The sequence below is a fragment of the Sorex araneus genome, chromosome X (genome assembly GCF_027595985.1).
Source record: "Sorex araneus isolate mSorAra2 chromosome X, mSorAra2.pri, whole genome shotgun sequence".
In the NCBI taxonomy this organism is placed as follows: domain Eukaryota; kingdom Metazoa; phylum Chordata; class Mammalia; order Eulipotyphla; family Soricidae; genus Sorex; species Sorex araneus.
Genome location: NC_073313.1, coordinates 316084539 through 316145339, shown reverse-complemented (window position 1 = coordinate 316145339; position 60801 = coordinate 316084539). Strand labels below are relative to the sequence as shown.

The 60801-nt window shown below is 44.7% G+C and overlaps 1 protein-coding gene across 2 annotated transcripts; it reads right to left on the bottom strand.

Moving 5' to 3' along the window:
* Window positions 1-3710: 3710 nt before the first annotated feature.
* On the bottom strand, window positions 3711-36710 carry BUB1 (BUB1 mitotic checkpoint serine/threonine kinase). Of its 2 annotated transcripts, XM_055121653.1 has the most exons (25): window positions 36685-36710; window positions 33978-34037; window positions 33759-33897; window positions 32656-32852; window positions 28636-28679; window positions 26615-26715; window positions 24561-24613; window positions 24279-24463; window positions 22660-22817; window positions 19801-20045; window positions 19226-19284; window positions 17636-17764; window positions 17436-17546; window positions 16915-17014; window positions 15696-15777; window positions 14020-14194; window positions 10621-10708; window positions 9586-9827; window positions 8276-8419; window positions 6275-6390; window positions 5588-5749; window positions 5255-5412; window positions 4984-5158; window positions 4422-4528; window positions 3711-3906 (listed from the first exon to the last, which is right to left on the bottom strand). In XM_055121653.1, exons 1-25 carry the CDS (start codon window positions 36708-36710, stop codon window positions 3711-3713), a joined length of 3252 nt encoding a protein of 1083 aa, XP_054977628.1. The 2 variants fall into 2 exon arrangements, with proteins under 2 accessions (XP_054977628.1, XP_054977629.1); XM_055121654.1 differs by lacking the exon at window positions 5255-5412 and having other exon boundaries at window positions 4984-5144; window positions 5584-5749.
* Between the last annotated feature and the right edge of the window lie 24091 nt (window positions 36711-60801).

Here is a 60801-nt window from a genome sequence, read left to right as displayed (position 1 = left end):
GTTTCCATGTCGTTAATTTCTGCTCTAAGTTTTATTATCTCTTTCCTTCTGCTTGGTTTGGGCACCTTTTGTTGGTCCTTTTTTAAGGTCTTGAGCTGTGAAGTCAAGTTATTTATGTGGGCCCTTTCTTCCTTCCTGAGATATGCTTGCAGAGCTATAAATTTTCCCCTTAAAACAGCTTTAGCTGCGTCCCACAGGTTCTGGTGGCTCGTGTCTTCATTCTCATTTGTTTCCAGGTACCTCTTGATTTCTTCCTTGATTTCCTTCCTGACCCACTCATTGTTCAATATCAAGCTATTTAATTTCCAGGTGTTTGATTTGGTTTTCTGCATCTGTCCACGATTAAGTTTTATCTTCAGTGCATCATGGTCTGAAAAGATAGCTGGCACAATGTCTATCTTTTTGATTCTGTTGAGGTATGCTGTGTGGCCTAGCGCATGGTCTATTCTGGAAAATGTTCCATGTGCACTGGAAAAGAATGTGTATTCCTTTTTTGGGGGATATAAAGCCCTGTATAGATCTATTAGCTCTCTCTCTTCTATTTCTTCCTTCAAAGCCAGTATTTCCTTGGTGAGTTTTAATCTGCTTGATCTGTCCAGAGGAGACAGTGCAGTGTTGAAGTCTCCAACTACTGTTGTGTTGCTCGAGATGTCCTTCTTAAGGTCTCTTAGCAGCTGTTGTAGGTTTTTAGCTGGTCCCTCATTGGGTGCGTAGACATTTAGGAGTGTGATTTCTTCCTGATGTACACATCCCGTGATTAATAAAAAGTGGCCTTCACTATCCCTTCTAATCTTTTTCAACCTGAAGTCTATGTTGTCCGATACTAGTAACGCCACCCCAGTTTTCTTGAGGGAGTTGTTTGCTTGCAGGATTGTTTTCCATCCTTTGACTTTGAGTCTGTGTTTGTTCTGGCTATTCAGATGTGTTTCTTGCAGGCAGCAGAATGTTGGGTTGAGTCTCTGAATCCATTTTGCCAGTCTGTGTCTCTTAATTGGTGAATTCAGACCATTGACATTAAGGGAGATTATTGTTATGGGATTTTGTGCCATCTTTGTGCAAGGGTTTGTTGTGCTTGTAGGGGTTGTTCTTGTCTTACAATAGCCCCTTTAGTGCTTCTTTTAGGTTTGGTTTTGAGTCTATGAAGTTCCTGAGCTGTTGTTTATCCCCAAAGTAGTGTATGATTCCTTCTAGTTTGAATGAGAGTTTAGCCGGATAAAGTATTCTTGGTGAAGCGTTGATTTCATTGAGTTTTTTCACTATATCCCACCATTGCCTTCGAGCTTGGAGGGTGTCTTCTGATAGGTCTGCTGTGAGTCTAAGGGGTGCTCCTTTGTATATAATTTCCTTCTTGGACCTTGCTGCTTGCAGTATTGTGTCTCTCTGAACGATGTCCATCATTGTAACTATGATATGTCTTGGGGTTTTTCTGTTAGGATCTCTTTTAGCTGGCACTCTTCGGGCGCCTTGAATCTGGATGCCCGCATTGTCCAGCTGTGGGAAGTTTTCCGCAATGATTTGTTTGACTGTGTCTTTTTCGTTGGGGTTGGTTCCCTGTGGTTCTGGTAGTACAATGATTCTAATGTTGTTCCTCTTGAAATCATCCCCTAGGGCTCTGATTCTGGCTAGAGCTATTTTGAGGTCTCTTGCCATGTTTTGTTGTTGCCTGTAGGCCTCTTGCAGCTCATCTTCAAGTATACTGATTCTGTCTTCGGCTGCAGTCATCCTATTGTTGAGGGCAGCCAGAGAGTTTTTGATTTCGTGTACCGAATCCTTCATTTCTTTTTGAAGGTTTTTTATTTCTGCTCTCATTTCTTCCCGTATTTTGTCAGCTGTCTGTTGTATTGTTTCTGCCAGGTCTTCCTTGAAGTTGTCCATCTTTGCATTGAGTTCATTGAACATGTTGAGGATTTCAACTCTGAATTCTTTCTCAGAGAGGTCAAGTTTGTAGGAAGCGCCCATTGAGGTTTCCGGACTCCTTTGATCGTCCTCTGCTTGCAGTGGGGATTTTCGCTGTTTCTTCATGTTGTTGTTGTGGTATGAAAGAGGGCCCTTGAAGATGAGTGTCCCTGTTTCCTTTTGTTGCGAAAAAGGATTGTGGATAGCTCAGTTAATAGTGGTTGGCTTTTACTTGCCGGTTGTAGAACCTGGTCTCCTACTGAGATGTTTCCTTCAATTCTTATGTGAAGTCTTGTGTTTTATTGTCCTACTGCTTGCGAATAGCTAGGATGTTAGTCTTGGATAGGACGTTGAGGGAACTATCTGCTGCTGCGTTAGCGGCGGCCACCGGCAATGAGGCCACGCCCACTTTTCTTAGGCCACGCCCCTTTCCCACAACCTGGCAGTGGTCAACAGGCTGGGGTTGGCGCAGGGGAGGGAAGCGCGGGGTGCTCAGGGCCGCGGAGCAGGCTGGGTCCGGAAGGGCAGATCGAGGGAGCGTCACAGACCTTTGCCGGAAGACAGAATGGCGGCGGCGCTTGGGGTCGGCGTGCCGGCCACTCGGCCGGCAGTCCGCAGGGCACATATGTAGATATATTAAGGAGAAAAAGAAAGTGTCAGTGGGTCATGGTTTCCTCTAAAGCCACAGGGAGTGTGGGGCTGAGAATAGGGGCAGGAGAACGCAGATGACGCTATTCTTGGATGGGGACCACGTCACTTGTTTTCAGCTTAATGCTGGGTAAAGACAGGAATGGAGGATGGTCGGCTGAATTTACAAGAACCTTCCACTTCTAAGCCAATGAATGTTAAGCTGGTTACTATAATTTTATAGCCAATTAGTGATTTATATAGCTGATTAGACTCCTCAAGAGCTGAGATTTTTCCTTATAATGATACTTTTGAAAAACAAAGAGCCTTAAGGTTTATTATCCCTGTTTTCCAGGGACTGCAATAGAGAACAGTTACAGTAAAGAACAGGCAAATTTTATTTTTAAAAACTTAATATCCCTTTATTTGGGGAATTTAAATTTTATATAAACACAGACCCTAAAATTTGGGAGAAAAAAAAGTTGTCTTGTTCCTTTGTCTTTCTTTCTTTGTTTCTTGTTTTTTGTTTCTTTGTTTTTCTGATCAATGTTTGAAAGGTAATTTTTTCGGTGATTTTTTTTTTTTTTTTTGCTTTTTGGGTCACACCCAGCGATGCACAGGGGTTATTCTTGGTTCATGCACTCAGGAATTACTCCTGGCGGTGCTCAGGGGACCATACGGGATGCTGGGAATCGAACCCGGGTTGGCCATGTGCAACGCCCTACCCACTGTGCTATTACTCTTTTAGGTGATTTTTGAAAAAAATTATTTACTTGTTGATTTTTAGGCTATGCCTAGCTGTGCTCAGGGCTTACTTCTGGCTCTGTACTTAGGGGTCACTACCGACAGTGCTCGGGGGACCATATGTGGTGCTAGAGATTTGAGCCGCTGTCGCTTAGTGTAAGGGGAACACCTCAGCCTCTGTACTTCTCTTTTGCCCTAAGGTGAGTGTAGAGGATATTCACATTCAAATTATTCTCATGAATTTTTACTATTCTGAGTGCAGCCTCAATCAGCCACATGGAGACCAAACCACGGTAGCTGTCTTGAAGTCTTTCTAGCAACTTAAATTACATGGATATACTTTGGGAATCTTGAATACTTAAATAGACCTCAATGTGGACACATCCGGGTTCATGGGGAGTCAGCAGGCATTTACAAGATGATTTTTAAGAAGTGTCCATGTTTTATTTCCGAGAACGCTTATATTCTAAGAGAAGTACAATTAGCCTGTTCCGGAGGGTCCTAATCTTGCTTGTATAGTGTCGTTGAAACGTTTCCTTTAGCTTTTGCCTTAACAAATCCAAAGATGGAAGATGATCACAATCTGGTATATTCAACATGGTGTGAAAGAACTCACTCCACATATCCAAATGAGGGAGCCTAAAGACACAAAGCAGAGATAAAGGGCACAATGTGGCCAAGCCCTGCCAGCACCGACTGCCACAGGCTGTAACACGTTCAACTACAACAACTCCACCCTGTGCACCCCAATAACTGAAACCCTGCATCTATGAGAAACAAAAGAAATTCAAGCCCACACGAACAGTCTCCACTGATCTTGTTCCAGAATTGACTTGAAGTCATTTAATAACAGCTCAGCAGCAGGGGATTCTCTGATTCTCTCTCCCTCTCTCCCCACCCCTCCCCCCTCTCCCCCTCACTGGGTGCCATGCAGGGAACAGGGGAAGTGAAGCCCCGGAAGCTGCTCACACAGCATGCACATATTCACACACACATGCACACACGAAAGCACACACCACACACACATACATGTATGCAATAGAAGAGCACACCCTTCATTGTCCCTCCCAGACCAGAGCCCTTTCTTCTGACGAGTGGGAGCCAGCTCGTCGTGGCGCTCACAATCTTTCCGCAGAGCAAACACTCAGACCCACCTCCTATAAAGACCGTCAGGCTTCCACACCCCTCCTTCATTTTTCACTTTCATGTATGTGCCAAAAAGCATGCAGTACACGGTTGCAGCCACTCCAAAGTAATCAATCTACAAAGAAAACACAGGTAGATGCGATGGGAGTGATGTGCAGTGGCCTGTGTGGTTGATCGAAGGATGCCCCTTGCGTCTCCCTGACGTAGTTCGGGCTCTGTGGAGGCTTCCCTGGACTGTTCTTACCTCCTGCCTCCCAGAGACCCCGGGACAGCTCTGTTCCCAGCCACAGTGTCCTTCTCAGTCCTCTGTTTTGTCACTGGGTGACTGCAAACCCAGTGGGCTGGGCACTCCCCGGGCGGGTGGTGCGGAAGTGCCCGAGCTCCTTTCCTGGCTCTCTCGTCTCTGCCCTCTGACTGAGCACGCCGTGTGCTCCAGCCCAGGACAGGTGCAAGCACGGGAGACCAAACTAGCTCCAACTAACGGGACCCCCGTGCTCACCTTAGAAACAGAGCTAAGTGCGATGGCAGAGGACCCTCCCCAGACCCTCCCCTCCCCCCCTGGCTTCCTACCTGGTAGCTCCAGGGCTTGCTGCTGAGCATCTCGGTGCACTGGAAACCAGACGTCTCACACTTGGCCGTGAATGTGGTTCCTGCGGGGAAGAGCTTCATGTCTATACTCTGACCCAGGTCAATCAGCGCCAAGCCAGCGGAAAAGTCATCATCATCACTGTCTTGTTCCAAAAATCTGTCAAGCACAAACAAGGATGAGGCTGCGTGAGCATGAGGAACAGGTGTCTGCTGGGGGCGGTGAGAGCGGAGCCTGTCAGAGTGCAGTCCTTGCCTGTTTCCGAGCATGAAGTTGTCAGGCTTGATGTCCCCGTGAATGATCTGGCAGCTGTGGACTTGCTCGATCATGGAGAGCATTTTCAGAGCGAAGGAGATCACCAGTGCTTGGGGCATCACCTTCTCGGGGGTGTTCTTGTAGAGGTTAATGGCATTCTGGAAACAGCAGAAGGGGAACGCTCAGCCGAGGGCTCAGGAATGAAGAAGCTTCAGGCCACAATCTCGGCTCCTGCTACCATCCCACCAGATGCCCCGCCTCCAGGAGCCCCCTGAGTGCCAGGCACAGGCCAAGGGTGAGCTGGTGCCTGCGTCATGATGTGAACGCACTTACCAGCAGCGTCCCATAGCCGTGGAGCTCTCCCACCAACACACTGCCGCCCTGGAAGAAGTGGGCCGCGTAGAACCTGATGAACATGTGCTGTGCACTCGGCTTTAACCTCGCCATCAGCTGGGTCCCAATGTAGAATTCCCAGCGGTTAGCAGGCTTCTGGACCTGCAAAAGACCACAGGCCCTTCACAGCCAGTCCCACTTTCTGGAAAATGATGGCAAGAAAGCAACTTCCTTCCCAAGGGAGGACATGTGGGGAAAACAATGACAAGCGATGAACACGTTGGTGTGTCATGGGCAGAAGCAGGGGACATGCCACAAGATCATTTCTGTACCAAGGCATTCTGATGCCTTGTAGGGTCTGTTTAGATTCTTGATTGAGGATGCATAATTCCTCTCCCCTCTCCCCTTTTCTATTTTACTTTAACAATGTAAAGTAGAATGATGCTGACAAATTCAAGTTAAAAAATTAACCCCTATGGGCTGGAGCGATAGTACAGTGTGTAGGGCATTTGCCTTGCACGTGGCTGACCTGGGATTTGATTCTAGCATCCCATATGGTCCCCCGAGCACCACCAGGAGTAATTCCTAAGGGCAAAGCCAGAAGTAACCCCTGTACATTGCCAGTGTGACCCAAAAGAAAAAAAAAATTAACCTCTAGGCAAGAAATAACTCCGGTCATTTGTTTACCTTTAGGCTAAACTTCTGCTTGCTTCTGGCATCATTCACGTCTCCATGGGTGACTTCGAAGACTTGGGCAAACGCACCTTCTCCAAGGAGGGAGTCGACATAGAGCAGCAAAGGACCTTAGAAGATGCACAATACTCAACTTTAACAATGTGCAGCATTTGTAAAATGTTCTTGGATCTTGGATTGAAATATAAAAATGGACAAGCTCCCTTTAGAAGCTTGTTTCTGTCTTAAGTGAAAGCAAAAGCCCTGTCACCGAACAGCCCCCCTTTAAAATGGGACGAGGACAAGAGCAGGCCTGAGAGGTGCCAGGCAGGCCTCCTAGCTCCAGGCCACCACCCTCTCTTCACCAGAGGAACTACTCAGATGAGGGGCACCTGCCATCCACCGGTTGGCAAGACCAACATGAAGTTTTACGTGGAAGAAGAAGGCTTTACCAGGCCTATGAAAAATGTAAGTTTCACAGGAATACAGAGCAGAAGGTATACATAAAATATAATTGTATAGTGTTTCAAATAGGGGATTAGATTTTTTATTGATAAGCATTTTAGAGCAGCTTTAATTTCCAGTCAGTTCCCAAGGTCGCAGAGTTTCTGTACGTTCAGCAGCAGTACATGAAGTACATCACTGACCAGCAGGAAATGCAAGTCTAAACAACAATGGGGATTCTTTCACACCAGCAAGACTGGCACCCATCATCGCAAATGCCAAAAATAACCAGTTGGCATGGATGCGGGGGAAAGACCCTCATTTATTGCTAGTGGTCTTTTAGGGGAACAATACAGACACTTGGCAAAAATGTGGGACTTGAGTTTCCATGTGGCCCAGCAATCCCCTTCTTTGCCTGTAGCCCAAGGGCCCAAACTCTACTCAGAAAAGACATTTGCCCTCCGTGTTCATTGTCGCATGGTTCACAATAGCCAAAATCTGAAAACAACCCAAGCAAGAGCCCAAGATGACTAGATAAAGAAACCATGGTACATACACACTATGGAATAGTAGTCAGCTATAGGAAAGGTAAAATCATGCAATTTGTGTGGATAGATCTGGAGACCACCACGCTGAGTGAAGTTAGACAGGAGAGGGACAGACACAGAATAAGCTCCCTCACATGGGGATGTAAAGAAACTCAATAGAGTACAATAAGTGCCAAACCAAGAACTGGTCGTCATTAAGAAGTTTAACACAGGGGAGGGTCCGGGTGAGGGGTTAAGAAAGGGCTTTATTGCAAACCACAACAGCTAATTAGAGAGAGAAAACAGAAGGGAATGCCTTGCCACAGTGGCAGGGTGGGGTGGGGGGGAGATGGGATTGGGGAGGGTGGGAGGGACACTGGGTTTACGGGTGGTGGAGAATGGGCACTGGTGAAGGGATGGGTTCCCAAACTTTGTATGAGGGAAGTATAAGCACAAAAGTGTATAAATCTGTAACTGTACCCTCACGGTGATTCTCTAATTAAAAATAAATAAATTTAAAAAAAAAAAAAAAAAAAAAAAAGAAAGGGCTGGAAACACTGGACATGGTGGAGGGAAGTGGACACTCCAGGGAGAATGTGATGTTTGTTTCTGTTATGCACTAAACCTGACCATTAACAGCATTTTAAACCACAATGCCTAAAATAAAATTTAAAGAATAAAGAAGCTCCCCAACAAATGCTGGTGTTTCCAGTGTGAAGCTGTTACATGGACATACGTCACTTTGAACGTATGAAAGCATATCAGCGGGGAATTCTTAAAAGTGCATGTCTGCGTCCAAACATACCTGCCTCTTCTATTTTGATAAATATTGCTAAGTTGCCCTCCTTAAATGATACTCCACAGCAAAGTTCTAAAGTTGTGACTAAACAAAATAATGTCTTCTGAATGCTTAGATAAATCTCCTCCCTGGAGGTGAGGAGAGGATGAGGGAGAGGATGTGTAGGAGGAGACTCAAATACTGGAGTGATTATTAGCTTCTTACAGAAAATCAAGTTTAAAGTTCTGCTACCCAAAGCCTTCTTACCCAGTTGAAATTCAGTCTTCAGCTTGATGACTGGAAGCTTACATTGCCACTCAAAAGTGTCTGGATAGGAACTCAGTGGTGTAGAAAGGCCAGATAAAAGTTTGAGAATCAATTTTTCATCCCATGGATTCTCAACAGTGAAGCCTTAAAGAAATGGCAGGGGAGAAAGAAAATTAAGTCAGTAATGAGAAGTTATACTAAAGAACCCATATAAGGCAAGTAGAAACATTTGCTAAACAAACTTTCAGAGGCTTTATCTTTAAAGATCAATGACCCAAATAAGTAGTCAAGAGTGAAAATGGGTAGTCCTGCTCATTCATGATTTGTCACCCTCAATGACCCAGTTCTGGTTGATTTCAGTTGTAACAAAGACAAGCAGGGCCAGGGCCCAGTGCTCCACGTCCCAGAAAAAGAGTGGATTCTGCCTTTGGCACAATTCACAGTGCATGTCTTAAAGCCAGACTCAGAATTTGATCCATTCTAACACTCAAGTATGCATTCTCTTGTTTGGTTTTGTTACCTTGATTGGAGCTGGGGTGGGGCACCCAGCAGTGCCTGCAGTCACCTGGGCAGGTAACCAGGGATACACCCTGTGGGGCTAGGGAGGTCACGTGGAGCCAGGTATCAGGCACATATTCTTGTAGTTGCTATCCTACTACTTCTACCTTTCAAATGCACTGCCTTTTAATGATTATACTACCCGAGTTCAAATAGCATATGAGATATGATTTGGTTATCACTGATAAAAAATATGTATGGTATGAAGCAAATATATGCTTGTGATATGGGTAGGGCACTTTTCTGAGTTAAATAACCCTCTTAGTATGGCTCTAAAGGAGGACCATCATCACCTCACTCCATTTTACAAGAACAGAAAGAGGGTAACTGCAATGACCCTCGCTGAGAGCAGATGGTTACTGCAGAGGGGCTGAGGGTCGGAGTAAGTCTGACTCTCTCCAGTATGCACTCTTCACTGCTGCAAAGGGTTTGTGAGACCCAAGAAAGGGGGCTCTCTTCACTCCAGGCCTGTTGATTTTCCCCTGAGACGGAGAAGGTGGTACTAGAGTAAATGCCAGGCACACCATAGGCCTGCAGGTTGGAATTCCTCCTCCAACAGCCGTCATTACGATGCCCTCCAGTGAAAACACTGACCTGCCCTTCCAGGGGGCAGCTATTCTATTACCCTCTGATGGAGTCGGCAAGAATTGTCCCAGGGAGCCCCTGCTCCCTGCGCTGCTTTCCGGAAGCAACTTTGACCCAGTTATTGTCCTAAACCCCGAGCACAATCAAGACTGAGCATCTGTTCATACTTGGAGCACTGATGATGCCAAGCGAGCCCATCTGCGTTCTTTCTGCCGGAAGCCCCGCGCTGGTCTCGGGACGCTCCTCTGCAGTGGTGCGGTCAGAGTCAGCGAGTGTACACGCCGCCAGGCTGCGTTCGGCTTCAGTGCTCAGCACCTGAGCAGGACGGCTCGGCTGGAGCAGCGATGCGGATGCAGCCGCAGGAGACACGCTGATGGGGAATGCTGGCTCTGAGGCTTCCAGAATTGGGCTGGATGTGTTGAAGGGGGAGAGAAGAGGAAACACAATGCATATGGATCAGAACTTACTGGGCGTGACTGCACTAAAGGTCCACCACAAATCAACGTTCTTTTCCTTCTAGGAATGACATTTTGAAATCGCCTCACTCTTCTTCAGAGAAACAAACACGCGAATCCAAAGAGAGGATTCTGAACAGAGAAACGAAGTCACATATGTGGTCATCAGTTAGATGAGATAATCTCCGGTACTGGATCCAGGGGCAGAAAAAGGGTCTGTGAGATGCTGGGGTGGTGATCCCTTGGATACTCATCAAGAGAGGGAGGGGGGAGGAACGGGCTCATCTTCCAGAAGTGTCCTTGTCTAAGCAGGTTTCAAGATCTAGTTTTACTCCAAAGTACGCAGAACATTTCTAATGACATTGGGAGAAACCAACAATGCCAGCCATAGCCCACGGCCCACAGGGGAACACTAACATACACAGGCCCACAGCCGGTCCTTATTATTCATGACTTTCTTATTTGTGAATTTCCCACCACACTGGAATCAGTGCTCTCATCAAATGTAATGTCACCCACAGACACTAAGGACAAGGAAAAACGTGAGACCCTCAAGACACGTGATCCTGGGGAGGGAGAGCTGGTGGGGAAAATGTTCTGTGAATCGTTTCCACAGAAGGTCTGTCGTGAAGACCTTTAGTTTCCGCCTTACACTGTAAGCAACTGTCCTTGTGCAAAAGACTTGGTGACTCCTTGCCCCTCCAATACCCCCGCCCCCAATTGCCTCTCCCAGGTATTTCACAATACCTGAACTTCCTGCCTTTTGAAGCCTTCTCCACACCTCTCTTGTAAGAATCGAAAGTCAAATGGGTACCTTGTTCCGCTGCCACATTTTCTGAAATAAGAAAAGTTTAAAAAGATATCATGTACGCATGTGTGCACATATGTGATTTCATATGGTTATAAAGACCAGAATTTCTTTTATATTGACTTTTATTATAAATTCAAATAGTTGGTCAATGATTTTAAGATGTGTTAAAAAAAGATTTAAAAAATAGAAAACATTTCATTTCTATTATTTATGGATGTGAGATTTTCACCCATTCCCAATTCATATAATCCTTCAGAAGAAAAGGGTCCAGAGGAGGGTCGGTCCGGGCGGGCAGGAGCGACCATAGAGGGTTACTGGGACGGGAGTCTGACCACACCCTGCTTCCGGAGAGCCCCATGCCTTGGACATGGGCAGCAGGGACTGGGGAGATGCTCTAAGGGCGAGTGGGGGGCCCAGGTGTTTCACTTGGCCTGGCTGGGAGTGACCCCAGAACCATCAGGTGTGCCCCCCTTCCGATAATGAGAGAGGATAAGTGACTGCAGTGCTTCCGAAGGGCAGAAATTTTGATTTCTATCTCATTTTATATACTAGTATTTGGTCGATTTAATTGATTTTGAATGTTCACATCAATGAAGATACCCGGCAAATATATCCCATAGTTTCTTCAACTAAAAAAAAGTTTCTGTCAAATGAAAAAGGGACCAAGAGACAGTAGAGCAGGTAAAACTTGTACCCTGCACACGGCCAACTGAGGGGCAATCCCTGGCACCACATTTGGTTCCCCGAGCACCAATAGAGTGATCCCTGAGCAGAGCTAGGAAAAACCCTGGGCACCACTGTGGAGTGGCCCCAAATCCAAAACAAACAACAAGTTTTCTGACAATAGGAGAAAAATATAGAATAAACTTCTATCAAGAATGATTAATGGGGCTGGAGCGATAGCACAATGGGTAGGGAGTTTGCCTTGCATGCAGTTGACCCAGGTTCGATCCCCAGCATCTCATATGGACCCTCGACACCACCAAGAGTAATTCCTGAGTGCAGAGCCAGGAGTAACCCCTGAGCATCGCCGGGTGTGACTCACCCCCCCTCCAAAAGAATGGTTAATGTCACATTTTAGCCAAGTATTATACTGGATTAAATTTTATCCAACATTGGCCCACAGAGCAGGTGCTAATACTTTAAAGTACTAGAACATTAGCTTCTGTTTATACAACTGAAGTGGCAAATAATCTAAGAACTGCTAATATTGACTTTCTGAAAGACTCTTAGCTTAACAAAACAACTTTTCTTAAATGAAAAAAATAAAAAAGTCTATTTGTTTCTGTTTACTGCAGAGCTGGGGACTAAACCCAGGCCCTCATACATGAAGGAAAGGGCTGAGCTATGTTCCCAATCCTGTTTTAAATTTTTTTTTCTTAAAAGATACACTTGTAATGCAATGACAACTGTGAAAATGTCAACCAAACTCTCTTCTAACATTCAGGGGGAAATTACACACACACACACACACACACACTCAGCGGGAAATTACACACACACACACACACACATGGTAACCTTTACAAATTTTTTTGACTCCTTAATTCAAAACTTTCTAGGTAAGCAGGCTCACACTAAAATATGCTTTCAGGGCCAGGGAGACAGCTGAGGGTCGGGTTCATGTCTGGTACGGATAGGGACCTGTAATTAAGTTCAGACACGGTCCCTGGCACCGAATGGCCCTCTAGCACCTCTGGACATGGCCCTAGAGATCTCTTGATACTGAACCTGAGCAGCATTGCATTATGGGGCGTCAATAATACTGAGTCTCAGGGTGTGGCCCCAGCCCCTAAGCACACTGCTTGGGCGCCTCTATCCCCCTCCTCCTGTACACAGATACAAGCGTGCGCACACGGGCACACACACACATTTTCATCTCCAGCACTTCTAGGCGTGCCCTGGTGGCCTGCACGGCTTTTCAAGAGCAGCTCCGCACCTCATACCCAAGCACTGAGCCGACCGCCGGCCGACACAAGTCAGGTGTCACTAGCCACAACCCCTGGGTACCTGGAGAGGAGTTTTAAGAATGTTTTTAAAACTCTTAATAAAAGAGTCTGGCACTGCTCAGGAGACGGCCCCACCCCCGCCCTCCCAGAGCAAAGGGTGGTGGCGGCCGGGTGAAAACCTCCACGAAGGGAAGCAAAACTCCGGCAGTTCCAGCCCTGGCATGCTTTGGTAAACAACTGATATTGCGGCTGTTCACTCTTTTTCTTTTGGGTATGGGGGCCACACCCAGCTTTGCTCAGGGATCAAACTGGGCCTCCCCACGCAAGGCAAGTGCCTCAACTTCTGTACTCTCTCTTCCTGGCCCCTGCTATCGCCAGCAGTGATAAGAGTTTGTTTGGAAACAGTCATCAAAACACTTGGTAGGGAGACAGCTCGAAGGGTCACCGGGAGTGAGTTCCCGTTAGGGTGCCTCCCACGAGGACCGGCCATTCTCTGCTTCTCTCCCACACGGGCCCTGGCCACCCTCCGGGAGCAACCCCTTTGTGTTTAGGTCTGGCCTAAAAACAACACAAAAGTGGCCCCAGATCTCATACTGTGTATTCTGCTGGTAGGTATTAATAAGTAATAATTCTTTGCTCAATGATGAAGAGCATGAATTAAATGATTTGATGGAAATGTGAGTTTTACCATTATTTTCCTGAAGTCAGATCATTTAAAGCACAGAAAAGACAAGTTTTACATACCCCTAAAATATCTTTGTACATCTCCCTTTTCTCCTGTTCTCCTTATGATGTGATTTATTTTGATCATTCTTGGTTTGTGGGCCACTCCGGGCTCTGTGCCATCGTCTCAGTTACTCTACTTAGCAATGCACACAGGCAGAGCAACAGCTGTGGCAGTACATGCCTGGCACAGCAGGGCCCTGAACTCTGACCCCAGCACAGAGCTACCCCCACCCCGCCCCCGACCTGCTTCCCAGGTACAGTCCCAGTGACAGCTGAGCAGTTGAGGCCAAGGACCCTGGGAGCAGGTGTGAGCCTTAAACAAACATTAAATTTCAGAGAAAACACAAAACCTGCAAACTTTATGATGCATTATGCCTAAAGGGAAAAACAGAGGCACTGATACAACAAACAGACTTACGTTTCTTCTTCTCTGATTTCCAACTTCTCACGCAGTTTCTTTAACCTTCCTTTTATTTTGTGGGGGGTGCTGTGGGGCTGCTCCCAGCCCTGTGCTTAGGGAGTCAAGCCCAGGGCCAGCCGCAGGCCTGTATCAGCTCCCCACCCCACCTCCCCCGCACCCCACTTAGAATTTTTCAAGAAAAAGCAGTAATATTGAGAGAACAGGAGTCAAAGGTGAAACACTAAGCTGAGTGACCCCACCTTTGTCTTCCAGAGCCTGCGCCGAGGCAAAGGAGGGTCTGTGGAAAGGGGTGGAGGCAAGCTGCGCGGCAGAGGTGAAGTCTCCCGCATTCTCGGGGCTGGGGGCCAGGGTCTTGTTGCAGCGGATACCCCAAACTGTCGAATCATCCGGAAACTCTTCGGCAGGAGGTGCATCCTAGGAAAAAGACAAGCTGAAAAGCTCCCAGCACTCCCCTGCAATGCTTGTTAAGTTTCAAAAAAACAGAGAAGAATTAGAGCAGGAAGAGGAGGCCCTGGCTGACGCGCGGCCAAGGAGGCCGTGGTTCTGTCCTCCTCAGGGCCGGACGCCATGACTTCATGACATGACCCAGTGAAGCTGCACCACACACAAGGGGCAGGTTTTTGTTCTGCGATTCTTTTTTCTTTCTTTCTAACCAGAACGTCGAGATTTACAGAGGATTTACAAATACAATACAGAATTCCCATATATATTCCCATACATTCTCATATATGTGTATGTCTATAAAACTAAGCAGGGCTCTTGTCCACAGACACTTGGATCTCAGCAATTCTTGCTACTGAACCTTTTCGACTCCATGATCCAAACCAGGACACCACATTCATTCGTCACATCTCCTCTGTATCGTCTTCCCTAGTCTCTTACACTTGTTATGATTCTCTGCAATTTGGGTCTTTTTCTCCTAAGAGACTGGGGTAAATCTGGGAGAAGAGTGCCATGGATACAGTGAGCTAATGTCAAACCTCCAGTACTTAGTTAATGATTTGGGCATGATACTTAAGAGCCTGGGCTAGAGCTATAGCACAGCGGTAGGGCGTTTGCCTTGCATGTGGCCGACCTGGGTTTGATTTGTCCGTTCCTCTTGGAGAGCCTGGTAGGCTACTGAGAGTATCCCACCCACACGGCAAAGCCTGGCAAGCTACCCGTGGCATATTTGATATGCCAAAAACAGTAACAAGTCTCACAATGGAGACGTTACTAGTGCCTGCTGGAGCAAATCGATGAACAACGGGACAACAGTGCTACAGTGCTACTTAAGAGCCTATACAAATACCATTTTGTCTTAAAATTTCATTCACTGATTTTCTATCTGTGGAGCTTTCCTGAAACATTTATTCTCTGCTGTCAATCTACACTGCATGGAATAAGGAAGTTTTGTCCCTTCTCTCCCATTTTACTTTTTACTGGTATGAATACTTGGGGGGAGGGGCTATAACCTAATACTATCTTATTCTATTTATTTTCTTGCTCAAATTATCCATTGGCTTCTTTAGGTGGGCTCCTATGTTCTTCTGTTATGCCCGTATTTTTTCTTTAAAAAACAAACAAAAGAAATTTTCCTTTCTTATTTTCTCCACTATAAGCTCCTCCAGGCTCATCCTAGTTTTTTCCCCCTTGCCCTGGTCTTACTTCTTAGGTCTAGGGAAAAAATATCTTTCCCCTCATTGGTTCCTAAGGGAAGGATCTTTGAGGGCAAAAATGTTATCAATCATTTTAATTAATTGTTTTGTTTGTGTCTGTATTTCGCATAGTGCCTGGCACATGACAGGTACTCAACACTGTGGATTTTTTGCATGGTTTCACCTATCCTCTTTCATTTGTTGGCAAAATCATTTGCTAAAATGAAGGGGAAAGGTTTGTAAGTAACATTTTGCAAACAAAGCCAAAACTTACTTACATTTGGCTTTGAAGGAAAACTGCTTACAGAGCGCTCTCCAAAGGTCCTGGCTCCTACAGTTTTATTTTTAGGTTGTGGTAATCTAAGGCAAGATTGGTAAAATTATACATAGTTAATATGCTGAAAAAATAAGTGCTACCTCTTCACTAACGGTCAGAAACATTCTCTGCTTATCCCATTCAGTTAGCATCAGTCCATTTATTCCTTACCTTTACAACAGTTGTAGTAAATCAGATTAACTTGAATATGCATGTAAAAGTAGATCATCTAGTTCCTTATGTGATGGTGAAAAGTGCGGAAATTCCTATTATAGAGTTCACAGTTTTAGCAGGCTGGAGAGAGAGCTCAGACGTAGAGAGCATGCTTTGTGTGTATGAGTGATGACAAACAAAGGTTTCGGGATCCAGAAAAAGAGCTCTGGCCAACAGAATGTCCTGGGGCTTAGGTTACTGAGAGCTGAATAGTTTGGATACAAGCTCTGCCTGTAGTCGGCCTCGGTTCCATCTTTGGTCTTGAGTACTGATAGGAGTGACCCAAGGACCACTGGGCGGAGCTCAGTCCAAAACCAACACCCCTCTGCCCCCAACCCAGCATGTGACACGGAAGCTGTCCATTTTCTTTGTTTCTAGAGCTTGACCTGGCTATGAAGTTTCACTCTGAGGGTCAGCAGGCCCTGTCTGTTTCCTCTCTCATAGTAATCTATTCTACACTGGGATACCTTGAATTCACACTGACCTCGTTTTCCACTGCTTAAAACTGCTACAGGGAATACTCCTGATCCTTTCCCAGCACCTTCCCCAGAGAGGGCTCTTTAATTTACTCCCTTCCACTATACACATGCACTTCCCCCAACGACAGAAACCACTTACTATTTGGATACTCTAATCCTGCAAATATTAACAGCCACTCTATGGGCCTCTGTTCTGGTGAGTTCATCCACATCTAATAGAGCTTCATGCCAGCCCGGGTCAGTATTCTCGGATCACTCGGAACTCGGCCATGTCCTTACTGAGTACCTCTGTTGTGGGAGACTGGTCCTCAAGTGCCAATCACTGTCTCGGGGCCCTTCTCCTCAGCCCAGCAAGGGCACCGGGGGGCTGGACGCAGACCCTTTGATCCTCACTGCCTCGCCCCCATGTATCCCAGGAACCTCATCAGCAGCCCACATTCCTAGGATAGTGTGACTTTTCAGTGTGGTTTTAACTGAGATTCTTCTTACCCATAATTCTCTTTGTTCCCATCTTCAAACACAGAAAAAGCCAATGACATGGAAGACATAATCTTATTGACTCCCCAAGCTTCAGAAGACCTCGCATTTTCTGTGACAGAGGGAGGGGGGAAAAAAGCGCATTAAATCCTCACAATAGGGAAAACACATTTACTTGTATGTGATTGTTAAACTGTGAACAAGAAAGTAGACTATCAGCTTAGAAGCTTGGAGCAAGGAACTGGCATCAGATTTCCGATGCTAGGGAATGAGGAAGTTACTCTGCACTGAGATGAAGAAACCACACCCCGGTCACAGGCCTCAGGCCCCTGCCACACACAGGGCACGGGGTCCTCACGCTCGTCACACAGTGCTATTGCTGCCAGGCGCAGTGACACACTCAGAGTTCCTCCCCCTTTCTAGAAGGAAGGAAGAATCCCTGTGCTCTGGGCCCAAGGCCTCCAAAGGGCCCTCCTGTGCCAAACAACCACAAAGCTGACGTATCCGATGGCTCTGACGCCAACTGTCCTTACTTTGGAACTGGGCTTCAAAGGCATCCTCGCTTTGGTCAAGAGCAGGCCACTCATCTTTGTCACCAGAAATGTCAGGCAGCGTAGGAGCCTGAAACACGTTCATGATGAAACCTGCAAAGGACGGAGAGCTGCAGGCCGGAGGGGCCAGAGCGGGGAGCTGCCGCCCCCCCCCCCACCGCCCTTTCACGCAGAGCCTTTACCAAGCGCTTCCTTCGTGTGCACGGTGGGCGAGGGCTGCACCTTGGAGGGCGTGGCCTGGACCGTCCCCAGGGACGTGTTTGGAGTCGTGTGAAAGGAACTTGGGTTGGCAATCTTGTGCGCTTCTCGGCCTTTTAAGAACATGAGGACAAAATGCAATTAGGGACTGGGAAACCGCCCTCCTGAGAGGGTACACGTCGATCTACTTCTAGAACAGACTGGACCCGGTCACATGGAGACGTCTCTGTGGTGTGGGGGATGCTCACAAAGCACGTCATCACAGTGTTTTCCTATTATTGCTTATTAAATGTCATCTTCGCACAATCGTCCCAAGGGTTTGGGGAAAGGGTACAGCAAAAATCCCTTTTTATAGAAAGAAAAGTGTAAAAGCCCAGTCCTGAGGTCCTGGTCTAAGATTATACCCCAGTAGCACCCTTGGCTGCACTGCCCCCAAGAACCCACTCAAGAGTCACACTGAGGGGCTGGAGCAATAGCACAGCAGGCAGGGCATTTGCCTTGCACGCGGCCGACCCGGGTTCGATTCCCAGCATCCCATATAGTCCCCCGAGCACCGACAAAAGTAATTCCTTAGTGCATGAGCCAGGAGTAACCCCTGTGCATCGCCGGGTGTGACCCCCCCAAAAAAACAGAAGAAAGAAAAAACAAAAAAAGAGTCACACTGAGGAGCTAGGGTGTTTGCCTTGCACGTGGCTAGCTGGGTCTGACTCCCAGCATCCCATATGGTCCCCTGAGCACCGCCAGGAGTAATTCCTGAGTGCAGAGCCAGAGTAACCCCTGAGCATCGCCGAGTGTGACCCAAAAAAAAAAAAAAAAAAAAGAGTCACACTGAAAATCTTAGGACTGACCGTCCCGTCTGACTTAGCTAGGTCCGGGCAGGGGCACAAGCGGGGCCCAAGTTGCCCAGACCTTATCTCTTTCCTCTGGGGCCCCAGCGCTGTGCTGAGAAAACACAGGGAAAGCTTCTGTCTGAGGAATAGTTCCCTTCCTGGGCTCTCACTCAAACATCGCTTTCTGTGTGTTGTTCTGGGCCCTCTCTGCACCCCAGCTAGCTGTGCTGGTGTCTGGCTGGAAACTGGTGTGAGGTGAGGCCAGGTGAAAGGTGTGTCTCAGATGTCTGGAGTAGCAGCTGTCAATGAGAAGGGTCACATGGTCAAATGGGGTCGAAAGAAAGTGAGTCTCAATCTGTGTGCCTTAGTGGATTTATAAATCTCACCTAGATTCCAATGCCTCTAACAAAAAGTACCACCAAACAGCACCAAAAACTCCTAATTAGACTCTTAACTAATCTCCCCCACCTCTGAAGATATTCAAGATGACTTGTATGGCTCTGCTGAGACCTTAAAAGTGTTCACTTATCATGCTTCCAGAGTATTCTAAATAATAAGATATGGCTGGCAAGGGGAATTCTATTTGCAAAGTGAGGTGGGGCTGCCGGGGCCACTGTATCCTAAGAACCAGAAAGCGAGCACCCAAGTTCATGAAGACTGGAAGGCCTCATGAACCACAGTCACCAATCAGATCTCTGAGACCTGGCTAACCAGGCCAGAAATACACTTAGAATGAAACATTACCTTCTTTTACCTCTGTTCTGCTCTCCGGTTTGAATTCACGAGTACTTTCATTCACACATCTGGAAGAGAGATCTACTGTGACCAACTAACTCTCAATAAAGGAATGCAGTGAAGACCAGCAAACGTAAGTCTGTTGCTAGAATAAGGGGAAACTGCCAGGTTTAGTATATTTCTAGAATAAGTAAATGAAATGTTTCAATTTTCCTTTAACTCCTTTGAGAAAAAGGATTCTTGGCCAACTACTAAATATTTTCTCGACTCAGCGAGTCTGTATTTGCATACCACAATAATCATTCTTATATGTAGTAGGATAGTCTAAGTGTTCACCATTTTCAACTGATCCCATTACACAGGCTATAATGCCAAGACTGGGTGGCCAATGCAGATCCCCCATCATGCAATGGGAAAGGGCCACTTTTGTTGTGATGAGTCCATTTCCACAATGCATTGTTCTCCAGAAACTCTCAGGGACCATGAGGGCAAAAAGGTAAAGCAACACCTCTGGATCCAGCAGATATGGAAAAAATTCTATGAGGGTTCTCCCAACCCCAATTTTGCTAAAACCTTCTACTTACTTGGCATCTTTGCTGGTTCCTACAAATACAGGTTGCGGCACAAGCTGGGAGGGCAAAGGGACAGGAGGAGCAATACTCTGGCTGATGGCTGGGGTGACAACATTTGGGTGAAGAGGTAGGGCAGGAGTTTCCTCTTGAGGTTTCTCTTCCGTGACGTTGGCTGTCTGTTGACTGAAGGCAGGAAGGGGTGGAATTCTCAGTTCCTGCTGGGAGCCAGTGCTCAACCCCAGACATGCTGGATGAACCTTTAGAGGCAAGCAAACAGAGAAACAAAGACATGACACCCAGGATACTACCCCTTTTCCAAGTGGTATGAGAGCTTTTCTTTTCTCTCCTTTTCTTTCTTTAAAAAATAAATTTTTATTTTTTAATTGAATCACAGTGAGATATATTCCAAAGTTGTTCATGATTTGGTTTCTGTCATGTAATGTTCCAACACCTGTCCCTTTACCAGTGTACAGACCCCACCAAAAGTGGGTATGAGAGGTTTTCAAAGATTGGCATCTGCCTTTGGAAGAGCCCTCTTCGGCGATTCTGAAATGAACAGTCAAGAGCAACCAGATCACTCTACACAAGGGATGCATTTACAGTCCTTTTGTGGGGCAGCTCTGGGTGGGCTGGTTCCATGCTAGGGCGCAGCAGGGCTACCAGGGCTATGCTCAGGGCATACAGTACTGGGAAGGGAAATTGGGTCCTTACGCCTCTGATCTCTGAGCTGTCTTTTCCAACTTGCTTTTGTAGCTTCTAACGAGACACATCCAGGAGCTCATACTTTCAGCCACTGAACACCCATCTCCAAGTATTATAGCATTTATGAACTGTGTCGGGGCTGGAGCGATAGCACAGAGGTTGGGCATTCGCCTTTCACGCGGCCGACCCGAGTTTGAATCCTTCGCCCCTATCGGAGAGCCCGGCAAGCTACCGAGAGTATCAAGCCCGCGCAGCAGAGCCTGGCAAGCTACCCGTGCGTATTGGATATGCCAAAAACAGTAACAATAAGTCTCTCAATGAGACGTTACTGGTGCCCACTCGAACGAATTGATGAGCAAAGGGATGACAGTGATACAATGATACAGTGATGAACTGTGTCATTTCCTTAATTTTGTGAAAAGTCCTACACATCAATGTTATCAATTGCTCATACTGGTGTTATTCCCACTGGAAAGACTAGTGGGAGAGCAGCTGCCCTGCACGAGGGAGGCTGGGAGTTTGACCCCCCAGAGTGCCAATGTGGCCATCAGAGCCACAAGTGCCAAGTTCTGGCTCACGGCAACCACACTCGTGTGGGCACAGAAATGAAGAGGGCAAGGCCCTGACACTGCGACAAAGACAACAACAAAAGGGACAAAAAGGGCAGGCAGTGGTGGGAGTGGGGGGGACCTTAGTCCTCACTTTCTCTTAAATGAAAATGTGACAGTCAACTGCAATAAGTACCACAGAAACATGCTCGGAAGGGGAGGATATGACGCTCTTACCTTCAAATCTTCGCTTTCCTACTTACAAATATTTATACTGTAGCTATACACTTGTGTTGTTAATGAAAACATAAAAATTTCATAAAAGATCCTCACAGATGGTAAGAAATCATCAAATACCTAGGGCATCACCTGAAACTCCATTCCACAGACAGATGGAGACACATAAAAAGCTCATCCCCAACCTGCACCTGCAGAGCGAGTGCATCAGCAGCCTGATGGTGCCTTCAGGATTCCTGATACCTTTGGTTGGACCCCAACAACTTGGGGCCAAGTTTACCAAGAAATTAAACAGCCAAAAGTTAGGTATATGGGAGCCACGTCCACAAATCACTTCCGACTCAGCTATACAAGCTCATTTACTGGTCTTACTTCAGAGACTCACAAATAAATCTTGAAAGAGATCAAAAGTCACAGTAATCTCAGACCTGTGCATGACTAAACAGATTGGGGTAAATTGGAGGGGTCGGGTAACTGTGCCCACCCAAGAAGAGCCCCCAGCAGCTGCTTGCTTCCACAATCCAAAATCACTGCTATACCCGGCCCCCAGCCTGACTCCACTGTCTCAGGACTGACCTCACTGAGATATAATCTGTTGAAAATCTGGGTATGCGGGTTTTGTGACTGAATTCTGCAGGTTTTCTTGGGGTCAGGATGAGCTACCTCCCCCCACCTCCCTGTACTTCTGGAAGCCTTGGCAGTCACATCCACACCCCAAAGCTGCCACCCAATTGGAAAGCTACTCCAGCCTTACCATCCTCATAAAAATACCAAATGCCCTGAACAAACACCATGACCTCTTAGCACCTGTATTGCAAACCAGAATGCACAAAAGGAAAAGGAGAGAGAGCAAGAAGGAAAGTGCCTCCCTTAGAGGGAGGCTGGGGGTTGGGTGCTGGGGGATGGGGTGTTGGGGGATGGTGGTAGACAAACAGGGGGCATGGGTGGTGGGAAATGTACACCAAGGTACCAAGGTACCAAGCCCACCAGTATCAACAGCAGGCAGGCAGCTCTGAGTTTGGGATGCCCAGTACTGGGAGAAGAATGTGCAGTCCCCAGGTCAGAGCCAAGTGCTTGCAGCATTGCAGCAAGATCGTGGGAGCGCCACCTGCCCTCCCAGGGAGCACCACAACCAGAAGCCGCGTACTGATGGAGCCAGAAGTCACCCCCTCGCAGACAAATGCATGAGTGTCACAATGAGCCCCAACCAGACCTGACCCAGACAGTGTAGGAGCACCAGGACTGAGGGAGTGCTCCCCGCCCTGGCCACTGGGGCTCAGTGTGCGAGCAAGCTGGTGTGTAACTCCCAGACATCACCACAGTGAGGGAGGGAAAGTGGACACAGAAATCAATGGGACGGCATCAGAGAAGAGCAGGTACACACCTCAGACCTTTCCTGGAGAGGTTTCCTGCCCGGGTTCTCACAGGATGGCTCTACTACTAGAAGCAACTTCTTGTGAAGCTCATCCATTTTCTGTTTCAGTAGCTGTTCTTCAAAAGCGTTGGCTTCTTTTTCTTTCATGTATTGTTCGTCTTCATTTACTTTAGGAAAAACAAAAAAATTGGTTAGCAAGCTAGTTTATATTCAAGTTATCAAAAAAAATTTTTTTTTCAAATACTTAATTTAATTTTTACTATTTTTTCCATGTGTGTTAGGTTATTAGAATGGAAATGGCCATTTTCTTTTTTGGGGTTGGGGGGGTATAGCTGGTGATGCTCAGGGGACCACATGGGATGCCAGGGACTGAATTTGTGCAAGGTGAGTGCTCTACTTGCTGGGCCCAGTGGACTCTGGTCCCGGTGGGAATTACCTTTTAATTATGTAATCACAATTACTTTCAAGTTATCAAAACTTCATGTTTAATAAGAAAAACATTTCAAAAGTTCATAGTAGTCTAAACACTTATCGAAACAATGACCATGTAACTCACTTGGAAATCAAGTTTTTCTAGAATATAATCTCCAAGAGCAAGGAGGAAGCAATACTACACTGAGTGGGGGGTTTGTTCTGTATGTGGCTGGTCCAGGTTTGAAACCTGGCTCTCCAAATGGTCACCCAAACCCCACCAAGAGTGATCCATCAGTGCAAAGCCAAGAGTAAGCCCTGAGCACTGCCAGGTGAGGCCCCCAAACACAAAACAAACAAAATCTAAAAATAAATAAATAAAAATAAATCCCTAGGTGTTTTCTGAGAAGAAATCAGAGTCCAGGGCACTAAAAGGTTAAACTGACCACTAGTTAACATAACTGAACCACATATACACTGTTGCTGTAACTTCAGTTCATATTGTGTCAAAGAAAATTCTCCCGAGTCTATGGTTCAAACTCAATCCTCTAGAACTATCACCTGCTTAATCTCTCAGTTGTTGACAGGCTGGGAAATGATAAACAGTTAAGAGAGAGCAACAGACTGACTGGATTCCAAATAATTCAGCCCTTAACGGAACAACGCTCACTGGGGTCCATGCTGCATGGGGACAACCACAAGTGGTATCAACAGTGCTTTCCCTGCAGGGAACAAAATCTGGTACAATCAATATATGGTCCTGGCATGACTCCTTCAGGGAATGTCAACAGCAGAACATTTTATAAAATTCTTTACTCCAGTTCCAAATTTCATTTAACCCTGTCACAGTATAAATATCTGACCAAAGGTCTAGAGTTATTAACATAGTAGTTCAAATCTCTCATGAGTGCAGACTTTAAAAAAAAAATATTATGTTGGTTTGGGGGCCTCACCTGTCAGTGCTCAGGGCTCACTTCTGGCTCAATATTCAGGAATCGCTCCTGACTGGTTTGGGGGAGCTTATGGAGTGCTGGGGATCGAACCCAGGATGGACGTGTGTGAGGCAAGCACCCTACCTGCTTTACTATCTCTCTAGCCCCTATTGTATACTTTCTTTTGCAGCTTCTCTGATCAACAATCGATGAAAAAATGGTAACTACTCAGAATGATACTTATTTTAAATGAAATCAGATTATCTCAAATGTCAGTGCAAGTACCCCATTGTTCATGCTTTCTCCGCTGGCTATATTTCTGTGCTCTCAATTCTTCAAAGGAAAATTCTGAATCTCCTCGGATAAGCTTCTCCTTGCAATACATTACAACTTGCTGAACATCAGCGTTGGCTGTTGAGGATGGGGGTACAGAGTATCCAGATTTGGAAATCATGATCACCCTTTGGTCTCTATAAAAAGGAAAAATACATTATTCACAATAGCACGATCCCCAATGGCAAATCTTAAGGGAACTAAGGAAGACATGACTGCACTGATAAGACTTGCCTTTTTGACTCTGCATCACAAGCTGAAGATGGAACTCCAGAAAGTTCTGAACCCTAGAGAGAGAGAAAAAGAATATCAGTGTATGTAAAATGACAAGAAACCCAGAGCCCCAGATCTCCACCTATCACAATGTACAAAAGTCACATCAAAATGGATTAAGGACCTCAACATCAGACCACAATCCATAAGGTACATTGAAGACAAGGTCAGCAAAACCCTCCACGACATTGAAGCCAACAGTATCATCAAAGATGACACACCAGTGGCCAAGCAAGTGAAAACAGAGATAAATAAATGGGACTATCTCAAACTAAGAAGCTTCTACACCTCAAAAGAAATAGTGACCAAAGTACAAAGACAGTCTACAAAATGGGAAAGGATATTTACCCAATACCCATCTGATAAGGGGTTGATATCAAGGATATACAAGGCACTGGTTGAACTCCACAAGAAGAAAACTGCCAACCCGATCAAAAAATGGGGTGATGAAATGAACAGCAACTTTTCCAAAGAAGAAATCCGAATGGCTGAGAGGCACATGAGAAAATGCTCTACATCACTAATTATTAGGGAGATGCAGATCAAAACAACAATGAGATACCATCTCACACCACAGAGACTGGACCACATCCAAAAAAACAAATACAGCCGGTATTGGCATGGATGTGGGGAGAAAGGGACTCTCCTTCACTGCTGGTGGGAATGCCAACTGGTTCAGCCCTTTTGGAAAACAATATGGCCAATTCTCAAAAAACTAGAAATTGAGCTCCCATTTGACCCAGCAATTCCACTCCTGGGAATATACCCCGGAGAGGCAAAAAGGTACAGTAGAAATGACATCTGCATTTCTATGTTCATTGCAGCACTATTTACAATAGCCAAAATCTGGAATAAACCGAAGTGCCCAAAAACAGATGACTGGTTAAAGAAACTTTGTTACATCTACACAATGGAATACTATACAGCTGTTAGAAAAGATGAAGTCATGAAATCTGCCTATAAGTGAATCAACATGGAGAGTGTTATGTTGAGTGGAATGAGTCAGAAAGAAAGAGACAGACATAGAAAGATCGCACTCATATGTGGAATATAAAGTAGCAGAATGAGACACTAACATCCAAGAGTAGTAGAGATTAGAACCAGGAGGTCTGCCCCACAGCTTGGAAACTGGCCTCACATGCTGTGGTTAAAGGCAGCAGAGACAGAGAAGGGAACACTTAGTAGAGAATATTGGGAGGACCCACTTGGGTTGAAAGCCGCATACCAAAAGTGGACTATAGACCGAACATGATGGCCACTCAATACCTCTATTGCAAACTACAACATCCAACAGGAGAGAGAACAAAAGGGAATGCCCTGCCGCAGAGACAGGGTGGGATGGTGGTGGGGGGAGGGATACTGGGAACATTGGTGGAGGAGAATGGGCACTGGTGGAGGGATGTAAATCAAATCCAAACATGAAAGTTCATAAGTTTGTAACTGTACCCCCACAGTGATTTACTAATAAAAATTAAAAAAAAAAATTTTTTTTAAAAAGAAGAATAGACAACTGGGTTATCTTTGGACAAGTGAAAAATTATTCATCTAAGAAAAAAAAAAAGAAACCTGGAGCCCAATTCTTCACAAATATGTAAGTGCTTGAGGGACTGGAGAGATAGATCAGGGGCAAGGTGTTTGCCTTGCAAACAGCTAACCTGGGTTCGATCCCCAGGACCCCACAAGGTCCCCTAAACCCTGCCTGGATGATCCCTGAGCCCAGTAAGCCGTGCACTGCTGAGTATGGACCCCAAAACAAAAACAAACAAAAATATAGCTGTTCAAATCTGGGGCCAGGGAGAGAGGGAGCCAGAAGGTATGCCCTGCATGCAGAGGGCCCGGGCACAGCGCCTGCACTGCATGGCCCCCAAGTGGTCCCCTAGCAGCAGTGACATCCCACCCCACCACCAAGCAACCACTGGGTGTGGCTCAAAAACCAAAAGCAAACAAACAAGTTAGTGAGTGAAATGAAATCTTGAGGCAACCATTTTCCAATGTCCCAGAAACATTGTTCATACCTGGTTCTTAGGGCAGCAGTCTGAGCCATTCTCTGGATTTGATTTTGACGTCACTGTTCTGTTTAAAATTTGATTACTCTGCAGAGGTGCCAATGCCCTGGCTATAGGGGAATGGAAAAGAGAAATGCTAGAAAAATCATACTAGATAAAATTATTAGAGCTAGTCTTCTGATCCTGCAGTAAGTAAGAAATAACCCCATTCTCTCAGGAAAGGAAGTCAAAACACTTTTAACTGACTACATAAGTGATAAGAAATGTTCACTGGTGAAAGGACAGGTGTTGGGAACATTGTATGACTGAAACCCTATCATGAACAACTTTGTAACTGTGTATCTCACTGTGATTCAATTAAAAACTATAATCAAAAATAAATCAACAACAAAAACCCCTACACTTTTTAAAAATTTTTTAATTAAAGAGTCACTGTGATGTACAGTTACAAACTTATGAACTTTTGTGTTTGCATTTCACCCATATAGTGATCGTTTACCCATCCCTCCACCAGTGCCCATTCACCTCCACCAATGATCCCAGTATCCCTCTCACCACCCCCATCCCAACCCCCACCACCCCACCCTGCCTCTGTGGCAGGGCATTCCCCTTTGTTCTCTCTCCTTTTGGGTGTTGCCCTATACTTTTTAGACAGGAGAAATATAAAGATAATTTGCTTGGGGCTAGAGCAATAGAAGGCACTCGCCTTACAAACAGATGATCTGGGTTCGATCCCCGGCACCTCATATGGTTCCTCTGAGCATCACTAGGAGTGAGCTTGAGTGCAGAGCCAGGGTTAGGCCCTAAACACTGCTGGGTGTGACTCAAAAACAAAACAAGATAATTTTCTTACCAATTCAAGATGCCCAAGAAAGACATAAAATAAATATAAGTTAAACATCCTGTTTAAAACAACAGAGGAGAAGATGCCTACTGCTAAAATGTAATATTTATTTCTAAGAAAAAATATGACATTTCTCTAAAAGTATTAGATATTGGATACATATAATTCAATTCAAACTCCAGGAGTAGTGCCCTCTATTTTTATCAATTTTGTTTCTTTGTTTTCTGGTTTTAGGGCCACATCCAACAACGCTCAGGGGTTATCCCTGGCTTTGCACTTATAAGTTACTCCTGGCAGTGCTTGGGGGACCATATGGAAAGCAAGGGATCAAACCTGGGTCAGCCATGTGCAAGGCAAATGCCCCACCCACTGTACTCTTGCTCCCACCCCAATTCTGATATTTTTTCATCCCATTTGTTCATAGATTTGCTCGAGTGGGCACCAGTAATGTCTCCATTGTGAGACTTATTGTTACTGTTTTGGGCATATGGAATACGCCACGGGTAGCTTGCCAGGCTCTGCCATGCGGGTGGGATACTCTGTAGCTTGCCGGGCTCTCTGAGAGGGACAGAGGAATCAAACCCAGGTTGGCCGCATGCAAGATATTTTTTAAAATTCAAAATATATACAAAACCAGCATGTTTTTCTTGTGATTACTCTTTCAAAGTTCTTCAAAGTCTTTCCAAATCCAAAATCCCTGCTCTCAGGACTATTTAACAGGCATTACTATGGGAGTGTCCCCATTACCTAAGACAACAGAATCATTCGTGCAGGGGGTCAACCCACAGCTTCACACCTGTGAGACAAACACTCTACCACCAAGGTCCACCCCCAGCCCAGATTTGCTATGTGGAAGGATATCTCACAAGCAATACTCACAGGCCCTTTGGGGGCAGGGGGAGGGGGAGAGGATCATTCCTGGTGATACTCAGCCTGACCACGGGTGGGTCAGTGCTCTGCTCAGGGATGCAGAACTGTCCGGGGCCCTGTGGCACAGGGAACCATCAGAGCCTGTTGGGCATATGGTGCTGGGGTTTGAACTTGGGTCTTAGCACATGCAAAGCACGTAACCCTGACTACTGAGCTACCACTCCACCCATGATTTGCTTGGAAGAAGAAGGAAAAAGAAAAAGCAGTGCAGCTCGGAGACTGAATAAACTGCGACATTTGGGAAATGTGCCTTTACCTTGAGCTGGCAAATGAGCTTCAGCGAGGCGTGTCTGAAATAACCTAAAGGATGGTAGAAAGGCATAAATTTAGATTACAGTCTTACAGGTTAATATATATTTGGATTTAAGTGAAAACTAAAAATGACAAACAGTTTATACAATTATCAAAGACCAAGACCAAAGTAAAGTTGATTTTTATAGTTGCTTAAAATTTTTCAAAGCTCTGGGAATATCATCATGTCAGTACACTCCAATTAGAAAAATTCTTCCCTCACGCTAGTTTATGCTATTACTTCTCAAATCCACAGTAATTGTACTCTATTTCTCTGTGGGTGTCAATCTTGTGTGAATGTCACCACTAGGTGTTTGAACCTCCTATTTAAGATATTCAATAGATTTAAAAACATAAAACTTACAATGTTTAAAAGAAGGAAACAAAGCCACAGATATTTGCTACCTTAGCAAAAGGCAGATGTATTACTGCTTACACTGAGATGACTTCTAAATTCTAAATCTCAGGGCACCTCTTTAAAGCAACATCTAATGCATGCCTTCCAAGCCTGATACACTGGCACAGTATGACTAGAGTACACAGCGTAGAGAGATCAATAAGTAAGTGTAAACCAAATGCAATGTAGCTAAATCCTGTGGTTCTCAATTCAAGAAATCCTTTTATTAAGCACTACTTGTTTAATAAAAAGGATAACATACTGAGATATGACTAAATATGACACGACAGTAAAGAATTGTAGTTAAAACTATGATATTAAAGAACATGTAGTTAGACATTAAAATGATGCAAGGTTTTTCAACAAATTACAAATATTTAGGTGTTTGGGGTAAAATATTTTGTTTTGGGATTTTCTGTAAACCCTTTAGCAGAGAAAACACAACAATGATTAACAATGACAGATAAATGCAGTTTTGTTATACTCATTTTTTTAATGCCAACTTGAAAATTTTAGTAAAAGAGCATGAGTGTTAGAAGAGACTTGAAAAATAGAATTCTAAGGGCCAGGTTGATAGTACAGTGGGTATGGTGTTTGCCTTGCATATGATGGACCTGGGTTCAATTCCCAGCATCCCATATGGTCCTCCAAGTATCACCAGGAGTAATTCTTAGGTGCAGAGCCATAAGTAACCCCTAAGCATCACCGATGTGACCCTGAAACAAAAAACTCACTGTCATCCCGTTGCTCATTGATTTGCTAGAGCGGGCAACAGTAATGTCTCTCATTGTCAGACTTATTGTTACTGTTTTCGGCATATCAAGTACACCACAGGTAGCCTGCCAGGCTTTGCCATGTGGATGCAATACTCTCGGTAGCTTGCCGGGCTCTCCGAGAGGGGCGGAGGAATCGAACACCGGTTGGCCTCATGCAAGGCGAATGCCCTACCACTGTGCTATCGCTCCACTAACAAAAAAGCGTGACAACAACAGACAATGGGAAAAAGATCTCAAAATAGTTCAAGGGTGAGTAAGAGACCTAGGGGATAATTTTATGAGGAAAAATATAAGAATCATTGCAGTATCAGAAGGACAGGGAGGCAACCCCAATGAAGTAGTAACAGTTAAAGATATAATTGCTGATAAGTTCCCAGAGCTGGAGAATACAAGCATCCAGATCCAAGAAACCCAAAGAGTACCAGCTAAAAGAGACCCTAATTAAAAGCCTCCAAGGCATATCATAGAATGATGAAAACCACAGAGACACAATACTGCATGCAGCAAGGGCAAAAAAAGAAATTATACAAAGGAGCATCCCTTAGATTTACAGCAGACTTATCAGAGAAAACTGTCCAAGCCTGGAGACAGTGGTGGGATATAGTGAAAAAACTCAATGAACACTTCAACAAGAATACCTTATCTGGCTAGGCTCTTACTCAGACTCAAAGGAACGATACACTATTTCATGTAATTTCAAGAACTTCATAGATTCAAAACCAAACTTAAAAGAAGGATTGAAGGGGCTACTCTAAGGCAAGACAAACCCCACAAGCACAACAAAGTTTAACAGAAAGATGACACAAAACCTTGTGACAATAATCTCTCTCAATGTCAATGGTCTAAATGCACTAATTAAATGACACAGAGTGGCAAAATAGATTAAAAACCTGAAGGCAACATTGTGCTGCCTACAAGATACACATCTGAATAGTCAGAGCAAATGCAGACTCAAAGTCAAAGAATGGAAAACAATCCTTCAAGCAAAAACCTCTCTCAAAAAAGCTGGGGTGGCCATACTAGTATCCAACAACACAGATTTCAGGCTGAAAAAGATTAGAAGGGACCATGAAGGGCATTTTTTAATTACCAAGGGATATGTACATCAGGGTGTGGCTACGTGACATCTGATAGCCTAGTTCTCCCTCTTGGAGAACCTGGCAAGCTACCGAGAGTTTACTGGCTGCATGGGGGAGAGCCTGGCAAGCTCCTGTGACGTATTCATATGCCAAATACAGTAACAATGATGGGTCTCATTCCCCTGACCCTGGAGAGCCTCTAATGCGGCACCATGGGGAAGGACGAGTAAAGAGAGGCTGCTAAAATTTCAGGGCTAGGATGAATAGAGATGTTACTGGGCCCGCTCAAACAAATCGATGATCAATGGGATGACAGTGATACAGTGATATAGTGATGTACATCAGGAAGAAATCACACTCCTAAATATATATGCAGCCAATGAGGGGCCAGTAAAATACTTAAAACAACTGCTAATAGACTTCAAGGAGGATATTGGTAGCAACACAACAGTAGTCAAGACTTCAATACCACCTTATCACTTCTGAATAGATCAACAAGACTAAAACTCAGCAAGGAGGTACTGGCTCTGAAGGAAGAAATGGAAGAGGGCTAATAGATGTATACAGGGCTTTTCATCCCCCCCAAACCGAATACACATTCTTGTCCAGTGAACATGGAATTTTCCAAGATCAACCATATGCTGGGCTACAAAACATACCTCAATAGTATCAGGAAGATAGAAATTGTATCAACTATCTTTTTAGACCACAATGCATTGAAGACAGAAGTTAATCATATACAGAAACGGAAAATCAAATCAAACACCTGGAAATTAAACAGCTTGATGTTTTGAACGAGTGGGTCAGAGAGGAAATCAAGGAAGAAATCAAAAGATTCCTGGAAACAAATGAAAATAAAGACACAAGCTACCAGAACTTGTGGGACGCAGCTAAAGCAGTGCTAAGGGAAAAATTTATAGCTCTGCAAGCGTTTCTCAGGAAGGAAGAAAGGACCCACACAAATAACTTGACTTCACAGCTTGAGATCTTAGAAAATGACCAACAGAAGGAGCTGAAACCAGGCACAAGGAAAGAAATAATAAAACTTAGAACAGAAATCAACGAGCTGGATCCCCACAAGACAATCCAAAGGAACAATGAAACCAAAAGCTAGTACTTTGAAAAAATAAACAAGATTGATAAACCACTAACAAGACTCACAAAGAAAGAGAGAGAGAGAACCCTAATAAACTACATCAGATATGAAAAAGGGGGACATCACAACAGAAACCAAAGAAATTTAAAAGATCATCAGAGATTACTTTGAAAGTCTGTATGCCACAAAACAAGAGAGCCTAGAAGAAATGGATATATTCCTGAGTTCCTATAACCTCCCAAGGCTGAACCAAGAAGATTTGGAATACCTGAATAGACGTAACACTATCAAGGAAATTGAAACAGTAATCAATGACAAGTAGTTCTCTAGATAGATCACAGTATTTTATTTGCTATTGCTCTAGGCTACACCAGGCAGTGCTCAGGCTCACTCCTGTAGGGTGTGTGTGGTGTGTGTGTGTGTGTGTGTGTGTGTGTGTGTGTGTGTGTGTGTGTGTGCGCGCGCGCGCGCGCGCGGAAGGGGAACGGGTGCGGGGAGATCATATGCAGTGCCTGGGTTTTGAACCCAGATTGTCCTCTGCCCTACTCTCCAGTCTGTGCCCTAACTTTCTCATGAGCTGACGACAGCACCCATCTGCGTTCGGCTGGGAGGGTCTGAGCCCTGGGATCTGATCTACCTGTACTGTTGCTGGAGCAGCTCCCGGGGTTCGGCTTGGTTTTGAATTCCTCTCCGGAAGACAGCGCTGGCATGCTGCAGCTGCCCTTGGCCTTCTAGGTGCCCAGCCCAGGCGAGGTACAGAGGGGATGACAGGGTCCCAATGCCATGGTTGTACAGAAATTCAAAAAACTGTTGGCGGTCACTGTTGCATTCAGCCTACAGAAACACAGAGCAGGCAAGAGAACAGGGGACCTGCTGGTGAGTCTGTCCCAGAGTGCGTCCTCAGGGGCTGCCATCGCCCATGCTTCTGGGTCGGGCATCTGGAGGTTTCTAGCTGCAAATCAGAAAGTTAGGTGCTTCCCTTCCCTCCATCTAACGTCCCCCATGTTACCCATACTACTTCCCACCAGGGTGGGCTCCAATGTAACCCTTTTAAATAAAAAATTACTTTCGTCTTACTCTGACCTTGTGCAGGTTCTGAAGGATGCTGTGAATCCTAGTGTTTCGTAGTTTAGTGAGAAATCCATGTACCCTACCCCAGGGCACTGATGATTTTATCAAGAGCTGTGCCCTCAACTCTTAATTTCAAAACTGAAGAAACTAAACCATTCAAGTCTAACCAAAGTGAAACTGTCCTGCTAAAATTTACTTAGTGCTATAAACCCATGATAAAACAGCAATATTTTAATCTGAGAGGGAAAAAGTAAGGGGCCAGAGAGATAATACAGCAGATCAGGCACTTGACTTTTTGCATACAGTCTCTCCAGGTTTAGTCCCCAGCACTCCAGATAGTCCCCTGAGCCCTGCCAGGAGTGATCCCTGAGCACAGCTGATTATGGTCCCAGAACAACAACAACAACAAAAATGCTAAATTAAAAAATAAAAAATAAAGTCTGACCTGAATCATTTATCTCCTTTCAGTACCAAGTTTAGTTTCTGAGAATCCAAAGATTCCATAATAAATATCGCTGATCATATAACTTTTAGCATACACATGACTAAAAATAAAAGAAATTAAAACAAAAGCCAACAATAATATCAGTGTTGGAGGGAGAGGAGTGGAGAGGAAGCAAAAATATAACATGACTATAGAGCTGACTATACATCTGGAAGTATACTTACAAATTTTAAACAGTAATTGATAAATCTCGGGTCACTGTGGTATTTCTTCTTGTCTAAAAATTCTTTCATTAAACGTTCTAATGAAATTGTCAGGTACTCATTATTCTCAGGAAAATTTTCTTCTATCCAGCGCATGTAACTAGAGAAAATATGGAGAATATTAGTTTCCAGGGCAACACATCATTGATTTGAAAGGGAGAAAATAAAATAAATGCAGACCTTTCCCATTCTCCAAGTGGGTCATCACCCTTATAGCTCTGCATATGGGTTTCAAACATCCTAGAAAAGAGCAAAATAAGCAGATGAGCTATTAGTGATAATTCCTAAGGTATGAGTTCTGTGTATGCTATCTTTATCATCTGTATATCTTACAGAGAAAGTTAAGAAGCGCGATTTAAATGATCTATAAATATTGAAAGAGCATTCACTCAGAGATGCTCAGGAAACTGAGAATTGGTCTGTGTTTCTTCCAGGAACAAATACCTATCCGAGGCGGCACAGCCAGGATGAAGGCTGGGCTCAGCACCGCCCTAACGCAGCTCAGCAGTAGGGCTCTGGCCTTGCATGTGTGGAGCCCTGGGTTTGAGCCCAGTACCAGAGTGACAGATCAGAAATCTTTTGCTCCTCCTAATAAAACAAACCTTCCTTACTCTGAGGAAACTGGCTGAGACGAGACTGAGACTGGTGAATTGAAGTGAGCCAGCCCAAGACACCCTAAGGGTCTCCGTAGAACACTCCTGGAGGTGTCGCTCCCAAACTAGTGACCATCACTCACAAGCTGTCCCTACTTCCACACATCCACCACAGCTTCAGTGAAAAAATAGCCAATGTAAATAAAGTTCTCTGCAGGGAACTTGCAGGGACATGTGGAGTAAACAAAAACCAAAATACAAAAAACAGAAGTAAAATGATGTCTGGTGACAAAGAAAACAAAACAAAGGGAAAAGGTGTAATTAAGTGACAAGATTTCCTATTTTCCACACAGCCTGAGGGGTGAGCCCTGCAGCTATTTAAGAGGGCTGAACTATTTATGCTCTTTAAGAGCAGAGGTGACAAGTTCTGATTTTCATTCAGAAAGTTGATTCTTCACTCCAAGTACAGAAAGGGCTGGGGAGTAAAAACAGGAGAGGGAAAGCAGTTAGAAAGCTTAAACAAGTCCCAGAAGAGGCTATGGGAATCACTCACTGGAACTGTATACTTCCCTTGTGAGAGTCCAATTAAAACCTGAAGGTTTTCAATGAAATCACGTGATTTTTGGAGAACAGGATTTAAAAACAACCGTTCCTTCTGTCATCTCAGTACACAAATGAAACCAGTTACAAGCTAAGGAATTTTACAACTGATCTCATTAAGAATGCATAACTTGGGCTGGAGCGATAGCACAGTGGGTAGGGCATTTGCCTTGCACGCATCCGACCCGGGTTTGATCCCCAGCATCCCATATGGTCCCCTACACTCTGCCACATTTTATGTGACATAAAGGCAAGAACTATAAACAAGTATATAATGTAGATATATTAATATCAAATACCAAAATATACACATGAGATATTTTATATGCATTATATTTGCAAAAAGAAACACATGAAAAAATAAGCTAGAGTGGTTGAAAGAAGAGTTAGGCATAGATCTCAGTGAATACTTTCATTTCTGAAAAGTGGAAATCTCCTTCTCATGCTTCATAGCAGGTAAGTCCCTACAATGCATGTTTCTCAGGAAATAGAGATCACCCACTAAAATTTCATATCTGCATTACCAACCAACTTTTCCTCAGTATAATGGTCTAGATACACTGCAAATACTAAAGCACTCCATTTAATAAAGCAAATTACTTTTTACAAATCTAAGTCAGAGATACCACATTTCCCTTTTAAGAGGGAGGAGATACCACTTTCCCTTGTAAAAGTGAGGTCCTTTAGGACTTATAAATTAAAAAAGTCTTGAAGTAACAGATTATTGTTTTGACCTCCCTGAGTTTGCTCTCCCTCTTCTGAGTCCAAAGAACAAGATTTGGTAAAAAGAACAAACCAGTTATACTCCTCCCCTAAAAGCTTTAAAGACAATGCAGGATGAGTCACTTAAGTCATCATGAAAAAGGTATGGGATCCATAAACACTGCTACAACATTTTAACAAGTTTTAGTAGGGTGGCACTAAATACCCTAGCACAGCTCTTCCCGCACCTGAAGTGTTTGTTATTCACGGACTTTAAAAGCCCAGGCTAAGAGCGAGAGCACTTTTGAAACTCTTCCCCCTTCTGGAGTAGAATTCTGGTTTTGGAGGGGGTGGAAGCACATCCGGCGGAGCTCAGGGCTCACTCTGGGCCGGATTCGGGGGATCCTATGGAGTAGAGGGGATCGATCGGTCGAACCGACCTAGCCGTGAGCAGGGACTGATTGATTGTCCAGCGGCTTCCGGGCTGAACAATTGCTCGGGCCCAGGAGCAGAAAATTTCAAGGGGAAAAAAAAGGCTTTGCAGATCTGTCGTGAGACCTACACAGGGCTTCCGGCGTCTCCTCTGGGTTCGAACTCTTTGGTACTTTCAGGACAGCGATGAGCCCAGAATCGGTTCCGTACACAGACAGAAACACGAGCTCGGCGCGTCTCCCAATTCGCCCGATTTCTCCCCAAACTGCCAGCGCGGTCGCCGCCGGGTGCAGGCGCGCCGCGATGCGGGCGGGCAGCAGTGGGGACACGGCTCGCAAGACCCCCCCCCCCCCCGCCCCGCCAGCCCCCAGCATTTCCCACCGGGGGTCCCGGGCCCCGCGGGGACGGTGAACGCGGAGCCGGGCGACCAGGCCAAGGCCAGGCCAGAGGGGGCAGGTCCGGGCGGGCCGGCCCCGAGCCCGGGGACCCCAGCCCCGCAGCCGCCTGGACTCGAGGTCTGTGCCCCCGCGTCGACCCCACCCCACCTGGGCGACACGTACCGAAAGACATTCTCCGGGTTGTCCATGGCAAGTGGGACCACTGCCGCCGGCTCCGCGCCGGCCTAGGAGCCGCCGCCAATTCGAATCTCCCGCGCAGCCGCAGTCGTGGAGACGAGCGTTTGCAGGGCGCCCGGTGATTGGCCGTCGCCGCAGGCCGCCTGGCCAACCGCCGGGGCCGTTGCCAGGACACCACGTCCCGCCTCCCAAGCTCACCGGAGCTCCTCCCATTTCCGAAGCGCCGCCTGGGCCCTGTGAGCGGCTGAGTTTTGGGTTGCGCTACCTTGAGGACCTCCAGTAAGGGTCCAGCGTCCCGAACCGGCATTTCAATGTTTTTTGTTTTTTTTCTTTTTTCAAATTTTACCTAGTCGTGCTATGCAACAGGCTCGCATAATTAGGCGGCAAGGTATTCCAGAGAAGGCTTAAAAAAAAAGGAGGAAGTTCCCCCAGAAATTTGCCTTGGACGCATCTTGGGTCCCTTTATCATACCTATGAAGTCTAGAAGTGTTTTATGTCTGTTCATGAAGAGGTGAAAACGAATCTTAGCTGTAGGGCCGAAGTCTCGTTTAAGGTTACAGAGTCCAGGAGGAAATGCAGCTTCCTTTGGTAGGTGGAACCCCGCAGGAGGTACCCATCCAGGTTCCCAGGTTCTGTGAAAAGCTAGAAAGCTGGGCCAGGATCTAGGACTGGGACTAAGGAGCTTGTCTGGCACGTGGCCCATCTGGTTTCAAACCTCCGCACCCCCACATAGTCCACTGATCCCTGCCACAAGGGTGATACCTGAGTGCAGCCAGCTGTGCCTAAAAACCAAAAGGAAAAAGAAAAATAGCAATCCCTGATGTTGACAGCCATGAAAGTTTAGAAGAGCACAGAATTCCGTGCCTGAAGGACAGTGATTTATCAATTTAAGTGGGCTTTGACTTAGCGACTAAAGTGTCACTAAATCACTGATGGGCACGTGAGGTTGGTGATGTAAATTTGCATGCATTGCTGATGAAAGATGGGTAGTAACTTTGGGTACCTCTGGCTTGGTTTAAGGGGTCTGAAAGACCCAATGCCCTGAGTGTGAATCTGGGTTTCCCAGAGCCAATAGGATCCAAGGGCTAGTTTTGCATTTTAAAGGTATTTAACTAAGAACAGAGACTCCTAGGCTCAAGCGGTACCATACACTTAAGTTCTAGACTGACCATTGGCCTGGTTGGCTGAGAATTGCTGGGAGACAGGACCCCTGAACTCACTACTTGATATTTATTGGTGTTTTCCCAATCCAAAAAAAATCAAATCAGAGGAGTTTGCAAGGATTAATATTACCAGCAAGGAAGATTTCAATATTTGTAGAATTAGAAGCTCTGCAGACAACATTTTCTGGAGTCATAAATGAAAAAGAGCCATCTTGTAAAGGAGTACAGATGCCTAAAAAGAAATGTATACTATGCTGAAATATCTAGGAGTATTTCTTGATCTTTAATGACTTCCCTTTCTACCTTTCAAGATTATTTCAAGAAGTACTTGGCAATGCAAGTTAAATAGAAAGAGCTAATCATGTGATTACTTTGAGAGAAAGTATAAGGTGGACTCACTCTCTCCTGGTCAACTTCTTAAGTTAAATACTTCAAACAATTTAGCAGTATCTGAAAATTTACCAACTCTGAGTTGGTATTCTCAGAGTTCCAGGATTTTTTCTAGACTGTTTATCAGTTTGGCTTATTCTCAGAGGGTGCTCACTCTGGAGTCCATACAGTGTTAAGTCTTCTCGCCATTCCAGGACTCAGCACATTTTCCTTCCACCAACTCAAGCTCTCAACTCCTGCCTGACAGGAGTTTAATAATCATCAATTAGGAAATGTTCATTGAACATGCATTATATAGAGACTTCACTCTATTTCACACCTGATTCAAACCTTATTTAGCTAAAAAAGATCCTGTCCTTAAGAAATCAGTGATGAAGAGAGAGTACATTAAGGTGCTTATCTTGCACGGGACTCACCCCAGTTTGATCCCCAGCACTGCATATAGTCCCCCAGCACCATCAGTAATGATCTCTGAGCACAAGGCCCTGAGCACAGTAAGCCCTGGGTGTGGCCCCCAAATAAAACAGCAACAACAAAAAATTAGTGATTTTACCTGAAGGAGGGACTGCAGCGATAGCACAGCAGGTAGGGCTTTTGCCTTGCACACGGCTGACCCAAGTTCGATTCCTCCGTCCCTCTCAGAGAGACGGGCAAGCTACTGAGAGTATCCCACCCGCACAGCAGAGCCTGGCAAGCGACCCGTGGCGTATTCAATATGCCAAAAACAGTAACAACAAATCTCACAACAGAGACACTATGCTGCCTGCTCAAGCAAACTGAGATGAACAACGGGACGACAGTGCTACAGTGCTACCCGAAGGAGAAGAGGCAAACACCCTCCCTTCCAGGTCGGTCCCAGCAGCCTCCATATTCAACTGCCGCCACATCAATGGGCCCAGTGCCATGTCTCCCAAAGCATGAACGCTCTAACCAGCAAATTTCACGCTGTGCATAATTAGACTTCCTGTCACTGAGTGAAGATAGGTAAGGAAAAGAACAACTCCTAGACTAATCCATCAGAGTCTCCAAGGGGGTTGATCTACAAAGATTCCATCTCAGGATAGCAGGAAGCTGAAAAACCAATGGGAAAGGTACATAGAATCCCACCAACTTCAAAGAACAAAGACAATAACAGGCTCAACCAACACCATCAACTCTTAAATCTTCAGAAAATGACCTTAATTTGTGCTTATAATTTTTAATGAGTTCAAAGAAACAATGGTACAAGTAGTCAGTAAAGCACAAGAAAATATGAAAGCCCAAATGAGAAAACTATAAGCATAAATGACAGAAACACAGAGTATGGCAGGTGATAGAAGAAGAAGGAGAAGGAGAAGAGAATAAGGAGGAGGAAGAGGAGGGAGGTGGTAGGAGGGAGGAATAAGCAGTAGAATAACAGCAGTTGAGGGAAAGATCAAGAAGCTCCAAGATATGTTGGTGGAAACTTTTAGAAAATAACAGAAGATGGAAAAAGGTCTCAAACAGCACACTAAAATACTATGGAATGAATTCAAGAGGAACAGTTGGAGAATTTTTGGAGTCCCTGAGGATGATAAAGGCAAATTTTATGTAGAATCCATGTTTAAGAAATCATAGTTAAGAATTTCCCAGAGCAGAGTTAATATGGTTGACCAAAGAAGCCCAAAGGATCTCAGTGAAAACAGACTCTACCAGGAAGACTCCAGAACACATTGTTCTCAGAATGACAAAACAAAAAGACAAAGAGAGACTATTGAAAACATCAAGATCAAATAAGAAACTTCTGAGATCCAAACTTTAATAACCAAATTTAAGAAGTGCCTGTCAAGATGGCGGGCTGCGGGGGAGGGAGTAGGAGAGGAAACTTGGGAACCTAGAGAGAAGTTGACACTGCTAGCAGGATTGGTGATAGGACATTGTATATAAAAAACCCAACTATGAAGAAATTTGCAATTCATAGTGCTTGAAATTTTTTTTAAAATTTGAAAAAATAAAGGAACTTACATACAAGGGAAATTCCACCAAGTTCACAGCAGGTCTATCAAATGACACAATATGAGCCAGAGGAGATTGAAAGGAGATAGTGTAAAAACTCAATGAAGTAAACACTTCAGCAAGAATATTTTACTCAGCTAGATTGTCATATGGATTTGAAGGAACAGCTTCATGGACAGGCAACAGTTAGGGAATTCATAGCCTTGAAATCAATTATGTAGGAAGCATGAAATAAGTTTCTTTTCAAAGGCAAGACAAACTCCTCAGCACTTAGTATGGTATTGATAATAGCACTCATGGCACTTATGGTTGCCCTCTACTAGATTAAGAAAGGAATGTTTACTCCTAGTCTGCAAAAGAATTTTATACACATTCAATAGCAAATTAGTGTCTCATTCATATGAATATTCTTGATTAGGTTATTATTAATGCAGACACTTAAGCAGTATCTGTAATATGCTATTTTCTAACATAAAGCCAATATTGCCTCTCTAAGGATAAAACATATTTTTATAGGAGCCTATTCAGATTCTCCCCTTTAACTTTTTTTTTAGTTCTCTTTAGTCTTACTAAAATAAACATTTGTAGGATTTGCCTATTTCATGCAAACTTTAAAATGGCTTAGAAAAGAATGATCCCATAAAATTTTTAAGATTTATAGTCATTGATTTATGATTTTGTGTAATTTCAGGAGATTAGCTCAATTCATCTATATCTGTGTAGGTATCACCACTTCTAACAAAGGAAAAAAAGAGAGTATCTCATGTGGGATAAAAAAAGGAAAGTAGTGAGTGATGGTGGATGTGGTTTTGGAATGATGTATGTATGATTAACAGTACTGTAAACCCTGGTATCCCAATAAAAGAGTCAAAAATAAATAAATAAAAATTGTTCTATTTAACACTCCTCCCGCCCCCAAGATGGCATATATGTGTACTAAGCTGCTAAATGAATGTTTATATGCTAGGTGGGTTCCGAGGAGACACAGTCCTTTAAGTCAAAGATACATGAAGAAGGTGATCCTGAATTGTTTTTTGTTTTTGTTTTGTTTTTGGTATACCTGGTGGTAGTCAGACCTTACTACAGGCCCTGTGCCCAGGAATAAATCCTGGTGGTGCTTGGAGAACCATCTGGGGTACAGGGATCAAACAGGTCAACTGTGTAGAAGGAAAGTGCCCTTCGGGCTACATGCTCTCCAGTCCTGGTGATCTCAAATTGGGCCTTGAAGGGAGGAGGCTATGGAAGAGACGTGGAGGTTGCTCTGGGCAAAGATGAAAATTACTAAGGGAGATCACCCTTAAGGACTTATATTAATGATTAGCAGAGATATTTTGTGGGGTTTTTTTTTGAAAGTTTGGTTTGATATTTTGATGTCAAATTCTGAGTGCCAGGTGAAGGCCTTTGTACCTGATCATTATAGTAACTAGGGAACAGAGTGTTATGGTCTTAGGGCCCTATCTGCACTCTGTTTTCTAACCAACACAGATTGTCAGACTTCCTTAACTTCTGCTCCTAGGGGTTTACTTCTTGGGAGATGTATTTATGGAGTAGGGTAAGATTTTATAAGGTACAGTTTTTCACACTGAACCTTATAAAAGATACGACAACTCCCTATAAAGTCCTGGAGCAAGTTACTGTAGGCAACTGGAAGCCAGATGGGAATGATAGAAATAAGTACTAGGTTGTCAGCAGTGTCTAGAAACTGGCATGTTTGTAGAAACCATTTCCTGATTTGCTCAATTACTTCCTTTTCTGTTATTATGGAAGTTCCTCTCTGTCATTCGTAGGGATAATTACAATGTTTCTTCTACATAATGTGTTTATCTTAGTGTCCAGGTGCGATGAACTGGTGGTGTGCAGAACTTATTTATTTCTTTGTGACCAAATGAACAGGAGGTTAGTAGTATCAGAGAATAGTATTCTCCACTTTATTGGTGGTAGAGAAAATGAAGACTCAGATCTCATTGAGGTGGGGGTCCTACAACATCAAGATGTCCTTAGTGTATAAGTAAAAGACAAGAAAGATCATTTGGGGGGCCTAGGGGAAGTGACAGAAACGGGTCACCGGGAAGGCAGCTACTTTGGTTTTAGACATGATGGGCTGGCGGAGTTGTATGTAACAGTAGGTGAATCAATGGAAAGAAGAGAGAGACAAATCCTGCTGAAGACTGCTGGAGGTTACTGGAAGTAAGGTTCATAAGCTGAAAACCATTCTAGGCTTAGATTTTTCCCTCTTAGCTCTACATGTCATGGAAATGTAAAGAACTTTCAAGTAGTTTGATGAAGGAATAGTTGGAACTTTGATAAAGAAAACCTGTAAACTTAACAATACCCATAATTTATGTAAGTCAACCTAAACAGAAGCTACCTAGAGCTGGGTAATGTTTTGGCTTTTGTTCTTACCATGCTAATTGGGACTACCTGCCCTGTCACTGATCACAAAGTTGGTGACATCTCCTCACTGACAACCCAAAGGTAGACTTCTGCATATTATTTTGTTTCTTTTTCAGTCTTTTAAAAATCTTTCATCAGAGTTTTGATTCTTCTGCCTTATATTTCTAGTAACATAAGAGGAAATGACTTTGCTTCTGCTAAGATATTAGAAATTTGGCCTGTGTAGTCCCATTCCCTGGTTCTCTGTGTTCTGAGATATATATTATTTTCAAGCATGATTGTTAAAAATCTCTAAGAGGTACAATTATTGGTGACTAATTTTTATTAATATTTCTCCAAATATTTTTCTCATAAGAATATGCTAGATTGGAACTCACAAATGAAAACACAAAAGTAAAAATTACCATTCCATTTGTAACTGTTATTTTTTCCCTGATATTTATATTGCTTAACATTTGATCTAGGCAGAGTCTCCTGCCCCTGCACCTGGCTGTCTTCACTGGGGCACTTTGGAGGGGGGCGGGTTGAGTGTCCCTCCCTGCCCTGAGCAGAGCTCTGGCAGCCGAAGACCTCCGGAACCCAGCCACAGCCATGCTCAAGGCCACTCTCCACTTGCTCAGACGAACCTCACACATGAAGAAACCGGTAGAGGAATCCAGGTGTGCGGAACCCGGGGCTGAGATCTCCAAGCCTGCTCAGATCGGGACTGGACCTCCTCCATCCAGGTCCCTATTTTCCAGTAGCTAGGCAGTCACACCCACAAACTGCCTCCAGCACCATGTAATCCCATCAATGGCCAAGATCCAGAGACTATAAAATAAAGACCTCTTAATGTCTAGTTCTCCCTCTCAGAGAACTTGGCAAGCTACTGAGAGTTTACTGCCTGCACGGAAAGATCCTGGCTAGCTCCCCGTGGCATATTCAATATGCCAAAAACAGTAACAATGATGGGTCTGATTCCTCTGACCCTGAAAGAGCCTCCAATGCAGCACCGTTGGGAAGGATGAGTAAAGAGAGACTGCTAAAATCTCAGGGCTAGGATGAATGGAGATAGATGTTACTGGCGCCTGCTCGAGCAAATCGATGAACAATGGGATGGCAGTGATACAGTGAACATTTGACCTAAGAGGTCATTATTTTCTAGTGGAAAAACTTTATAAAAATCACCTGATTGACAGTGTTGATAGGGATACTGAATGCCTGCAACAAATCATCATGAACAACTTTGTAAACCACAGTGTTTAAGTACAGTGGGAAAAATTCACATGGCTATGGTATCTTTTATGGTAAAGACATCTTACCCCACATTGTTCTATATTTGTATATGTCTTTAAACGTCACCCTTTTCACCAATACAAATATAAATCAATATATTCTATGCTTTTTTTTCAATAAATTTCAGATCTTTAATCTTTCTAGCACAACTCTCACAATGGAGACGTTACTGGTGCCAGCTTGAGTGAATCAATGAACAACGGGATGACAGTGCTACAGTGCACAGTGCTAATCTTTCTGGCAATCTTAGAGTGAGGACTCTACCCACTGTACTATAGCTCTGGCCTCTTTCTTTTGCCTTGCATGCGACCGACCCAGGTTCGATTCCCAGCATCCCATATGGTTCCCTGAGCACTGCTAGGAGTAATTCCTGAGTGCAGAGCCAGGAGTAGCCCCTGAGCATCTCTGAGTGTTACCCAAAAAGAAAAAAAAATCGTGGCTTTGTTTTAAATTTAAAACAAAGCTCCCAGAAGAGAGCAACACAGAATCTCCTACCCTCAAGCCAGGCTTTCTTCACCGAGGCCCCTCGAAAGGGGGTGGGTTGTATTTTCCTCTCCGCCCCAAGAAGAGCCCTGGCAACCGAAAATCTCTGGAAGCCCGCCACAGCCATGATCAAAGCCACTCTCCACACACTCGGATGAGCCTCATGCATGAAGGAACCGGCAGAGGAACCCAGGCATGAGAGACCCGGGACTGAGATCTCTAATCCTACTCGGATCGGGACTGGGCCTCCTCCACCCAGACCCCCCATTTTTCAGTAGCTTGGTAGTCATACCCAGAAACTACTGCCAGCAGCATGTAATCTCATCAATGGCCAAGATCCAGAGACTACTTAAAACAAAGCTCCCGGAAGCGCGCAACCTCTTATATTCTAGCCCACTGATGTGCCTAAAGCAGCACACATGTGTTTGGTTTTAACATACTTGCTTGTATTCTCTGATATACATTCTCCGCCCCTCTCAGAGAGCCCGGCAAGCTACCGAGAGTATCCTGACCACACGGAAGAGCCTGGCAAGCTCTCCGTGGCATATTCGATATGCCAAATACAGTAACAATAACAGGTCTCATTCCTTTGACCCTGAAAGAGACTCTAATCACTGGGAAAGAGTAAGAATAGGCTGCTAAAATTTCAGGGCTGGGATGAATGGAGATGTTACTGGTGCCTGCTCGAGCAAATAGATGAACAATGGGATGACAGTGATACAGTGATACAGTGATACAGTGATGTTCATGGCAGTGCTTTTTAAAGGGTGTGTGTGCGCGTGTGGTTGGGGAACTTATAAACATTGCTTGGGGATTCTAAGACCCACTCCCAGCAATCCTTGGCCAACCAGTCTAAACAGTTCAGTGCTCAGGAACTGTTTGGGGGCCACCAAGGTCATAGGGAGTATGGGGTGGGGGGAGTTGTAAGTGGTGCTGGGGATCAAACTAAGATCATGTACATGCAAGGCATGCACCTCTGAGCTTTCTTCCCAGCTCTGTGGCACTATTCACAATGCCATGATCTGGAAATAAGTGTCCTCAAGCAGATGAGAGTGTCTATATACAGAATGGATACTACTCAACTACGAGTAAAAGGTAAAATACCATCTTCTGCTACAACACAGATGGAATTAAAGGGTGCCATGATGAATAAGTCAAAAGAGAAAGGCACAAACCAGAGAACCTCACTCATAGGTGGGATATAAAACAAAATAGAACAAAGTAAGGGAACAGACAATATATGTCCAAAGAAAACATATCCTTAGAATCTCAATTCATGCTACAGAATTGAGGTTACCGAGTTAGGGTGGGTTTGGGGGAGCATAATGGACTGATTGGGTCCAGGGACTTTGGTGCAAGGACATTGGCACTTTGGTGGTGAGCATGGTGTCATCACATTGTATATATATAAAAAAAGTTATATAAGAAAGTTTTATACCAGTGTTACCTCAATACAAATAAATAAAAAATAAAATCAAATTGGCAAGCAATAGTCAAAGCTTCTGAAAATGGCTGCAAGGCCAGAGAGCATAATATTTGTTTAAAAAACTGCTAACTCTTGGTAAGAACTGAAGCAGCAGCATTAGACCCAGGTCTGTTCTGTCCCAGGTTTACTGATGCTAGGGCCCTGTTCCAGGCACGTGTGGCCAAGGGGGTGGGGGTGGCAAGTAGCCTCCCTGGCCTCCTAGTCCAGCTCACAGTTTTGCTGTGAGAGGGGCAGGCTGCTCACAGAACTCCTGATCCCAGCCTCAGACTGCACACAGGCTACTGCAGATGGGTGCAGCTGAGGACTGGGCCTCTTTTCTCCCACCCTCATTTTGCTTATAGGATTAGGGTTTTGCATCAGGCAGAGAACACAGGGATGTGGCTGCCTCTGTCCCAGTTTGTCCTCAGTATCATCTACGCTGAAGAGCAAGCCCAGAAGCCCAGTGGTGGTCATTTCTCCAGCCAGGATCTGCTGACAGATAAGTGCTTCTCTGAGAGCCGGAGACCTCTACGGCTCATGGCAGGGGCTACCTCACAGCTCAGACTGAATGACTGTTTGGAAATAGAGCATGACCTAGGGACATTGTTGAAAAAAATAAAAAGATATTGGAGGTGATCAATTAAGAGGGTAGACTTGCCGAGTTAAGGAGAGATAACCTGGGGATGGAGCGATAGCACAGTGGGTAGGACGTTTGCCTTGCACGCAGCCGACTGGGGTTTGATTTCCAGCATCCCATGTGGTCCCCCAAGCACAGCCAGGAGTAATTCCTGAGTGCACAGCCAGGATTAACCCCTGTGCATTTCTGGGTGTGACCCAAAAAGAAAAAAAATGGAGAGAGAATCCTCAAATCAAACTTATTCCTGGGTATCTGCAAGGTCAGGTCTGTACAAGGGTGAACCCACTCAGGTGCAATCAGAACAGGATGGGGGTTAGATTTGAAAACATCACACAGTCCAGAGATATTGAAAAAGACAAAACCCTCAAGGGACTTAAGCACAAACACTAGCTAAATAATAATCTAAATATAAAGTAAATGATAATTATCAATGGTAATATACAATAAAGCTAAAGAAATGTATGATATGATATTTCTATTATAAAAAATAACAATATAAGTATATTAGACACAGGAAAGTTCCAGGAAACCATACTTAAATTGCGTATGCTTAAATCTGGGCCTCTAGGTCTTTTCTTCCAAGCCCATATTCTCTCTGGAGCACGTAGCTCTCTCTATTCTCTCCTCTGCTTTTTCTTCTCTGGAGAAGCCTGTGTTCTCAAACACGTCTTTCTGTCTCTGTCTCTCTTTCTCTTTCTTGCTTCCCTCAAGTGTCTCTAAATGTGTTTAAATAAAAACTGTCTTGCTTCATTAAAAAGAAAAAAATAAAGCCGTACCTCTAAGGAACAGTTACAGAAGGAACTTCCTAGCTAGTGCCCAAATGAAAAAGGGAAAATCCATTAGCTTCCTAAGCAGCAAAAGTCGTCTCCAAGTTATACACACATCAGAACTAAAACGTGAAGATCTAACTGGCTAAGAAGGCACAGTTTTTGACCAATAAGTGGTTTATGTGGATCCAAGAGTGATCCCTCAGAAGTCAAGTTAGAAGATAGAAACAAGAAACTGAAGAGAGAGGGAGAACACTGAAAAGAAAATAAATGCCCTTCATAGAATTAGTTCAGCTATTAGACAAGCACATGACTAACAGCAATGAAGACTCAAAAAGGAGGATTAGTATCCACAATACATTGTGTAAAATGTACAACTTTCTTTCTTGGTCTTTCTTTCTTTCTCTCTCTCTCTCTCTCTTTCTTTCTTTCTTTCTTTCTTTCTTTCTTTCTTTCTTTCTTTCTTTCTTTCTTTCTTTCTTTCTTTCTTTCTTTCTTTCTTTCTTTCTTTCTTTCTCTCTCTCTCATTCTCTCTCTCCCTCTCTCTCTCCCTCCCTCCCTCCCTCACTCCCCTCCCTCTCCTTCCCTCCCTCTCTCTCTTTCTTTCTTTCTTTCTTTCTTTCTTTCTTTCTTTCTTTCTTTCTTTCTTTCTTTCTTTCTTTCTTTCTTTCTTTCTTTCTTTCTTTTTTTCTCTTTCTTTATTTCTTTCTTCTTCTTTTTCTTTTTGGGCCACAGCTGATGATACTCAGGAGTCACTCCTGACTCTGCACTAAGGAATTACTCCTGGCTGTGCTTGGGGGACCATATGGGATGCTGGGGATTGAACCTGGGTCAGATGCATGCAAGGCAAATGCCCTAACTGCTGTACTATTGCTTCGGCCCCAAATGTACAGTTTTTAATGTGAAATATGTGAGAAATCAGAACAATGAGAATGTTGGGCTCGGCTACAGGAAAAATCAAAACATTAAAAAAAAGGAACTTCAAGGGAGACAGATGCTGGCTTAGCAAACAAAGACCTCAAAGTTGTGCTTTATAAACATGTTTAAAGTATTGAATAAAATCACCATAGGATGTGATGATCATGACTACTGATCAAATAGAGAATATCAATAAAAAGGGAAATTATAAAGAAAGACTAAATGGGAATTCCAGAGCTATACAATACTTTGTACAGTGACCAAAGTTAGCGATTCCTGAGAAGGACTCAACAATTAAGTTGGCAGAAGAAATCAGACAGTAAAAAATAGAAATGGAAAAAATAGAATGAAAGTTGGCAGAAGAAGGAATCAAGCAGAGCAATCAAGATTATGGAAACTAAAAAATAGAAATGGAAAAAATAGAATAAAAAAACCCTGACTCTTACAGAAATGTGCACCAATATACACAGGATGGGAGTGTTTGAAAGAAAGAGGGAAAGGAAAAGAATCCCCTGAAGCAGTACAGTAAGTAAAGACAGAAACTGCCTCAGCAGGGTAGCAGAGAATGCTTCCACAAAAAGGCCGAGGACTAGACAAAAGGCAGCTTCCTAACATGACCCACTACATACGACCCACTGAAGGGAAGGAGACACTGGCCAAGGATCCCCATGTTCCCAGGACTGAGTGATTTTCAGGGATATAAAGTTTTCAAAACTTTCAACGGGGCTGGGGGGAGGGGGCTGGAGCAATAGCACAGCGGGTAGGGCATTTGCCTTGCATGTGGCCAACCTAAGTTCGATTCCCAGCATCCCATATGGTCTCCTGAGCACCTCCAGGAGTGATTCTTGAGTGCAGAGCCAGGAGTAACCCCTGTGCATTAACGGGTGTGACCCCAAAAACAAACCAAAAACAAAATAAACTTTTCAACTGGGACAAGTCACAGGCCACTTGGGATAGGGATCCCATGGATCCTATGGATCCCTGAGTGGGGTCCACTCAGGCTTTGACTGGTGGAATGGTCCTTGGAAAGGCTGACAGGTGCTTGGTTGAGTGTGTGCCATGCACCAGGCATTATGCCAAAGTCTTCCCCTGGTGTAACGACAGTGGCCACTTGCTTTCTAATTTTAACTCTCTTATTTTATTATAATTTTTTGGGGGGCCTCACACCTGGTGATACTCAGGGGTTACTCCTGGCTCTGCACCATTCAAGTATTAGATGCTGAGATGCTGGGGATCAAACCCGGTTTGGCCAAGTGCAAGGCCTTACCCACTTGCAGTATTGTGCTGGTGGAATACAGTCTTGAATGAGCTATTTTGATCAGGATGCCTTATGTTCATCTCTAATAGTGCCCCCCCCTTTTTTTGGCTTTTTTGGGTCACACCCGGCGATGCATAGGGGTTATTCCTGGCTCTGCACTCAAGAATCACCCCTGGTGGCGCTCAGGGGACCATATGGGATGCTGGGAATCGAACCCAGGTCAGCCGCATGCAAGGCAAACACCCTACCCGCTGTACTGTTGCTCCAGCCCCCTCTGTAGTTCTTTTGGGCATTAGTGGACTATAATTCTAGTTCATAATGCAATCAAACTTAGGAATTCCAAAGTTCTGTTTTGTTGTTTGTTTTGGGGCCATATCTGGCAATACATTCATGGGCTAGTCTTGACTCACTGCTCAGAGGTCACTCTCTGGGGTGTTCAAGGAACCATGTAGTGCTGGAGACTGAGCTTGGGCCTCCAGCAGGAAGAGTAGGTGTTCAGTCCCTTGAGATACTATCTTTCTGGCTCAGAATTTTAGAGATTTTAAAAGTAAATCTACTTGAGGTCTGGAGAGATAGAACAGCTGGTAGGGTATTGGCCTTATATATGGCAACCTGGGTTTGATCCTCAGTACCTCATATAGTTCCCAGAACCCCACTAGGAATAAGCCCTGAGTGCAAAAACAGGAGTAAACCCTGAGCACCAATGGGTGTAGCCCCCAAACGAAACCAAACAAAGTAATAAGTGTACTCTTGTGGTTATGCCAGTGACTTGACATAGAATTGAGTGAATTTTTTTCAGTTTTGAATTTCAGGGACTATGGCTTTTTTTTGAATATGTGGATTTTATTTTTTTAATTAGGTAAACTATTACTCAGCTCCAAAGTTAAAATTAAAAAGCAAGGTAAATTTAGAGAGTTTTACCTCCTATCATAGTTTTTTCCCTCCTGCTCTGTGAGTTCACAAAGTAAAGTACACGGGGTGCTTCAATGACTCCTGTGCCTTCAGTGGCCCTGAGTGGCCCAGAGTAGTGCTTCCTGTCCTCCCCAGGCCTTCCTAGCAGAGAGACAGAGAGACAGAGAGATAGGGGACTACAGACTGATGGTGAGAAGGGCCCTTTTAAGAGCTGCTGGCATACTTATAGAACATCTGAAGGGGGTTGAGGTTTAAGACCTAGGTGTGGTTGATCATTTACATAGGTAAGATATCTGGAACCTTACATAGATCATTTACATAGATAAAACATAGGTAATTCTCTTTTGGGGAGATTAATGCAAGGAGACACTCTGTTTCTCAGGGACATCTATATTGCTTTTATGTTCCCTCTAGTTGTATAAGTTATCAATACTTGCAGTTGTTTGGATAAACACAGTAAGCAACAAACATCCCGACACTTAAGTTCTCTGGTCTGAGAGAAAGCAAGGCTTCTACCATAAGTCCTAGACTATCTCCTCAGGCTAGTTCAGCTTGTCCTTCCCCATGGGAGTCCTGTCTCTTAAGTCATAACAGCTTGCCTCTAGACCATGAATTTATGCTTCCTAGACTGTCACATTTTGATGCCGGGGTAGCTTTGCCACTCACCCCAGGTCCATCCCAGTCCCATGGTGGGACCTCCCTTTTGGGGTGTTAGGGAACTATAACAACTGAAGCCTGAGTCAAGTAACTATGATGGATGCCCAAGAGTATATATATTTCAGAGTCAATCAACTCTCAAATATTAGGAGTATAGTATTAATGTTCTTTCTGTGTTTAGCCAAAAACTGTTGCTCTATAGTAAAATATAAAAAGGTTATCAGGGAAATAGAAAAGCAGGTAAAAATACACAGCACTTCAAATACAAAGCATTACAAATACAAAGTTCAGAATTGCCAGAAAGTTTTGGTTTACAATTAATCAAGACTGACTTGGGAAACTGTGACAATGAGAGGTAAAATACAAAGAAAAGGTTAAAGATAAACTTTAACTACATTAGGAATGCCAGCAAGAGCATGGTAAGACTCCCAGGGAGAATGAAAAGGGTCAATTCACTGATGAAGCCTAAAATACTTAGGGTTAACATTCAACACTCCTCTATATCTTAGTCCTTTTCAATTTATCCTTGGCATGTTTTTGAAAGTGTAAGTAGATTCTATGCACAGATTCCTCCTGCTAAACAAGTGGTAGCGAATTTTACCCACTTTACTTCACTTGCTTTTGAGACTATGGTATGTCAAGTTCACAGATTGTCACCCAGGCATCCTGCTCCTAAAGGTGGAGCCATTGGATAAAGGAGGTGCTGAAGGGGTCCTTGCAGTGTCTGGATCTGGAAAGGAGCAATAGGTTGAGTTGCAGAGTATCCCCAGCGCTAAAATATTATCACTTTATGGTTTCTACAAAACGCTCTGGAACAGCCTGTTCTGTGTCTCACTACAAAATCCTGAGCTCTGGGGCTGGGGCAATAGTACAGCAGGTAGGGCGTTTGCCTTGCATGCAGCCGACTGGGGTTCAATTCCCAGCAACCCATATGGTCCCCTGAGCATGGCCAGGAGTGATTCTTGAGTGCATGTGGCAGGAGTAAGCCCTGTGCATCGCCCTCCCCCCCAAAAAAACCCCAAAAACCAAACAAATAAAAAAATCCTGAGCTCTGCATTTCGATGTCTGTGCCACAGGCTTCAATAAAGGCAGCATCCATAAAGTAGGCAAAGCAATACCCAACTCATCCCCACCCCCCACCCGCCCACCATTCTCACACATTACCCCTGTTTGAAAAGCACCATGCAGGGAGGTAGGGACACAACAGGACCCGAGTCTTCTGCCATTGAGAGCTCCGTGTCCTTGGCAAGAGCTTAACATTGCTGCTCACTCATCTGCAGGAGGGCTTCGAGGAAACTTCCCCACCCTTCTCCCTCCTCCCCTCCCATCCCCTGGAAATGGCTGTATTCCCCTTTGGCACCCATGCGTATTGTGAAAAAAATGTTATCTGAAACCCAAACCAGCACAAAGGCATAAAGACCTTTGAAATAAAGGGACCATCTGAGGAGACCAGAAAACTTGTAAGACGCAGAATCCCAGGCCCAGAGCCTACTGGTTCAGAAAGGAGGGGCTCCACTGCTGGACCTAAGGCCATGCTAAGATAGTCAACAGTTCCACACTGTCCCCCTTGACAACATCCTGGCAATAGACTTTGGCAAGCAGTTTGGGAAAACTGGATATAAACTAACTCATCAAAGGCGAAGGCATGTAATGTCCCCATTAGAGCCCACAGTTTCCATCATGAGGGCTTGCTACAGCTCATCTTGGGTTTATATTTAGCTCTCTCTACCATGCACAAGACCACTTCTTGAGTAAAGAACTCCATTCCCCACACTTCAGGTCATTTGCCAAGTAAACATATTGCATTTCACTCACTATCTCCTCTCTGGAATTCTTTGCTTAAAGGAAGGTGATTCTGGAAAACCTGGGTAGAAGTCAGAACTGACTTTCCCTTTTCCACAAAGAGCAATTCGTGGCTCCAGCCTGAGTCTGTGGCTCCCCAGTTCCCCAGGGACTCTGGTAACAAGGACCAATTCAGACCAAGCAGTCTGAGGTGCAGCTACCAGCTGCCTAACAGGACTGATGGATGGGAGTGTCCATGCTCCAGAGATGCTTGTAGGACTTTGCCAGTCCTAGCCCAACTTAGGGACTTTCTCGGGTGACCGAGCTGGGTCAAGCAGAGAGGCAGAAGTATTCTTTTCTCAAGATTACCTCTCTTACGCCCCATTTCACCCAAGTCACTTACAACAGCTGAATCTATACTCAATAGCTAGGTTGACTCAATAGTTGCAAGATAGCCTCTTTTATAAGGGCCACAGCGGGAAGCAGCAGAACATATTCTGGTCTTAGTCTTAGAGAAAGGGTCTACAGTGACAGGTAGCCCCTGGAACAAACCCAGACACCTCTCCAATCCACTGTGATCAATTCAAGCTTCTCGGAGGCCTAGAATCATGGGGGAACCTTCCTTTCCTTTTTGAGACCCAGTTATCAGGACCTTGGCTCTTACCCCAGCTTTTCTCTCCAGGTCTTCTTCTGGCGTCTTCGTGGGGAGAGTTTTCTGAGTCGACCCAGAAGCCAGCTCATCTACCCTAAGCCGTTGATGTCTCCTTGACGTGTTGGTGGAACATTCCAGCAGAATGCCTTTGTTGTAGATGACTGATGTGAAGTAGGGAGAGGAGAGACAGCTGTTGAGGAGCAGTCTTTAGCGTCCTGTCTGCTCACCTGGATTGTCCAAGGAGGTTTAGGACTAATGAACATCTAACTGAGCACCTGCACTACACAGACCTGATGTCTCACAGGCTCTACACAAGAATTGGCTAACTGCACCCAACTCACCCTTGTTCTGCCCAGTATGGAAGATGATCCCAGCCACCTGATGTCTTGGGGAGCCACACAGTCATGTTAAAGTGAGAAATTGCTCTGTGCAAGAGAAAAAAAATCCAACCCATAAAAAATGGGAAGAAAAATGAATAGAAACTTTCCTTTTTTTTTTGAATAGAAACTTTCTTAAAGAAAAAATTCAAATGGTCAAAAGGCACATGAAAAAATGCTCTTCATCATTTATCATCAGGGAGATTTTAACCAAAGCAACAACAAGATATCATCTCACACCACAGAGACTGGCAGACATCCAAAAGAACAAGAACAGCCAGTGCTTGCGCAGATGTGGGGAGAATGGGACACTCATTCATTCTTGGTGGGAATGCCAGCTGGTCCAGATTTTTGGAAAACAATATGGACATTCCTCAAAAAAACTAGAAATTGAGCTCCCATTTGACCCACTAATACTACTTCTGGGAATATACCCTGGGGGCCCAAAACACACAGCAGAAATGCTATCTGCACTTCTATGTTCACTGCAGCACGACTCACAAAAGCCAGAATCTATAAACAACCTGTGTGCCAAAGAACAAATAACTGGATAAAGAAACTGACACATTTACACAATGGAGTACTATGCAGTTGTTAAGAAAAATGAAGTAATGAAATTCGCCTACAAATGGATGCACATGGAGAGTATTAGGCTGAGTGAAATAAGTCAGAAGGAGAGGGACAAATATAGAATGATTGCACTCATCTTTGGGATATAAAAAAAATGAGACTAATATTGAAGGCTGGAAAGAACAGGTGCCAGGAGGACAGGTCAACGGTTGGAAGCTTGCCACAAGTGTGTGGGGGGGGCAGAGGGCAGTAAGGACGGAGAAGGAACCAGTATGATAATAATAGTTGGAAATGATAACTCTGGACAAGAACTGAGTGTTGAAAGTAGGTAAGGGGATATACATTATAACCTTTCAGTATCTGTATTCCAAACCATAATGCCCAAAAGGAAAGACAGAAAGAGAGAGAAGGTAGAGAGAGAGAAGAGAGAAAGAAAAGTGTCTGCCATAAAGGCAGGCTGAGGGCGGGGAGGCAAGAGGGAAACTTTTGGTGACATTGGTGATAGAAAATGTGCACTGGTGAAGGAACAGGTGTTTGAACATTACATGACCGAAACCTAATAACTAATGACTTTGTAACTGTGTATCTTTTGGTGATTCAATAAATATTTTTTTAAAGGAAAGTTAATCTTAAATGCTTACATAGGCTTTTCAGGTTCATTGCCTTTCCTCACAGAATTTCAGGAAGGAGATAAAATAGTGAGACAAGATACATTTATTTGGGAAATGAGGGAGAGAAAGAGGGTTTCATGCTTAAGAGAGAGAGAGTGTAGACTCCTTCAGATTGGAGGGAGTCCAATACACACCCTAAGTAAAGCTGCTGCAAATCCCCAAGAAGGAAAATGAGAACCATAGAGTAAGAAAGTGCACATCTAAGACAGAGATGTCAGCCACTTCCCCGGCTGACCAGAGCCTCTAGAAAAGAGAGCCTCTTTGTCTACCAAATTCATTCATACAATTTCCTCAAACTGCGCCTTCAAAGTCAGTTGCTAGGATGCTGTCAAGGGGAACAGAGTGGAATTGCTGATGGTCCTCTTTGACATTCGTAGTGTGGCCTTTGTTCCAGCAGGAGGGTCTGTCCTCCCATGGCACCAGTTATGTTCTGATCCTGGAACTCTACATTTTATAAGATGGTCTGTGGAGAGCCTCCACGGGACCGTGCTTTGCAACAACAGTTGCACTGTGCTTGTAAATTGCACCTTTCTTGGTAAACAACACCTGTGTGCTTCGAAAACCATTCCTAATAAGGAACAGGATGTCTTGCCACGCCCATAAGCTGTAACTAACCTATCAGATGCAGACACGTGGGCGAAAACAAGCAGCGAGAGGTATATAAGGAGGGAAGCTGCCTAGCTAGGGCCCCCCCTGGTTCCTTTTCCTTAGTTCGTCCTTAGTCCATGCTTCATTCGTCCTTTTTCCTGTTTGCATGAGAAGGTTTCTTAATAAATAGCTGGAAGAAGAATCTCCGGGTTGCGTGTTACTTTACAATGGTCTCCTCAGCTGGGTCCAGTGTTTCAAAGGTCTTTATGCCTTTGGGCTGGTTTAGTGTCCAATACATGTGGCCAAAGGCCCCATCTCTGTAACACTGTAAATGGGGTTCAGAAGTCTCTAAAGGGTTCTGGAGAGTGGAATGCAGGTCAGGTTCTCTCACTGTGGAGCAGAGCTGGTGCCTGAGGGGGAAAAGGCTGAGGAAGGAGTTCAGGAAGTGGTAGAGATGTCTATCAAATGTAAGTCCCGCCCAGAAGGAAGTAGGGGGAAGAGCCTAGTACACAAACATTACTTCCATAAAAATACTACAAAGCACAGCTGGATGAGGTTGTGTAGTAGGTGACCCCTCCTTCCCAGGACAACTGGTGTGAGCAGCTGTCAGGGTGTCTTTGTGTCATTTCTTGTGGCAGTCTTCTCTGTCACCCTACTTAGTTGGCCACTGGGGACCTGGCCCATGAGCACCTAGTCCACCGCCCTCTCTCACACCCCTGTGCCCAAATACTTCCCTACAGCTAACAGAACTAAAAGAGTGAGGCTCTTGCTGGGACCAAAGTGGTATTTCTGCCTGGTAGAGTTAGCTCTGCCTTGAAGTAGAGCACAGTGGGCAGAGAGGATGAGCACTCTGAGTCTGGGGTGTAGTGTCTTATATAAATAAGACTTCAATTCACTATTGAAAATGTATAAAATCCCTTAGCAAGCTAAGAGTAGGCATATCTTTCTTAATCTAACAGAGGGCAGCCATAGGCACCAACAGCTAGGATCTAGCTGGATCGCGGGTTCTTGGAGAGATGTTCTTTTTGTGGAGTTTTTGTACTACGTCCTTCTATACGCTTCTGGCTTGCAGAGTTTCACTTGATAGATCTGCCATACATTGTTTTGGATTTCCTTTGTAACTAAGCTCCTTTTTGGGTCTCGCTGCTTTATTCTGTCTTTATCTTTGAATTTTGTCATTTTGAGTACAATGTGTCTTGGAGTTTTTTTGGTTAACTTTGTTTTCACTGGAACCCTTGGACGACCTGGATCTCAGTGCCTATAATCCTCAACTCTGAGAAATTTTGATGAACTATTTCTTTAATTGGCTGGAGTGATAGCACAACTGGTAGGGCGTTTGTTTTGCATGAGGCAGACCCTGGTTCGATTCCTCCATCCCTCTTGGACAGCCCAGCAAGCTACCGAGAGTATCTCGCCCGCATGGCAGAGCCTGGCATATACCCATGACATATTCAATATGCCAAAAACAGTAACAACAAGTCTCACAATGGAGACATTACTGGTGCCCGCTCAAGCAAACCGATGAACAACAGTGACAGTGTGACAGTGACAGTGACAGATTTCTTTAATTATTGCTTCTTGATCACTCTTGCTTTCCTGTTCTTTAGGGACTCCAGTGATTCTTATATTGTTCCTCTTGAACTCATCCTATAGTTCATATTGCTATTATTTTTTTTCAAACTATTTTCCGCCTTTTGCTGTTTCCTAGTGGTTTCCTCCTTTCTATCTCTCTTTTTCCCCTTCTGGCTAGTCATTTCTCACCCCCAGTTATCCCATTATCTACTCTTTATTAGGTGCCTTTCCAAGTGGGTGAGATTAAAATTACCAATTAGATTAATCTTAGTTTTTCAAGTATGTCCTCTATTGGTGACAAATTTGTCAAATATTTACTACTGGAGAACACACATCCCTGCCCCCAGCTATGGATAGCAGCATCCTTACTGCCCTGCCCAATTTCTAAGCCAGCATACATATTTTGGCTTAAAGTTTTAAAAATTCAATTAAAGAGCTGTGATTGACAAAATTACTGATAGTTGAGCTTTAGGCATATAATGTTCTGGCACCATTCCCACCACCTGTGTCAGCTGCCTTCCACCAGTGTTCCCATGTTCCCTGCTGCCCCATCTCCACCTCCCTCCTGCCATCTTGACAGGAACATTTTAAAGTTTGGTGGCTGTATTTTGAATCTCATATTTTCAGTGTGTGTTAAGTCATGCTTTGGATTTTCATTTTTTTTTTTTTGGTCACACCTGGAGATGCTCAGGGGTTACTTCTGGCTTTGCACTCGAATTACTCCTGGCAGCGCTCGGGGGATCATATGGGTCTATCATGTGCAAGGTATGCCCTACCTGCTGTACTATCATTCTGACCCCAGATTTTAATTTATTTAACATTATTCTAGAACCTTCCAAAATAGGGTAGGTTGGATGACAAGTCTAATAGTTTCCCAAATCTAATTGGCTAATAAAAAAAGTATTTTTTTCTCACTCCAGCTATGTGTACATTGATGCTAAGTTATATAAGTTATAAAGGCATGTTTTTAGCTTAGAGGTCTCGGAATCCTGAGGAACTACATTCTGGCCTGATATAACAACCACTGTGCATAGCCCAGGGGTCTCGGACTTGGTATTGGGTGGGTGTGGGGCTTTGAGACAAACATGGGCCAGTAGAGTAAGGCTTAGTGCCGCTCAGAGCTGATTTGGGATGTTTGTTCTTCAGGCACATCCAGATGACCCTTCCCTTCTCTTACAGAGTCAGTGGAAGTTCTTTGGCATATGAACTACAAATGGAAGTTACGTGCTCCTTTTAGTGATAGGAGCATGTTAAAGTTAATGTGACCACACCAGGTTTCTCTGTCAACCAGGACCTGGAATGAGAGGAAATGAGGCTGATGCCCCAGGTAAAGTCAATAGAGAGAAAGAATGAAACATGGGTCCTGGGGGCACAACCAGTGATTTAACCTTTGGGGTTCACCTGTCTCCAGACTTCAATTATGTGAGAAAATGCAACCCTGTTCATCACCTGTGGTGGACATTGATTGCTATTGCAGCTGTATGATGGTGCCATGAGAAGGGGCTCTGCAGACGTGTTGACCATCTGACCCCCAAATCTCTATTGGTCTTGCACGGCTAATGGATTACTGATGTCACAAGTTTAGGATCTGAAGTGGAAAGGATTCATCTGGGTGGCTCCAGGGTAATCCCCTGAAGTGGTATAAAGAGGCACGAAGGTCAAAGTCAGAGCAAGAGACAGAAGAGTGGAACACAAATAGTGGGAACACTGTGATGCACTTGGTTTTGATCTTATTATTTATTTACATAGTTATTTATGGCCTCTCAAGCGATACTCAAGAGGCCCTGAACTTTCTCGGTGGTTCCCAGCCAAGCTGGTGGCAGTTCAAAGTCAAGGCCTGAGGATGTGGTACTTCTCTGACTGTGGTACAGGGATTACCCAGGTGCACCGGGGCCTCCAGAGCCACATACCACGGTGCTTGTGTGAGGCTCTGGAACTGTACCTGATGGTCAGATATAAGAGCCTTGTGGTGCCAGGGATTGAACTGTTGTCTGCCACATACAAGGCATATTCTTAGGGCCTGTGCTCTCTCTCTTTATCTCTCTCTCTCTCCCCACCCCCTCTGTCTGGCTTCCAATATTTTAAAAAATAATTACTGTGGGGGTATGTGTGGAGGTATGATGCCGCCAACAGGTCAACCTGTACCTGCCGGGCGAGGGCATCAGCAGCCTGATGATGCCTTCAGGCTTCCTGGCACCCCCAAATTTTCACTGTGCCTTTGGCTGGACCCCAACAACTTGGGACCAAGTTTACCAAGAAATTAAATGGCCAAAAGTTAGGTATGTGGGAGCCATGTTCTCAAACCTTGGCTCAACTATACAAACTCCTTTATCTCAGAGACCCATAGATAAATCTCAAAAGAAACCAAAAGCCACAGTTAATCTCGGACCCACGCATGGCTGAACAGACTGGGATAAATCGGAGGAGGGGCGGGTTGGCCTGTGCCTGCCCAAGCAGAGCTCCCAGCAACCACTTGCTTCCACAATCCAAAATCGCTGCCATATACCTCCGGCCTCACTCCACCGTTTCAGGATGGACCTCACCAACACATAATCTGCTGAAAACCCATGTATGCAAGTTTGTGTCTGTAATCTCCAGGCTTTCATGGAGTTGGAGGGGAGGCCACCTCCCTCCCCTTCCCAATACACATGGAAGCACTGGCAACCACCCACACGAATCAACTCCAGCTCCACCCTGTAAACTATTACTGGCCTTGCTTCAGAGACCCATAAATAAATCTTGAAAGAGATCAAAAGCCAGAGACACAGCAGCGAGTCCTGGAAGACACCACAGAACCAGAAATCTCTCCGGGCTCCAGACCGAGCCAATTTCACCTGGATGGAGCAGGTGCACTCTCCCTGCCTATTCCAGATGGAATCCCAGCGACCAAGAGTTTCCACAAGCAAGGCCCAGCTATGCGGGTTCAAGGATTAAATCTCCATGCTGCATGGTAGCAGAGGCGCTGGGCTGTCCCTTCTGGCTCCCCACCCGCTCATCAGCCTGGCTGTCACCCCCACAATGTGCCTCTGGGTGCCATCTTAGTGCACCAACAGCCTTGGTCCAGAGACGCCCAATTGAATCCCAAAATGGATTAGTGCCCTACAGAAATGTCTCTGGAACCCAACCATTTACAATCCAGGATTCCAGAAGCATGTGGTTGTGGCACCCATGATATTCAAATGAGCAATGGACAATTAATGATCTAGTATCTGTCCCTTGCAGTCAGGCTTGAATGGTGGTGGGAAAAATTTGAGCAAAATATAATGCCCCAAAGTAGAGAGAGAGTATTGGGGCAATTGCCCACCATGGAGGCAGGGTGAGGACTGGGATGGGGGGACGATATACTGGGGACATTGGTGGTGGAGAGTGTGCACTAGTGGAGGGATGGGTGTTCGATCATTGTATGGCTGAATCTCGAACATGAAAGCTTTGTAACTGCATCTCACAGTGATTAAAAAAAAACAGTAGTATGGAGTTCATGCTCAATTCGATCAGCTTAATCAATGGCTAAATAAATAGCAGTACTCCTTCAGCACTGTAGCACTGTCGCACTGTCGTCCCGTTGTTCATCGATTTGCTTGAGCGGGCACCAGTAAT

Bases quoted from the DNA above. Each gene is read 5' to 3' on its own strand.
- BUB1 (XM_055121653.1), bottom strand. From the start codon at position 36,710: ATGGACAACCCGGAGAATGTCTTTCG. The intron at 9,828-10,620 runs GTATTGTGAAAT...CAACACATCCAG, and splicing joins TCAAAAGGCAGGAAGTTCAG to CCCAATTCTGGAAGCCTCAG. The intron at 5,413-5,587 runs GTAAGTGCGTTC...TGCTGTTTCCAG, and splicing joins ACGGCTATGGGACGCTGCTG to AATGCCATTAACCTCTACAA.